Here is a 70821-nt window from a genome sequence, read left to right as displayed (position 1 = left end):
GGAGGTACTTCTTAGACTGCTCCATCTCTGGCCAATGGAGCCTTTCTGAAACAACAAGTGATGATGACTGACCGAGGGTTGAGTCAGTAATACTGACGCAGCAGCTTACTTATTTTAGATTCTCTCACTAACTCACTGAACAGTACATAGACTAATCCTCTTACAGAACGATACAGAGGAGCTTCTTCAGTCTGCAGCCAGTTCAGCTCTAAAGCTAGACTTCTGTGAATTATGTCATGTGTGCATGTGTTGTTTACAGAACCCAATAGAGGATTATTCAATAGCTCAGAGGGTGATATCATTAGTTTGGGTTTGCAGAGCAACACTGACTCACTCACCACAAGGCAATAAAGGCTGCTTCTATCCTCCTCCATTTCATAGAATCATAGTGCATAGACCTCAAATGGACATATCCAAATGGACATTTCTGACAACCTCTCCAGTTACAGCTTTATAGCAATTGTACCAGCAGTCCTTAGTGGGACTATTATGCACAAAGCACAGTCAGTTATGTAGGCGTGTCGCCAAATGGTTCCCATCGTGTCTCCAGAGTCTGACAGGGTAGCAGCCCTAGTGTATAGCCTTGTGTCCTGTGATCCAGTGAGATGGGCTGGTTGACCAGGAGCGTCATCACACTGTGTATAACTACTTTGTTCAGACAGGAGCACTGACGTGGAAGCTATGCAACCACTGCACTAACAACTCAACCAATTCAGGACTTCAGCAGATCACATGGCAACAACAGATTTCAAAACAAACCATTTCAGATAACAGTACCCAAGCTGAATCATTCCAAAAGATGAGTCAGTAGCTGGTCATGGAACAAATACATTAACAATGGATAAATATCCCTTGACCATGTCAATGTACTAACAAGTACTGCAACAGCTACTGACAGTAATAATGCATTGTTAGACTTGTTATAACAATGTTGGTGTACTTTTTATATGCTTACTCTTTTAAATGTGTGCTTTTATAGATTTTTTATCTTGTGTATGTAAAAGTGCCTTTTGGTGTCTTGAAAGGTGCTTGAAAAGTTAAGCATGTACGTTATGACTGCTTTATAATGTCTAACATGTCCATAATGTCTCTACAAGATCATCAGCAGACTCCAGCACCATCATCTACCATTCTCTGACCAGCTCACTCTGCTCAAGCCATAAACTGACCCTCTCCATCTTCAGAGGATGCAGCTTTCAGCTTGGCCTCTATTTGTTGACCTGTCCTGATACTAGTGCTTGTTGTTTTTTGCTCTAGAAGCGCTTTAAAAATGTAATACATTATTATTATTAAAAACATAAAATGAACGAGTGTCAAAACAACAGCCAGTTTCAGAGTGAGTGGAAATTCAGCATATATGCAGCACAACTTATTATAAGCATTTGATCTGTTTGAAGTGCAGTGTGTTTATGTTGTTGCTGGCTTTCTGGACAAATTGGAAAGCTAATGTTAGCTAATTCAAGCAAATTCAAGTCATACACAGATGAAGTGCATACATACCAGTGACTTTTATTGATTCGAGCATTGATTCGAGTCTTTGTTCTGTGGACCACCTCTTGACAACAACGTCTTCCAAGCAAAAAAACTAGTAGCTAGCTAATACGTAACCTTAGCTAATGTAGCTAGCTAACCAGTTTACCAACTGTCACTAACCTAACAAGGTAGCTAGATCAAACTAAACAAGATTAGCTAGCTAGCAAGCTAGATGGTCAACTAACGATAACAGATAGCCAGCTAACTGAGAATGTCATCAGTCATTCCGTACTCATGTAGCTCCTGTAGCTCTCAAACTGTTATAGAGACTGAAGAACGAAATGACTCAAGCTAAGAGCGGTTTCCATGGTGCCCAGGCAACGTCACACAGAAACGATTGTGCTTCTGTGAGATGACGTTTTCAGTAAAAAGACAAGAGATTCGATTTTTTGCAACTAATATTATTCCAAAGTGTCATTACAGTTTATACATATTTGTATTATGTTTTTCACTTTTTTAACCAAACCTCATACAAATTCCACCAAATTGTTTCATAAATGTAGCTTCATTCAATATCTGCTCATCTGATTCCATGTATTTCTGCATGTTTTAAATTTGTGACTCAGACTCAATGGCATAAAGAAAAGCGTATGCTTCATTTAACCGGGCAGATCAAATTCCATCCTCCTTATGTCTCACTGAAGGTAGGGCCTTGAATGATGGGATTATAATGATGACAGAAGCACAGAACTACCTGGGTTTGTATTTTGAATTTCGTGATCACACATTATTTATGATTCATGGTTGCAAGTATGATTCGCAAGTTTGTATCATGATGTGTGAAAGATTTAAGAATGGTCGCAAACTTGTAATTTGACATTTGAATACATTCAATAAGATTTAAAGCATAAAGTGAATTTACGAGTATGAATATTCTACTGTGAATTAAAGATACACTTTAGTGTTGAGGATCAGCGGGGTGGGGATGTTGTTTCCTACCCTCACCACCTGGGGGCGGCCCGTCAGAAAGTCCAGGACCCAGTTGCACAGGGCGGGGTTGAGACCCAGGGTCTCGAGCTTAATGACGAGTTTGGAGGGTACTATGGTGTTAAATGCTGAGCTGTAGTCGATGAACAGCATTCTTACATAGGTATTCCTCTTGTCCAGTTGGGTTAGGGCAGTGTGATTGCGATTGCGTCGTCTGTGGACCTATTGGGGCGGTAAGCAAATTGGAGTGGGTCTAGGGTGTCAGGTATGGTGGAGGTGATATGATCCTTGACTAGTCTCTCAAAGCACTTCATGATGACGGAAGTGAGTGCTACGGGGCGGTAGTCGTTTAGCTCAGTTACCTTAGCTTTCTTGGGAACAGGAACAATGGTGGCCCTCTTGAAGCATGTGGGAACAGCAGACTGGGATAGGGATTGATTGAATATGTCCGTAAACACACCAGCCAGCTGGTCTGCGCATGCTCTGAGGACGCGGCTAGGGATGCCGTTTGGGCCTGCAGCCTTGCGAGGGTTAACACGTTTAAATGTTTTGCTCACGTTGGCTGCGGTAAAGGAGAGTCCGCAGGTTTTGGTAGCGAGCCGTGTTGGTGCCACTGTATTGTCCTCAAAGCGAGTGAAGAAGTTGTTTAGTTTGTCTGGGAGAAAGACATCGGGGTATGCGAAGGGGCTGGTTTTCTTTTTGTAGTCCGTGATTGACTGTAGACCCTGCCACATTCCTCTCGTGTCTGAGCCGTTGAATTGCGACTCTATTTTGTTTCTATACTGATGCTTAGCTTGTTTGATTGCCTTGCGGGGGGAATAGCTACACTGTTTGTATTCGGTCATGTTTCCGGTCGCCTTGCCCTGATTAAAAGCAGTGGTTCGCGCTTTCAGTTTTGCGCGAATGCTGCCATCAATCCACGGTTTCTGGTTGGGGAAGGTTTTAATAGTTGCTGTTGGTACAACATCACCGATGCACTTGCTAATAAACTCGCTCACCGAATCAGAGTATACATTAATGTTGTTGTTCGACGCTATCCGGAACATATCCCAGTCCATGTGATCGAAGCAATCTTGAAGCGTGGAATCAGATTGGTCTGACCAGCATTGAACAGACCTGAGCACGGGCGTTTCCTGTTTTAGTTTCTGTATATAGGCTGGGAGCAACAAAATAGAGTCGTGGTCAGATTTATCGAAACGAGGGCGAGGGGTGGCTTTGTATGCGTCGCGAAAGTCAGAGTAACAATGATCCAGAATTTTGCCAGCCCGGGTCGCGCATTCGATATGGTGATAAAATTTAGGGAGCCTTGTTTTCAGCTTAGCCTTGTTAAAATCCCCAGCTACAATAAATGCATCCTCAGGATATGTGGTTTCCAGTTTACATAGAGTCCAATGAAGTTCTTTCAGGGCCGTTGAGGTGTCTGCTTGGGGGGGTGTACACGACTGTGATTATAATCAAAGAGAATTCTCTTGGGTTCCTGTATGTTGTTATGATCACACCACGACTCGTTATTCATAAGGCATACACCCCCGCCCTTCTTCTTACCAGAGAGATGTTTGTTTCTGTCGGCGCGATGCGTGAAGAAACTGTTGGTACAGGTGGCTGTACCAACTCTGATAACATATCCCGAGTGAGCCATGTTTCCGTAAAACAGAGAATGTTACAATCTCTGATGTCCCTCTGGAAGGCAACCCTTGCTCGGATTTTGTCTACTTTGTTGTCAAGAGACTGGACGTTGGCTAGTAGTATAGTCGGAGCGGTGGGCGATGCGCCCGTCTACGGAGCCTGACCAGAAGACCGCTCTGCCGAAAAGAAACTGCAACTTAAAATCTTCTGCGGCGCCGTTGTTTTGGGTTGCCTGCTGGGATCCGATCCATTGTCCTGGGTGATGGACCAGACAGAGGATCTGCTTCGGGAAAGTCGTATTCCTGGTCGTAATGTTGGTAAGTTGATGTTGCTCTTATATCCAATAGTTCCTCCCGGCTGTATGTAATGAGACTTAAGATTTCCTGGGGTAACAGTGTAAGAAATAACACATAAAAAAAATAATATGTCACGCCCTGACCTTAGAGATCCTTTTTATGTATGTCTCTATTTTGGTTTGGTCAGGGCGTGAGTTGGGGTGGGCATTCTATGTTTTGTGTTTCTATGATTTTCTATTTCTATGTTTTGGCCGGGTATGGTTCTCAATCAGGGACAGCTGTCTATCGTTGTCTCTGATTGGGAACCATACTTAGGTAGCTCTTTTTTCCACCTGTGTTTGTGGGAAGTTGACTTTGTTTAGGGCACATAGCCTTTGAGCTTCACGGTTTGTTTTTGTAATGTGTATTGTTTTGTCCGGCGTCATTTTGATTTAATAAATAAAATGTACGCACACCACGCTGCACCATGGTCCTCTCCTTTCAACAGCCGTGACAAAATACTGCATAGTTTCCTAAGAACGCGAAGCGAGGCGGCCATCTCTGTCGGCGCCGGAAGATGTATCATAGCTTCTTGCATCAGTAGTACAGTTGATGTTTAAGCATGCATTGTAGAGTATGTTGGAAGCAGTGTTAGGGTTGTATAATAAGGTGTGGAGGACTGGGGTGATCCCTGCTGAGTGGAAAAGTGAGGTGGTGTTGCCGTTTGTAAAATCAGGTAAAGATCCCGCTAGGGTGGGCAGTTATAGGGCTATCGCGCTGACATCCAACGTGTACATTTATGGAAAAGATGATAGTGAGTAGGATGATGTATCTCTTGAAAGTCAGGGGTTTGATGAGCGTAGCACAGAGTGGGTTTCTGGAAGGGGAGGTCTGCCATGGATGCTCTGGTGACAGTTAGGACAGAGATAGACAAGGCCCTGACAATAAAAGAGGTGATGAGTGTTGTGTATTTTGACATTGAGAAAGCTTACGATACCATGTGGAGGGAATGCTTGTTGATCAAGTCGAGTTCATAAGTCATTGGCTGACTTCTGTATAACTGGATCATGGACTTGTTCAATTGAGTCCTACGGATGAGGGTGGGGTCAGAGTTGTCAATGTGGTTTGAAGTGGACAATGGTAATCCTCAGTGATGTGTTGTTAGTCCGGTGTTGTTCACCCTGATGGCTAGATGACATATTTAAGGATGTGGGACAGGGAGTGGGTGTGGCCTTTTATGCCAATGATAGGGTTGTATAGAACAGAGGTGGGCATGTGAAATATGTGATGAGGAAGATGCAAGAAGCTATAGGAGTTGTGGAGGATTGGTCTCTAACATAGGGGTTTAGGATGTCTGTGGCCAAGTCCTGCTTTATGGTGTTTTCTAGGAGGAAGGTTTAAGATGTTAGGCTGCACATACAGTAGGTAGGTGTCTGAGTTTAATTGATTAGGTATGTGGTTTGTTGAGAGGCTTACTTGGAAGAGACATGTTGAGTATATTGAAATTAGGTGTAGGAAGGTGCTGAACCTCATCAGGGCAGTGGCAGGATATGATTGGGGGTCGGATAGAGAAACACAGTTGTATTCGTACCAGGTATTGATCAGGTCATCTTTGGATTATGGGTGCTTTGTATATGGATTGGCAGGCAAAACGGTACTGCAGCGCCTGGATATGATATGGTCAAGGGCCTTGAGATTATGTGTGTGTGCTTTCAGGACAACACGTGTTACAGGTGGATAGTGGGGATGTGCCACTGAGGATAAGGCGGGACAAACTTGCATTAGCGTACTGGGCAAGGTTGAAAGGGAGTTCAGAAGGACATCATGCGGTCATGGCAACTGGGGAATGCTGGGAGCAAGGGGGTGTAAGCAGAGGGCATTCGGGTGAACAATCGGGCAAAAGGTGGTAGAATATGGACTGGGGGAGAGAGAGATAGGGCCGCCAATTGCATTGGGGAACGTTCCACTGAGGCTGTTTCTGAAACCAAGTGTAGATGTGGACATGATTCAGGGCAGGAGAGAATGGGGTGAAGACGTTAGACGGTGTGTGGAGAGATACTGTATATAGATACTCGGTTTTATTCATTTTTAAGGATATATACAGATGTTTCAAAGGATCCAGTCAGTGGTAGGGTGGGGCAGGGGTGTATATCCCAGATTTCAATATTCGAGTATGCAAGCAGTTAAATTATTATGTGTCAGTGTATGCGGCCGAGTTGATGGCCATGGTTATAGGTCTGAGATGGGTGGAGGAGGTGAAACCTGAGTGGTGATCTGCTCTGATTCAGCTGCAGTGTTGAGTAGTGTGAAGACAGGCAGGTCAGATAGGAGAGACTTGTTTGTGGAGATGATGGTGCTGTTAATGGGATTGAAGAGGATGGGAGTGGTGGTAAGCTTTTGCTGGGTTTTTGCCCATGTGGTTGTGGAGGGTAATGAGAAGGCCAGTGGTGGAAAAAGTACCCAATTGTCATACTTGAGTAAAAGTAAAGATAACGTAATAGAAAATTACTCAAGTAAAAGTTAAAGTCACCCAGTAAAATACTACTTGAGTAAAAGTATTTGATTTTAAATATACTTAAGTATCAAAAGTAAAAGTACAAATTATTTCACTTTCCTTATGTTAAGGTAACCAGGGGGCACTATTTTCTTTTTTTTTCAGATATCCAGAGGAACACTCCAACACTCAGACATAATTTACAAATGAAGCATTTGTGTTTAGTGAGTCTGCCAGATCAGAGGCAGTAGGTATGACTAGGGATGTTCTCTTGATAAGTGAGTGATTAGGACCATTTTCCTGTCCTGCTAAGTTTTCAAAATGTAATGAGCACTTTTGGGTGTCAGGGAAAATGTATGGAGTAAAAAATACACTATTTTCTTTAGGAATGTAGTGAAGTAAAAGTTGTCAAAAATATGAATACTAAAGTAAAGTACAGATACACAAAAAAACTACTTAAGTAGTACTTTAAAGTATTTTTACTTCAGTACTTTACACCACTGGAGAAGGCCGATGTGGTGACTAAGAGTGCTGTGAGGAGAGAGGGGGTAGATATTCAGGTACACTGAACTGCAGGAAAGTCAAGTCCTTGATCCAGGCAAAAGGGCTGATCTTTGGCAAAGGGAGTGGGAAGCTACTGTCGTAGTAAGGGTATAAAATGTTATTGTGTGCATCGGTCAGTAAAGAAAGAAGTGGGATGTATGGGATGTAGGAGAGAGGAAGTTGTGTGTAGTAGACTACGGTTTGGGCACACAGGTTTGAATGCCATGTTGCGGATGACAGGGAGACATGAAACAGGTCTGTGTAATGAGTGTTTAATGGAGGAAACGGTGGAGCATGTGTTGATATTTTGTGAACTGTATGTGTCAAGTCCTGATCTGTTTCACCTGTCTTTGTGATTGTCTCCACCCACCTCCAGGTGTCACCCATTTTCCCCATTAGTCCCTGGGTATTTGTTCCGTTGTTCCCTGTTTGTCTGTTGCCAGTTCATCTTGTCATGTCAAGTCAACCAGCGTAGTTTTCTGTGCGCCTGCTTTTTCCTTATCTCTCGTTTGCTAGTCCTCCTGGTTTTGACCCTTGCCTGCCATGACTCTGATCCCGCCTGCCTGCCCTGACCTTGAGCCTGCCTGCCACTCTGTACCTCCTGAACTCTGACCTTGTTTATGATTTTTTGCCTGTCCACGACCATTCTCTAGCTTGCCCCTTGAATTATATTAAATATCAGAGACTCGAACCATCTTCCTCCCGTGTCTGCATCTGGGTCTCGCCCTGTACCCTTATAGTATGACATACACTACCGGTCAAAAGGTTTAGAACACCTACTCATTCAAGGGTTTTACTTTATTTTTACTATTTTCTACATTATAGGATAATAGTGAAGACATCAAAACTATGAAATAGCACATATGGAATCATGTAGTAACCAAAAAAGTGTTAAACAAATCAAAATATATATATTTTTTGAGATTCTTCAAATAGCCACCCTTTGCCTTGATGACAGCTTTGCACAGTCTTGGAATTATCTCAGCCAGCTTCACCTGTAATGCTTTTCCAACAGTCTTGAAGGAGTTCCCACATATGCTGAGCACTGCTTTTCCTTCACTCTGCGGTCCGACTCATCCCAAACCATCTTAATTTGGTTGAGGTCGGGGGATTGTGGAGGCCAGGTCATCTGATGCAGCACTCCATCACTCTCCTTCTTGGTAAAATAGCCCTTACACAGCCTGGAGGTGTGTTGGGTCATTGTCACGTTGAAAAACAAACCAGATGGGATGGTGTATCGCTGCAGAATGCTGTGGTAGCTATGCTGGTTACGTGTCCCTTAAATTCTAAATAAATCACAGACAGTGTTACCAGCAAAGCACCCCCACACCATAACACCTCCTCCTCCAAGCTTTAAGGTGGGAAATACACATGCGGAGATCATCCGTTCACCCACACCACGTCTCACAAATACACAGTGGTTGGAACCAAAAATCTCAAATTTGGACTCCAAACCAAAGGACAAATTTCCACCGGTCTAATGTCTATTGCTCGTGTTTCTTGGCCCAAGCAAGTCTCTTCTTCTTATTGGTGTCCTTTAGTAGTGGTTTCTTTGCAGCAATTCGACCATGAAGGCCTGATTCACACAGTCTCCTCTGAACAGTTGATGTTGAGATGTGTCTGTTACTTGAACTCTGTGACGCATTTATTTGGGCTGCAATTTCGGAGGCTGGTAACTCTGATTAACTTCTCTTCTCCAGCAGAGGTAACTCTGGGTCTTCCATTCCTGTGGCGGTCCTCATGAGAGCCAGTTTCATCATAGCGCTTGATGGTTTTTGCAACTGCACTTGAAGAAACTTTAAAAGTTCTTAATTTTCCGTATTGACTGACCATGTCTTAAAGTAATGATGGACTGTCGATTCTCTTTGCTTATTTGAGCTGTTCTTGCCATAATATGGACTTGGTCTTTTACCCTATTTGGTAAAAGACCAAGGCTATCTTCTGTATACCCCCTACCTTGTCACAACACAACTGATTGGCTCAAATGCATTAAGAAGGAAAGAAATTAAACAAATGAACTTTTAAGAAGGCACACCTGTTAACTGAAATGCATTCCTGGTGACTACCACATGAAGCTGGTTGAGAGAATGCCAAGAGTGTGCAAAGCTGTCATTAAGGCAAAGGGTGTGTCGTGACGTAACTATCATTAATGTGATGACGGGTATTCATCAAATAATTACCTCATATGTTTAATTATTACCCGATTAAATTAATCATGTAACAATTAACTAATTAGGAATCTGGGGCACCACAGGAAAAGTTTGTTTAATTAGTTACCGCTTCCCGAATTAACTCAAGAATTTATCAGAATATACCGATATCATACCAGTCATCAATTAATAATTTCCTCATGTCGGTCTCATTCTGAACATCGCATAATCCATGGATATCAGTCCCAGTCCCTGTGTGTAGCTAACTGACCCTCTCCGCCCATTCATCGCCATTTACCCGTTGTTGTCTTACCCGTTGTCTTAGCTCTTCCATTCAACACCTGTGATTGCTTTATGCCTCTCTCTTTAATGTCAATATGCCTTGTATACTGTTGTTTAGTGTAGCTCTCATTGTTTTATTTTACTGCGGAGCCCCTAGTCCTGCTCTACATGCCTCAGATAGCTAATTTGCCCCACCCCCGACACATGCGGAGATCGCACCTAGCTTAACTGGATCCTCCAGACATGCAACCTCTCTCATCGTCACTCAATGCCTAGGTTTACCTACACTGTACTCGCACCCTACCATACCCTTGTCTGTACATTATGCCCTGAATCTATCCTACCAAGCCTAGAAATCTGCTCCTTTTACTCTCTGTTCTGAACGCACTAAACGACCAGTTCTTGTAGCCTTTAGCCGTACCCTCATCCTACTCCTCCTCTGTTCCTCTGGTGATGTAGAGGTTAACCCAGGCCCTGTGTGTCCCCAGGCGCTCTCATTTGTTGACTTCTGTAACCGTAAAAGCCTTGGGTTCATGCATGTTAACATCAGAAGCCTCCTCCCTAAGTTTGCATTATTCACTGCTTTAGCACACTCCGACAACCCTGATGTCCTGATGGCCACCAAAAATTCTGAAATTTACCATCCCCAATTACAACATTTTCCGTCAAGATAGAACTGCTAAAGGGGGCGGAGTTGCAATCTACTGTAGAGATAGCCTGCAGAGTTCTGTCATACTATCCAGGTCTATGCCGAAACAGTTCGAGCTTCTACTTTTAAAAATCCATCTCTCCAGAAATAAGTCCCTCACTGTTGCCGCTTGTTATAGACCCCCCTCAGCTCCCAGCTGTGCCCTGGACACCATATGTGAATTGATTGTCCCACATCTATCGTCAGAGTTCGTACTGTTAGGTGACCTAAACTGGGATATGCTTAACACCTCTAAACTAGATGCCCTCAATCTCACACAAATTATCAAGGAACCTATCAGGTACAACCCCAAATCCGTAAACATGGGCACCCTCATAGATATCATCCTGACCAACTTGCCCTCTAAATACACCTCTGCTGTTTTCAACCAGGATCTCAGCGATCACTGCCTCATTGCCTGCGTCCGTTATGGGTCCGCGGTCAAACGACCACCCCTCATCACTGTCAAACGCTCCCTAAAACACTTCTGCGAGCAGGCCTTCCAAATCGACCTGGCCCGGGTATCCTGGAAAGATATTGACCTCATCCCGTCAGTAGAGGATGCCTGGTTGTTCTTTAAAAGTGCTTTCCTCACCATCTTAAATAAGCATGCCCCTTTCAAAAATGTTAGAACTACGAACAGATATAGCCCTTGGTTCACTCCAGACTTGACTACCGTTGACCAGCACAAAAACATCCTGTGGCATACTGCACTAGCATCAAATAGTCCCCGCGATATGCAACTTTTCAGGGAAGTCAGGAACCAATATACACAGTCAGTTAGGAAAGCAAATGCTAGCTTTTTCAAACCAAAATGTTCATCCTGCAGCACTAGTTCCAAAAAGTTTTGGGACGCTGTAAAGTCCATGGAGAATAAGAACACCTCATCCCAGCTGCCCACTGCACTGAGTCTAGGAAACAATGTCACCACCGATAAATCCACGCTAATCGAGAATTTCAATAAGAATGTCTCTATGGCTTGCCATGCTTTCCACCTAGCTAACCCGACCCCGGCCAACAGCTCTGCACCCTCTGCAGCAACTGGCCCAAGCCCCCTCCCACTTCTCTATCACCCAAATCCAGACAGCTGATGTTCTGATAGAGCTGCAAAATCTGGATCCCTACAAATCAGCTAGGCTAGACAATATGGACCCTCTCTTCCTAAAATTATCTGCCGCCATTGTTGCAACCCCTATTACTAGTCTGTTCAACCTCTCTTTCGTATCGTCTGAGATTCCTGAAGATTGGAAAGCGACCGCAGTCATCCCCCTCTTCAAAGGGGGAGACACTCTAGACCCAAACTGTTACAGACCTATATCTATCCTTCCCTGCCTTTCTAAAGTCTTCGAAAACCAAGTGAACAAACAGATCACCGACCATTTTGAATCCCACGGTACCTTCTCCGCTTTGCAATCCGGTTTCCAAGCTGGTCACGGGTGTACCTCAACCACGTTCAAGGTTCTAAGCGATATCATAACCGCCATCGATAAAAGACAGTACAGTGCAGCCGTCTTCATCGACCTGGCCAAGGCTTTCGACTCTGTCAATCACCGTATTCTTATCGGCAGACTCAACAGCCTTGGTTTCTCTAATGACTGCATCGCCTGGTTCACTAACTATTTCTCAGATAGAGTTCAGTGTGTTGTCAAATCGGAGGGCCTGTTGTCCGGACCTCTGGCAGTCTCTATGGGGGTGCCACAGGGTTCAATTCTCGGGCCGACTCTTTTCTCTGTATATATAAATGATGTCGCTCTTGCTGCGGGTGATTCTTTGATCCAACTCTACGCAGACGACACCATTCTGTATACATCTGGCCCTTCTTTGAACACTGTGTTAACAAACCTCCAAACAAGCTTCAATGCCATACAACACTCCTTCCGTGGCCTAGAACTGCTCTTAAATGCTAGTAAAACGAAATGCATGCTCTTCAACCGATCGCTGCCAGCACCTGCCCAACCGACTATCATCACTACTCTGGACGGTTCTGACTTAGAATATGTGGACAACTCCTTCACTCATGCTGCCAAACATACCCTCGTAAAACTGACTATCCTACCGATCCTTGACTTCGGCGATGTCATTTACAAAATAGCCTCCAACACTCTACTCAGCAAATTGGATGCAGTCTATCACAGTGCCATCTGTTTTGTCACCAAAGCCCCATATACTACCAACCACTGCGACCTGTATGCTCTCGTTGGCTGGTCCTCGCTACATATTCGTCACCAAACCCACTGGCTCCAGGTCATCTATAAGTCTCTGCTAGGTAAAGCTCCGCCTTATCTCAGCTCACTGGTCACCATAGCAACACCCACCCGTAGCACGTGCTGCAGCAGGTATATTTCACTTGTTATCCCCAAAGCCAACACCTACTTTGGCCACCTTTCCTTCCAGTTCTCTGCTGCCAATGACTGGAAGGAATTGCAAAAATGACTGAAGTTGGAGACATATCTCCCTCACTAACTTTAAGCATCAGCTGTCAGAGCAGCTTACCGTTCGCTGCAGCTGTACACAGCCCATCTGTAAACAGCCCATCAACCAACTACCTACCTCATCCCCATATTTGTTTTTGTTTTTATGCTCTTTTACACACCAGTATTTCTACTTGCACATCCTCATCTGCACATCTATCACTCCAGTGTTAATTTGCTAAATTGTAATTACTTCTCCACTATGTCCTATTTATTGCCTTACTTCCGGCGCCGACAGAGATGGCCGCCTCGCTTCGCGTTCCTAGGAAACTATATATTATTTAGTTTTTTTATGCGTTATTTCTTACATTGTTACCCCAGGAAATATTAGGTTTTATTACATACAGTCGTGAGGAGCTATTGGATATAAGAGCAACTCACCAACATTACTACCAGGAATACGACATTCCCGAAGCGGATCCTCTGTTTGGTCCACCACCCAGGACAATGGATCGGATCCCAGCCGGCGACCCAAAACAACGGCGCTGCAGAAGGGACAGACGGAGCGGTCTTCTGGTCAGGCTCCGTAGACGGGCACATCGCGCACCGCTCCCTAACATACTACTCGCCAATGTCCAGTCTCTTGACAACAAGGTAGACGAAATCCGAGCAAGGGTTGCCTTCCAGAGAGACATCAGAGATTGTAACGTTCTTTGTTTCACGGAAACATGGCTCACTCGGGATACGTCATCAGAGTCGGTACAGCCACCCGGCTTCTTCACGCATCGCGCCGACAGAAACAAACATCTCTCTGGAAAGAAGAGGGGCGGGGTGCATGCCTTATGATTAAGGGTAACTCAGCTACGCTAGGTTGAAGATGATATCTGGGTTAAGGGTAACTCAGCTACACTAGGTTGAAGATGATATCTGGGTTAAGGGTAACTCAGCTTTACTAGGTTGACGATGATATCTGGGTTAAAAACTTTTATGGCTAGGGGTTCTGCTAGCGGAACAACATCCGGTGAAATTGCAGAGCTCGAAAATCAAAACAATTACTAGAAATATTTAACTTTCATAGAATCACAAGTGCAATACACCAAAATACAGCTTAACTTGTTGTTAATCTAGCCACCGTGTCAGATTTCAAAAAGGCTTTACGGCGATAGCAAACCATGCTATTATCTGAGGACAGCACCCCATCAAACAAACAAATAACAATCACATTTCAACCCGCCAGGCGCGACACAAAACCTAGAATTAACGATAGAATTCATGCCTTACCTTTGAAGATCTTCTTCTGTTGGCACTCCAATATGTCCCATAAACATCATAAATGGTCCTTTTGTTCGATAAATTCCGTCGTTATATCTTCAAAATGTCCATTTATTTGGCGCGTTTGATCCAGAAAAACACCGGTTCCAACTCGCGCAACATGACTACAAAATATCGAATAAGTTACCTGTAATCCTTTGTCCAAACATTTCAAACAACTTTCCTAATACAACTTTAGGTATTTTTTAATGTAAATAATCGTTAAAATTTAAGACGGGATAAACTGCGTTCAATAGCGGATCAAAACAAAGTGGAGCGAGCTTTCAGGTCGTGCGCCCCAACCACAACAGTACACGAGACTCGACCCTCGTTCTCAACAGCCCTACTTCTTCATTACACAAAGGAAAAACATCAACCAATTTCTAAAGACTGTTGACATCCAGTGATAGGAACTGCAAGAAAGTGCCTTAGAAATCTAGATCCACATAGAAAACCCATTGAAAACACTGTCACCTCAAAAAAAAAAGATCCTGGATGGTTTGTCCTCGGGGTTTCGCCTGCCAAATAAGTTCTGTTATACTTACAGACATCATTTTAACAGTTTTAGAAACTTCAGAGTGTTTTCTATCCAAATCTTCCAATTATATGCATATCCTAGCTTCTGGGCCTGAGTAGCAGGCAGTTTACTTTGGGCATGCTTTTCATCCGGATGTGAAAATACCACCCCCTAGCCTGAAGAGGTTTTAACAACATACAGGAACTCAAGTACTTTTCTTCACCTGACCTAGAATTCCTTACAATCAAATGCCGACCGCATTATGTACCAAGAGAATTCTCTTCGATCATAATCACAGTCGTGTATATCCCGCCATAATCAGACACATCGACGGCCCTGAAAGAACTTCATTGGACTCTATGTAAACTGGAACCACATATCCTGAGGCTGCATTTATTATAGCTGGGGATTTTAACAAGGCTAATCTGAAAACAAGGCTCCCTAAATTTTATCAGCATATCAAATGCGCGACCCGGGCTGGCAAAACCCTGGATTGTTGTTATTCTAACTTCCGCGACGCATATAAAGCCCTCCCCCGCCCTCCTTTCGGAAAATCTGACCACGACTCCATTTTGTTGCTCCCAGCCTATAGACAGAAACTAAAACAAGAAGCGCCCGTGCTCAGGTCTGTTCAACACTGGTCCGAACAATCTGATTCCACGCTTCAAGATTGCTTCGATCACGTGGACTGGGATATGTTCCGGATAGCGTCGAACAACAACATTAATGTATACTCTGATTCGGTGAGCGAGTTTATTAGAAAGTCCATCGGTGATGTTGTACCAACAGCAACTATTAAAACCTTCCCCAACCAGAAACCGTGGATTGATGGCAGCATTCACGCAAAACTGAAAGCGCGAACTACTGCTTTTAATCAGGGCAAGGTGACTGGAAACATGACCGAATACAAACAGTGTAGCTATTCCCTCCGCAAGGCAATCAAACAAGCTAAGTGTCAGTATAGAAACAAAATAGAGTTACTTTAAAGTTTCACTTTATATTAAAGATGTGGAACTCTAAGTACGCTGCGCCTAGGTCCAGTTCTTACGACAATCGTGACAGCTGTACGTTTGTTTACCCCATGTGTAACTCTGTGTTGTTGTTTTTGTCGCACTGCTTTGCTTTATCTTGGCCAGGTCGCAGTGGTACATTTTTTATTTATTTTATCTGCACGGACCCTAGGCTAAGTGATACACAAATTGGCTTAATTATTTATTTACTAACTAACTAAATAATCACACTGAAATACATAAACACACACACAGTATAGATTATTGATTACTAACATAATGCAATGAAACACAGTCCCTAGTGGACTAACACGATATGACGGCTTGTTACACAATGGAAAGGAGGTAGGGAAAGATAAGGAGTGGGAGAGACAAAGAGAGTGGGCTTATATGTACATTTGGAAACTACGCTCGCCGTAAATATTAATATTTAGCACCCTAACAACCGCTCATCCGAATGAGGAAATGCAACATATATTTACACGTAGATGTCTTTCTCTGTTGTCTCTCTGATGAAACCATTCGATCCTATGGTGAGTATTTCGATGTAAGTCTCTGGTTGTGTAAATCTCTGGTTGTCCACCAGAGGTCACAATGTCCTTAGTTGTAGTAGGCTTCTTTACCTTAGTGTGTCTTTAGAATGGATACTCCGGAGTACCTACGAGAGAACTGTTATTTGCAGTTGTAGGCTTCTTTGTCTCTGAGTGTTTGTTAGAAAGTATACTCCAAATTTTACACACGCCGTGGTCTTTGGTCGAGTTTACTAGACTACCAGACTTAACTACAGACTGAATGTTTCGGTGTAGTCTTTATCTTCTTCACTCAAGAGTTTCAGAGGGTCTTACTATTTTCTGGTGTTGTAGTTTTAAACCATTTGTCAGCCGTGTAGCCACCGCTCCATGCTGTCTGGTCTGTATTTAAATTCCAACCATTTCAACATGTGGACCACGTCCTCATGTTCTCTGGTCTAATGTAAATTTCATCACGAGTCCTTTTATTCTTGAGTAAAAATGGGGCATTCCATTACGCTGATACAATTTCTGTGCTCACTTGGTCGTGGTTACTGACTGAGCAAAATTTTATATGATAAACAATTCTCATTTTGAAGGCTACAATCACATTGTTATCTTCACAAAAATATTCTTAAACTTAATCATTTATTTTACACAACATTAGATGCAAACCTGATAACTAGGACGTGTACACCTTCAGAGTTACAGTTATCTTGTTATATACTTAATGACATCACAAAATAATAAATGATATGACATGATTATTGTTTGGATCCCCACCAACCATTTCTCACATTCTTTGTTAGAAATATTGTTTCATTATCCACTTTTGGATGTTGGAGTTTTGGCAAAGTCTCTCTCTCTACACACATCACATTCCTTTGTTCAATACTGCAGGGCATGAGAAAAAGTTTACGACCGGCGTTAAGTCATAAAACTGAGGGGGGCTATCTGTCCTGTCATGTGCCAAGCTGATCTGGCGCCTTTGATCCTCACCCAGGAGAGAAAGTCATGACAGGTGGCTATTTGAAGAATCTTAAATATAAAATATATTTTGATTTGTTTAACACTTTTTTGATGTTATTTTATAGTTTTGATGTCTTCACTATTATTCTACAATGTAGCAAATAGTAAAACATTAAGAAAAACCCTTGAATGAGTATGTCACGTACGTCGTAATGTGGAAGAGAAGAGGACGAAGGCGCAGCGTGAAGTGAATACATTCTTCTATTTATTTAAGAAGAAACACTAACCAAACTAATACCAAAACAACAAAACGAACGTGACGCTATATATAACAGTGCAGAACCAGGCAACTAACACAAAGACAATAACCCACGAAATCCCTAAAGAATATGGCTGCCTAAATATGGTTCCCAATCAGAGACAATGATAAACAGCTGCCTCTAATTGAGAACCAATCTAGGCAACCATAGACATACAAACACCTACGGCGGCGGCTCGGGTGCGGGACGTGGACCCCACTCCACCATAGTCATTACCCGCTTTGGTGGCGCCTCTGGAGCGGGGACCCTCGCAGCGGGTCCCGGACTGAAGACCATTGTAGAGAGCGCCACTGGACGGAGGGGCGCCTCTGGACTGAGGGGCGCCTCTGGACTGAGGGGCAGCTCCGGACTGAGGGGCAGCTCCGGACTGAGGGGCAGCTCAGGACTGAGGGGTAGCTCAGGACTGAGGGGTAGCTCAGGAATGAGGGGTAGCTCAGGACTGAGGGGTAGCTCAGGACTGAGGGGTAGCTCAGGACTGAAAGGCGGCTCCGGACTGAAAAGTGGCTCCGGACTGAAAGGCGGCTCCTGACTGAGGGGCGGCTCAGGACTGATGGGCGGCTCCTGACTGGCGGGCGGCTCCTGACTGGCGGGCGGCTCTGGCAGCTCCTGACTGGCGGGCGGCTCTGGCGGCTCCTGACTGGCGGGCGGCTCTGGCGGCTCCTGACTGGCGGGCGGCTCTGGCGGCTCCTGACTGGCAGGCGGCTCTGGCGGCTCCTGACTGGCGAGCGGCTCTGGCGGCTCCTGACTGGCGAGCGGCTCTGGCGGCTCCTGACTGGCGGCTCCTGACTGGCGGGCGGCTCTGGCAGGTCCTGACTGGCGGGCGGGTCTGGCGGCTCCTGACTGGCGGGCGGCTCTGGCGGCTCCTGACTGGCGGGCGGCTCTAGCGGCTCAGGACAGACGGGCGGCTCTAGCGGCTCAGGACAGACGGGCGGCTCTGACGGCTCAGGACAGACGGGCGGCTCAGGCGGCGCTGGACAGATGGGCGGCTCAGGCGGCGCTGGACAGACGGGCGGTTCAGGCGGCGCTGGACAGACGGGCGGCTCAGGCGGCGCTGGACAGACGGGCAGCTCAGGCGGTGCTGGCCAGACGGAAGACTCTGGCCTGCTGGCGCACAGCAGGCCTGATGTGTGGTGCCGGAACTGGTGGTACCGGGCTGGGGACACGCACCTCTGGGCGAGTGCGGGGAGCAGGAACAGGGAGTACTGGACCCTGGAGACGCCCTGGATGCCTGGTGCGTGGTACCGGCACTCGTGGTACTAGGCTGAGGACACGCACCTCAGGGCGAGTGCGGGGAGGAGGAACAGGGCGTACAGGGCTCTGGAGACACACAGGAAGCGTGGTGTTGGCACTGGTGGTACTGGACTGGTGCGAGGGACTGCCACAGGCGGACTGGTGCGTGGAGAAGGCACCGGATAGACCGGACCGTGGAGGCGCACTACAGGTCTCGAGCACCGAGCCTGCCCAACCCTACCTGGCTGAATGCTCCCCGTAGCCAGGCCAGTGCGGCGAGGTGGAATAGCCCGCACTGGGCTGTGCTGGCGAACCGGGGACACCATGCGTAGGGCTGGTGCCATGTACACCGGCCCGAGGAGACGCACTGGAGACCAGATGCGTAGAGCCGGCTTCATGGCACCTGGCTCGATGCCCACTCTAGCCCGGCCGATACGAGGTGCTGCTATGTACCGCACCGGGCTATGCCTGCCTACCGGGGACACCGTGCGCATCTCTGCATAACACGGTGCCTGCCCGGTTGCTCTCTCTCCACAGTAAGCACGGGGAGTTGGCTCAGGTCTCCTACCTGGCTTAGCCACACTCCCCGTGTCCCCCCCCCCCAAGAAATTTTGGGAGCTGCCTCTCTGGCTTCCAGCCGCGCTTTCGTGCAGCCTCCTCATACCACCGCCTCTCCGCTTTCGCTGCCTCCAGCTCAGCTTTGGGGCGGCGATACTCACCAGCCTGTACCCAGGGTCCCTTGCCATCCAGAATCTCCTCCCAAGTCCATTTCTCCAGATATCGCTGGTTCTCCTGCTGCTGCCCGTTACCCCGCTGCTTGGTCCTTTTTTGGTGGGTGGTTCTGTAACGGTTGTCGTCGGTGGAAGGAGAGGACCAAAGCGCAGCGTGGTTAGTGTTCATCTTATTTAATAATAATCCCAAAACTGAACACTTCAAATACAAAATAACAAAGTGAAAACCGAAACAGTTCTATCTGGTGCAGACACACAAAGACTGAAAACAACCACCCACAAAACCCAACAGAAAACAGGCTACCTAAATATGGTTCCCAAACAGGGACAACGATTGACAGCTGCCTCTGATTGAGAACCATATCAGGCCAAACACAGAAAACCAACACAGAAATAGAAAACATAGATTACCCACCCAACTCACGCCCTAACCAACTAAAACAAAAGACAAAACAAAGGAACTAACGTCAGAACGTGACACATAGTATGAGACATATCGGTTAGGGTCGAGATGGTGGTTGTGTACCATAACCATTTTATTTATTTGTATGTTTATAAAAATAAAAATATATATATAATATTAATAATATATTAGATATGTAGAGAGGTTTTGGTGGGTCTAAAGTGGAGTTTTACAATCGTTTTACCATAAGTAAATTCGATATTTTCGTTCTGATCCGTTTTAAGCTCAACCAGAGTGATTTCAATATACAGTGGGGCAAAAAAGTATTTAGTCAGCCACCAATTGTGCAAGTTCTCCCACTTAAAAAGATGAGAGAGGCCTGTAATTTTCATCATAGGTACACTTCAACTATGACAGACAAAATGAGAAAAACAAATCCAGAAAATCACATTGTAGGATTTTTAATGAATTTATTTGCAAATTATGGTGGAAAATAAGTATTTGGTCACCTACAAACAAGCAAGATTTCTGGCTCTCACAGACCTGTAACTTCTTCTTTAAGAGGCTCCTCTGTCCTCCACTTGTTACCTGTATTAATGGCACCTGTTTGAACTTGTTATCAGTATAAAAGACACCTGTCCACAACCTCAAACAGTCACACTCCAAACTCCACTATGGCCAAGACCAAAGAGCTGTCAAAGGACACCAGAAACAAAATTGTAGACCTGCACCAGGCTGGGAAGACTGAATCTGCAATAGGTAAGCAGCTTGGTTTGAAGAAATGGGAAAAGAAAAGAAGTGGGAGCAATTATTAGGAAATGGAAGACATACAAGACCACTGATAATCTCCCTCGATCTGGGGCTCCACGCAAGATCTCACCCCGTGGGGTCAAAATGATCACAAGAACGGTGAGCAAAAATCCCAGAACCACACGGGGGGACCTAGTGAATGACCTGCAGAGAGCTGGGACCAAAGTAACAAAGCCTACCATCAGTAACACACTACGCCGCCAGGGACTCAAATCCTGCAGTGCCAGACATGTCCCCCTGCTTAAGCCAGTACATGTCCAGGCCCGTCTGAAGTTTGCTAGAGAGCATTTGGATGATCCAGAAGAAGATTGGGAGAATGTCATATGGTCAGATGAAACCAAAATAGAACTTTTTGGTAAAAACTCAACTCGTCGTGTTTGGAGGACAAAGAATGCTGAGTTGCATCCAAAGAACACCATACCTACTGTGAAGCATGGGGGTGGAAACATCATGCTTTGGGGCTGTTTTTCTGCAAAGGGACCAGGACGACTGATCCGTGTAAAGGAAAGAATGAATGGGGCCATGTATCGTGAGATTTTGAGTGAAAACCTCCTTCCATCAGCAAGTGCATTGAAGATGAAACGTGGCTGGGTCTTTCAGCATGACAATGATCCCAAACACACCGCCCGGGCAACGAAGGAGTGGCTTCGTAAGAAGCATTTCAAGGTCCTGGAGTGGCCTAGCCAGTCTCCAGATCTCAACCCCATAGAAAATCTTTAGAGGGAGTTGAAAGTCCGTGTTGCCCAGCAACAGCCCCAAAACATCACTGCTCTAGAGGAGATCTGCATGGAGGAATGGGCCAAAATACCAGCAACAGTGTGTGAAAACCTTGTGAAGACTTACAGAAAACCTTTGACCTCTGTCATTGCCAACAAAGGGTATATAACAAAGTATTGAGATAAACTTTTGTTATTGACCAAATACTTATTTTCCACCATAATTTGCAAATAAATTCATTAAAATTTGGATTTGTTTTTCTCATTTTGTCTGTCATAGTTGAAGTGTACCTATGATGAAAAGTACAGGCCTCTCTCATCTTTTTAAGTGGGAGAACTTGCACAATTGGTGGCTGACTAAATACTTTTTTGCCCCACTGTATTTCTTGCTTACAGGTACATAGTGTGGCTTGTCATAGTTAACAATGACTACATCACCATCCTTTCCCTCTATATGAACTGTTCTCAGGAGGGGCACATAACTGTCTCCTACCCTTTGATAGGATATGATGTCGGTATACACAAATATGTTGTGTATACATACGTCCATTTATTGGAACTCATTCCCAACATGTAGGCTAAATTACCACTGGTCTTTATACCCCCATCAGCATCCCCTGAGATTTGTACACGTTTATGAATAGGGTTGTAGCTCAAGAGTATTTCTATATTGTTCAGGGTTAGGAGGTCGTTCAACTCAGAGATGATCCTCTCTACAGTTCTATAGAACCTTTTTTAAGCTTTATAACCTTTGGGGGTTCCGATATCCTTTTGCAATAAAAATCACGTTCCTTATCCTTGATATTATACCAACTATGGGGGTATGTAATCTCACTGAGACCTACTTCCCAGGCCTCTGATAACTCTATAGGCTTTGGAAAATTGGTTGTATAATTCGAACTTTGGTTATTTATATACTATATATGTGCAGACGCATTAATGGGGAGAGTCAGGCAAAATCCATTGTGCTCCATGATGCACCTGTGTACACTCGAATGATGGTGTTTTTGTCATGCATGAGGATTTAAGTTAACCCCCACTGCCTCCACCACCGCGCCCTCTAATACCCAACTGTTGAACTTTTGTGGCCATTTTTTCCAACGGCCCAACACCCATTTTTTACCCTTTTCTCTCTTTTGATCCAGAATCTCCTCCACGTGAAAGACTTTGTCTTTACCCAGCTGTACCTTCTGGAGTTCCTTCTCATAAAAGGAACCCTCTATAAGCTCTCCACCATAATATTTTAACTTGTAGACAGGGTGTCACGTTCCTGACCTGTTTTCTTTTGTCTTGTATTTATTTAGTTGGTCAGGGCGTGAGTTGGGTGGGTTTGTCTATGTGTGATTTTCTATGTTGGGATGTTTGTGTTCGGCCGGGTATGATTCTCAATCAGAGGCAGCTGTCAATCGTTGTCCCTGATTGAGAATCATACTTAGGCAGCCTGGGTTTCACGTCGTACTGGTCAGACACCGTGTTATGCGGTAAAGCGCACGGTGTCCCCAGTACGCGTGCTTAGTCCAGTGCGGGCTATTCCACCTTGCCGCACTGGCCGGGCTAGGTTGGGCATCGAGCCGGGTGTCATGAAGCCGGCCCAACGCATCTGGCCTCCAGTGCGTCTCCTCGGGCCGGCGTACATGGCACCAGCCTTACAAATGGTGTCCCCGGTTTGCCAGCATAGCCCAGTGCGGGTTTTTCCACCTCGCCGCACTGGCAGGGCTACGGGGACCATTCAACCTGGTAAGGTTGGGCAGGCTCGGTGCTCAAGAGCGCGTGCCCTCCTTCACGGTCCGGTTTTTCCGGTGCCACCTCCACGTAACAGTCCTCCGGTGGCAGCCCCCCGCACCAGGCTGTCTCTCCGTCTTCTCTCTCCAGTTGCTCCCACCTGTCCAGCGCTGTCAGAGCCTTCCTCCTCTCCAGCGCAGCCAGTGTCTGAGCTGCCTGCCTGCCCAGCGCTGTCTGAGCTGCCTGCCTGCCCAGCGCTGTCTGAACTGTCTGCCTGCCCAGCGCTGTCTGAACTGTCTGCCTGCCCAGCGCTGTCTGAACTGTCTGCCTGCCCAGCGCTGTCTGAACTGTCTGCCTGCCCAGCGCTGTCTGAGCTGCCTGCCTGCACAGCACCGTCAGAGCTGTCCGTCTGTCCCGAGCCGTCAGAGCTGCCCGTCTGTCCCGAGCCGTCAGAGCTGCCCGTCTGTCCCGAGCCGTCAGAGCTGCCCGTCTGTCCCGAGCCGTCAGAGCTGCCCGTCTGTCCCGAGCCGTCAGAGCTGCCCGTCTGTCCCGAGCCGTCAGAGCCGTCCGCCAGACGGGAGCCGCCAGAGCCTTCCGCCAGACGGGAGCAGCCAGAGCCTTCCGCCAGACGGGAGCAGCCAGAGCCTTCCGCCAGACGGGAGCCGCCAGAGCCTTCCGCCAGACGGGAGCCGCCAGAGCCTTCCGCCAGACGGGAGCCGCCAGAGCCTTCCGCCAGAGCCTTCCGCCAGCCGGGATCCGCCAGAGCCTTCAGCCAGCCGGGATCCGCCAGAGCCTTCAGCCAGCCGGGATCCGCCAGAGCCTTCAGCCAGCCGGGATCCGCCAGAGCCTTCAGCCAGCCGGGATCCGCCAGAGCCTTCAGCCAGCCGGGATCCGCCAGAGCCTTCAGCCAGCCGGGATCCGCCAGAGCCAGCCAGCCGGGATCCGTCCCTCAGTCCGGTGCTGCCCCTCAGTCCGGTGCTGCCCCTCAGTCCGGTGCTGCCCCTCAGTCCGGTGCTGCCCCTTAATCTAGTGGGGTTAATTTGGAGGAGGCTACGGAGGAGGGGATTGACTATGGTGGGGTGGGGACCACGACCAGCGCCAGAGCCGCCACCGTGGACAGACGCCCACCCAGACCCTCCCCTAGAGTTTATGCTGGTGCGCCCGGAGTTCGCACCTTAAGGGGGGGGGGGTTATGTCACGTTCCTGACCTGTTTTCTTTTGTCTTGTATTTATTTAGTTGGTCAGGGCGTGAGTTGGGTGGGTTTGTCTATGTGTGATTTTCTATGTTGGGATGTTTGTGTTCGGCCGGGTATGATTCTCAATCTGAGGCAGCTGTCAATCGTTGTCCCTGATTGAGAATCATACTTAGGCAGCCTGGGTTTCACGTGTGTTTTGTGGGTGTTTGTTCCTGTGTCAGTGTTTGTGCCACACAGGACTGTTTCGGTTTTGTCACGGTTGTTTTGTATTTTGAAGTGTTTTGTTGACTTTCATTAAATAATGAACACTAACCACTCTGCGTTTTGGTCCTCTCCTTCTGTCAGCGAGGACAGCCGTTACACAGGGGTTATACGTGGTAGACATTCGGTAACTGTGAACAACTCATCGCTGTACCCTTGCTCGTATTTTTGGTCGAAAACACCCCTCAACTTGGATATACGTACCAAGTCCCCCACTATGAATTTAAAATCTATTTTTTTCTCACGGCAAAGGGGGAACAAACCATACAGATTTTTAAAGACTTGAAAAGAGTTTTCAGAAGAGACCTCGGAGGGCTTCATCCGTATACTCTTATGGTAGCTGTTGTTGTACCCCTTTACTAAATCTTGAACTATATCCACATATCTATGGGTGTGGTGAGCTGTAAAGTATTTCCACATCCTCTCCTTCAAAGTTCTGTTAAAGCGTTCAACAACTGAAGCTTTCAAATCCGAACCTGTAGCAAAATGTACGATATTGTGCTTCTTCATGAGTTTCTGAAAAGATTATTAAAAGATTATTATCCGCCGTCAGTCTGCACTTTCTTGGGTGCTCCTCCTTCCTTCAAGATAGAGTCAAAGGCCTGTGTCACCTCTGCCCCACTCTAATTTTTTAGAACCCTTACAAATGCTATTTTAGAGAAAATATCTATAACCGTTAGCATGTAGCGATTTCCATCATTTTTATCTGCAAGGGCCTGCATGTCACATAGATCTGCCTGAAACTGGGACAAGGGAGGAGTAGAAAACTCTATTTAATGGAAATTGTTTTCGCACAGGTTTATGCAGAGTGTAAGCATCCTGCTCTGCTAGCCATTTATTCACTTGAGCATCGCCTAACCTGCTACCTGTTTCTTCGGCAATAGCTCTCTGGAACCTCTCCTTCCGCCCATAAGACCCTGGGTTAGAGGGGGTATAATAAATGTTTTTCAACATCTGCTCCGCCATCCTTCTTGCCTCTCTGATGTACAATAACATTAATGAGCCCCTTTCAAATAATGAGAACATTTCATTTTCATTTTGCATTTTATTTTTGCAAACATTTTTTAAGTATTACGTATCCATACACTTCAGGATACGTAGCAGGATATTAGTACCCGTTTTCTCAATGACCCATGCATGCAACACCTTGTATACTTGGTTTACATTTACAGGCTTATATCGCTGAATTTTTAAAACACACACATCCGTTATATAAGCATATAAACAACAAATATGATACATGTTACAATTAAATGATGTTTCAAACAAATAAACTAAAATCTTAGACAAGGATGTTTCTAGTTCTTCAGAATCATCCACAAGACAGGATACCAGTTGTGTCCACTGTAGAGCCTCCCCCGTATGTCTTACATGACTCATGATTTGTTCCATTTTTAGCACACGCTCTGCATTAACTCCTGTATTGTGGGTTGTGTAGAGCGATACATTGTTCACTTTATTTTCAATAGTTTGCTGCATAACATTTGTAAATTCTCTCAAAAGAAAACATGTATTTATTCTCTCTAACATCGTATTCATATAGTTACCCATTGCTTTACATCTAAATAAAAAATATATATTGTTACTCGTTCTCTTGGGGTTTATTGAGCCAGAAAGTCACCACATCAGCCACCAAAGCTTCCTTGTATTTGTTGTCGTCCAGCAGTGCGTGCCTGATTTCTTTGAGTTTCTCGTGGATGTAGATCACCTCCTTCAGTTCATGTAGGAAAGCCTCGGTTACACCGTAAACCCTGGGAATAGATGGCACAAGACCCATAGACTCCAGGGCTCTGACCATCGATGGTATAAAGCAGCTGGACCACAGTCTTTTCACCAGCTCCTCAAAGTGGTTGAAGAAGAAGTACTTGGGTGGGTCATATCAACACCGATGTCGTCGTTGGCTGGGGTGATTGATCTCACAACCGTGGCATTTTTCTCTTATATACTCTCCAATCACCACATCTAAAAGTGCGGTTACAGAGGCCTTGATGGTGTCCACAAAAATAGTACTGACCACCCCATCAAACACATCCTCAGGCTGTGTACATATAGGGGGTGTCGGGGGGCGTGCCTGGGGGGAGTAGAAAGGAGGGCTGTGAGGCATAGAGTCCTTAGGGTCTGGTACCCATGACGTATCGTAGTCCTGATATGGTATATGAATATCCATGGTATATGCTGAAATGAAGAACCAGAGGCTTTATGGTCACCCCTTTTCTTGTTGAACCATTCCTTTGGTATCGGGGCGTGGTTAACGTAACAGCAGCGTACTTCGTTTTTTCAGGGGATGACCCTTCTAGGGATGAACCTTCTGGGGGTTCCTTTGAATCATAATCCTTAGGATTCGTATATGTCATGCACTTCCTTAGTTGAACAATACTCTGCAGTTGTTGGCTCTGTACAAAAAGAGCATCCACTAACTCTAACATTTTCAATTCCATTATATCCCAACTTTTAAATGGAATAAGCATACGCAACCTAAAATCCCCAGTCAGGCCACCTTCACGGATGTTACCGTTGCGGATTTCCTCGTTGCTGATATAGAATTCCACGCACCCACATGGAAGTCCATTCTTTCTTTGTATTTTCACCTTATGAAATACTCTTCCTGAGGAGTCAGGGGCACCTTCCCAACGGGTCTCGTAGCCCGTGAACAAGCTATAACCCTTTGTGATAACTCTCAGTTCGGGACACACCACCTTGCGAAACACATGCCAGTCTTCAAGCCTGTAGTCCACTCCTAAAGTCTGGTCTGTATATTCTTCTCCTTCGGCTATGGTATAGAGTTTCACTCTACAGTCCGGGTAATCAAACAGATAACCCCATAGCTGTCCATTAGACATCAACACTTGATCTTTCAACACCGTTGCGGGCGGTAGTTGGGTTCTATACATATTTAGAAAACGTTTTTTTGGCGCATCGTATATTGATGCTTTATACTCTTCCCTTTCTCTATGTTTTAACCAAGGTCCTGCTTCCGTTGTTACGGTCATCACGTGTGTGTCAGTGATCACAAAATCCATGTTTCATTTCTTTAGTGTTCTGGGGTTTATCGAGGTTGCTTGTAGTGTTCCCCTCAGAATACACAGACCCACAAAGAGTTCGAAAACAAACCCAATTTTGATCAATTCCATATCTATTGGGTGAAATACCACACAGCAGCAAGATTTGTGTGCCATCACAGCAGCAAGATTTGTGACCTGTTGCCACAATAAAAAGGCAACCAGTGAAGAACAAACACCATTGTAAATACAACCCATATTTGTTTTTATTTTCCCTTTTGTACTTTAACTATTTGCACATCGTTACTACACTGTAAATAGACATAATATCACATTTGAAATCTCTTTATTCTTTTGTAACTTCTGTGAATGTAATGTGTACTGTTAACTTTTATTGTTTGTTTCACTTTTGTTCATTATCTACTTCACTTGCTTTGGCAATGTTAACATATGTTTCACATGTCAATAAAGCCCTTAAATTGAATTGAGAGACAGAGAGAGCCCTTGAATTAAATTGAATTGAGAAAGAGAGCCCTTGAATTAAATTGAGAGAGACTTGAATGGCTAGACTGCGTCTGTCTACGCCCATCGGGTTTATCATTGGCTGTCGCGTGATTCCAACCGTCGGAGTCTGCGCAGTGAACACAGCACTGAAATTCAAATATTGAACAGATCTGTTTGTTTAAAAAAAGAAGGAACGAACGACGCGTCTGCAGAAACAGCGGCTGAGAAGCTGTCCGCGTTTAGTGTATTAGGATAGATAAACGACGATTATTCAGTATACGTTAGCTAAATCAATAGATTTGAACAAAGAAACTCTTATCGGAATGGATCCGTTTACCGAGGTGAGTGCACAGTTTGTTTCTAGCTAACTGCCATGGCCAGCTAACGATAACGCGTTAGCCAACAAAACATTATTTCTTGTTGCATTGCATAAATATGGTAAACTTGTTTGATAGTCTCTGTCAAACCCATATTTGTAGAACTGAAATAATGTTGTAAAACCTGGATTCAAAACAACGTTATCTAACGTTTGTGTCGTAGGTAACTAACTGGTAGTAGCGTTTGGGACGTAACATTGAAAGTATTGGTTCAAGTCAAACTAATACAGACTCCCGACGTTGTGTCCCATAGCTAGGTAACTGGTAACTAACGTTACAGTACCTCGTTAACTTGTTCTTCAACAAATGTGAATTTAAATATCTTAACTAGTGTAGCTAGGTAACGTTAGCTAACTTTAGCTTAATTCGAATGTATAACGTTAACTGAAAGTTGTTGGAAACGTTGCTAACTTTAGATAGCCAAGTCAAATAGTATAGAAGTGACATCTAAACCCTGACACCTTCCATACCGTATATAATTTTATAGCTAATGTTAGCCTGCTACCTTTCCTCTTCATAATTCATAATACTGTTCTAAAATTGCATGCCAGCATAAGGCAGTCAGATGATCGTCATCTTGTCAAAAAACCTCAGCCCCTCCCCTAACGTGCGAGCAGGGAGAGAGGAATCTGAGAATACTACAATTCCCTTAATATGTCCTTAATAGGTAATGAATGGATTCGTTAGTCAACTACAGTATGAAGAAGAGAATTGTATGAATACAGTAATGTGTTTTCCACCTTCATTTCCATACAGCATCTGTCTGTAAACTTCCCTTTCTGATGCACTCTGTCAGCTTTATCAATTTTACCAAATGTGCCAGGAGTGAGTGTATATATATATATTTTTTTAAGTCACTCCAGTTTGGAACTAAGTGTGTTTCATGACAACTCTGATATAGAAAAGCAGTGGCTGGCAGCGGTATGCAAAATCCCTAAAATGTAAATTCCAACCAATAGAAATGCCCGGGAGATTTCAAATCCAGTAGCCACAACACGTCAGAAGGGGCTCATTCCTGAGGAATGACACACACTTTAACAAGTTTTCCACACATCCTGGCTGGGTGTGAGACGCTTAGGCAACTGAAACAGCCAGGAATGTGTTGAGTCTTGCACTGTAGCAGCCAGGGCAATAAATCTTGCCTTGGACTGGGAGGCCAGCTAGGGTTTTGGTGTACATTTACATTTACATTTAAGTCATTTAGCAGACGCTCTTATCGTACAGATGAGAACTGACAGGAGTGGAGGTGGCCAGGGAGGAGTGTAGAGACAACTGCAGCCTTATCTCCTCCAGACCTATTCGTTTCTCTTGACCCTATGACGTGGACTAAAACTTATTCATTATTTTGAAGCCATAGACCCCCGCCATCCACTGCTCACTATGGGTGCAATAGAGCAGAAAGGAAAGCATAGTAAAATGGCACAAACTTAAGTTTACAATGGTGTGTAATGTCCTTCACTGTTATCTGTGCTAGTCAGTGCTGTACAGATGGTAAGTCAGGCTACTCCTGAGTTATGTTATTATTAGATTAATTTAAATTAGAAGGAAAAAAACAAATGGTTTAGACACTGCTTTTAAATGCAAATGTGTTATATTTTCTAATAACGTGCTTTTTTACCTGTTCAGAAACTCCTGGAGAGGACCCGTGCTCGCAGGGAGAACCTGCAGAAGAAGATGGCAGAGAGACCCACTGCTGCTAACAGACAGATGGCCAAGCGAGCTAGGGAGCCTCTGGCTGAGACCTGCAACAGCCTGGTCACAGTGCCTGTCATCGAAAAAGGTAAGATCTTACTCATTTATTCTCAATGTGATACAACATAATTTCCCAATACATTCATTTTCTAGCCCTGTGATCCCTCTGGCTGCGATAGTAAGTATTGCATTGATGGGAATCATTTTAATGTAACCTTTAGATGTCTCCATTAGCCTTTAGGAGGGGGTTGAACTTCATGCCCTGCACATGTATGGTTTTCCATACCGGAAGCTTGACCTTTGAAACGGCTCACTGAGAATTATCTGTTCAAATCAAGTCAGTGGGATGGGTCTATGGCTGCAGCTTTCCCTATGCTGTATTCAAATATAGACAAAATGGTGACGTTTCAGATCGTCTGTATATGTATATCTGTGAGCTTTAATATGGTACTCAAGGCAAATACTTAAATATTAATTTTGTGGATTGGAGATCTCCCACTGTATAAACTTAACTTATGGTCTTTCTCACTTCACCCCTAGCCCCTCACCCATCCAGCAAGCCCTCTCCCTCAAAGCGGAGTCGTTCAGGTGAACTTGGCCAGCCCACCATGATTGGCGAGGAGAACAGGGAGCCTTCAATGACTCCTCGCACCCTGACCCCTTCTCTGACAGACCCCCAGACTGACCGGAAGCCCCCAACAGGCCCAGCCAGCATCCGCTCTACCGCCTCTTCTTTGGAGAGGGTGGCTGTCCGCCCTCCTGCTCCCGTTCCTGAACCAGAGCCCATGCTGGCAGCACAGCTTGTCCCAGAGCAGGCCAGGGAGGTAGCACGCTCTGCCCCAGAACTAGAGAAAGTGGCTGTGAGTGCTGCTCCACAGCCACAGAGGACCAAGAATGTGGAGGTTGTGCCTGCTAGCCCGGTTCTTCAGAGGAACCGAGAAGCGCAGAGGGAGGCTCCCACCTCCTCTACCCCTGCTGCCATGAAGTCTCGCCTGGCCAGACTGGCTGAACAGAGGCAGTACTGGGATTCTGAAGGTAAGGCACGTGGCCTGTTGACTAGCTAGATAATTTCATTTGCACATGTAGCACCTGCTTAACCTTTATAGATCACCTGAAAACCAACATTTTTACACAACAATATCAGTGTGGAATTAGACTACTACAATCATATTAAAAGCATATTTGTTTTTGCCTGACAAATATTAATGCCCATATTTTTCCCTTCAAGGTACCTCTGAGGTTCCAGACATCCCAGCAGCTCTGTCCCCAGTAAAGAGCCAGGCCCACCCTAGGCAGGCTGTGGCCCCGGTACCCACACCTGTCCCTGCTGCTGCATCCTCAGAAGCCTCCGTGGGCAGGAAGGGTCGACTGGCCAACCTCGCTGCCAGCATTGGGTCCTGGGAGGACGACCTCAGCCATGCCGCCCCTCGTAGCAGAGACTATGCACAAGGGAACCCTGGTAGTGTCAGTATCGCCACCGCTGCTTGGAGGAGAGAGGCAGGTGCCAAACCCATCTCTGTGGCTGCAGACCGGACACAAATGAGTCAGTCTTCAAATAGCAAGCCTTTTCCGGACTCCAACCAGGTGAGTCATAATGCGACAGTTGGCTTGGTTATTAATTATGATGTACATAACTTTTGTGTGAGTAATATGTCATCCCATGGGAGAGGCTGATTCTATAGAGGCATTTTGGGTGTGAAAAAGATTCAACGTAGAAATTAAGATAAGTGGTGATGCTTTGCAAGAAAGCAGTGTGCAGTAACAAGTTATTTAGAATAGTTTGGATAATACATTTCCGTCTTGCATTTCTTCAGCAGCCTTTCAACTCCCCAGTCAAGTCCACCGGAGTGGTTCTTCCCAGCCCCCAGAAGACTGACGTAAATGATGCCAGACCAGCTAGACAGACTAGCAGAGGTCTCCCCTCTCCTTTACCCAGTCCCCAGAGGAGTTGCCAGGGTAGAGCCTCAGCCTTCACACCCAGCTCCCAAAAAGGTGCTCCCTCCGCCTCACCTGTGCCTCAGAGTCCCCTGAAGAACCAGGCCCTGTCCCGAGCCCTGGAGGTCAACGCCAGCCCCAAGAAGTCAGAGCTCCCTACACAGCCCTCTAACACTGGGCCCTCTGTCCTGCAGACCAGGGAGAGGTTCACCAAGGAAACCACCCCGGCCACTCCCCTGCAGCAGAGCGGCACCGCAGGAGCAACTGGAACTCCAGGTGAGCTAGAATGAGCACTCAATTTAGCTTGGTTTCTTTTTCCTAAGCTGAAGTTGACAGCTTATTAGGTTGTTCTGAAATATCACATGTTTTAATATGCAGTCTCTGCTCATTTGTCTGTTGCTGTCCACTTCCATTGTCCTCACAAGAGTTACTAAATCTTTTTCTGTTTCCAACAGGTGTCAAGTCGTTCATGGAGCGTTTTGGGGAGAGGTGCCAGGAGCACTCCAGCCTGAGTTCCACTGATACCAGCCATGGAGCTGCCGCTCGTACCCCAACCGTAGTAAACCCGTCTGGGGCAGGCCTGGCTGGTCATACCCCTGTGGTAAGCCAGTCTGGGACCCCCAACACCAGGCTGGTGAAGGAGAGGCTGAGAGCTGCCCAGCTTGCCAACACCACCACCGCTGACCTTGCACAGAAACTGGTACGTACAGTTCACTTTATTTACTCAGACCTACCTTAATGTCTTTAGTTTTGCCTTTGTACAGCACTTTGGCATTTTATTTTTGTAAGCTCTTTTTGAAAATAAAGTATTACACATGTATTATGATATTTGTTTTGTGACCAGACTGTTGAAAAACTGATTAAACATCGTCATTTTCTTGTTCTTTATTGCAGGAGCGCGAGTCGGAACTTGCTCAGATTCGTAACCGGTTCCAGAAAGGGAACAACATTTGGAAGATCAAGGCTGAAGTGGCAGACACCAAGAGAAACACAGAGGCCAAGGTTGGTGGTGAAGTATATTTATTTTGACCATGCTTGGACCAACCTTTTATGTGCAGACTGTTGTATGATGGATGACTGCAAAGCAATTAGGAAGGAAATGCTAAATTAGCCTGTAATAATTATTCTCAGGATCTGATTGAGCAGCCTGATGAGCAAACTGCTTCCCCTCTGGATGGCCTGAATGCAGCACCCAAAAAACTCAATGTACCTGCTGCCACCAACCCAACCTCCAGCCCTGGGAAGCAAGTAGTATTCTCAGTGGAGGAATCAGGTACTGTACTTACTGAGCATACTACTTGATCATACTAACTTGGCTTTCGAAGAGTACACTGATCATAAAAATAAGTCTTTGGATGCTTGAATCGGATGCAAGTTAGTGTTTTAATGTCCTATGGTTTCGGTCAACAACTAACTTAATTAGAGCAGTCCTTACAATCTAAGTTCATACCGTTGGCGTCACTATATAATATTCCACTCACGATTGTCTCATTGCAGACGAAGATGTGAGTCATGAGCTAGAGGTGAACGTGGACCAGTCCATCAACTCTGATGTGATCAACGAGATCTTTGACGGGCTCCATGACCAGAGCGAGGTGCAGAGTGGTGAGGAGGAAGATAAATTGAACATCTCCTCTATGTCCATCCTCGCCCCCTTCTCTGAGACTGTGGCTGCTGTGGTCAAGAGCCCAGTGAAGATGATGGTGAGTTAAAGTACAAAGCTGGAAACAACTAAAAGCATACAAAGTAGTAAAATCTTTCAGCCATTTAATGTCTTGGGGACGTACAACTACTTTAATGCCAGCTTGTCATATTTTATTTGTGCCCATGGACTAGATATAATGTTATGGCTAATTATGTATTTTTTGGGACCAACCTAATTACTTTTTCATGTATATCCCTGCCCAGATGTCAACTCCAGCCAGTTCGTTCAACGCTAAGAGCCTAACTCCTGACAGTGTTTCCAGACCCAGTAAGTTCCAGAGGGCTCGCATGCTCCGGGCTGGGTCATCAGACAGCCTAGAGACAGATGATGGCCACAACCTGCCCTACAGGTAACCAACCAGTTAAAGCCCATACCCAAACTCTAATGTAGCTTGCTGAGCTTCACCCCTTCTACTGAGACATCAACAACTTTTATTTTAATTTAATTTAGTTTCACTGAGTTCAAGAGACGACTAGGGCTGGGAATTGCCAGGGACCTCATGATACGATGTTTCCATGATACTTAGGTGCTGATATGAATCGATACTATTGCGATTCTCACAATTCTGTATGTATTGTGATTGAATATTGCGATTTGATTTTCCAAACATATTGCTCACTGTCTGCTGCAGAGAGACGAGAGAGAATGAGAAAACGCATTTTGATCAGTCAGTGAAATGAAAGTGCTGAAAATGTTGGCTCGCTATTTAACGAAGATGGGGGAACGAGCTATAAGAGGAAAATACTGGCGTTTTGGCGCAGGTACAGCCGACTAGCGCAAGCTAACGCTACCTACAGTAGCAAACTTGTTTTAATATATATTTTCTTTCAAATCTATATTTTGAGTCAAATATCAATATCGTCCAAAAATAATATTGCCATACATAACTATCGATTTTAGTCTTTACATATGTTTTCCTTTCTCTTCCAGTATTGATGCGTACAGGTCGACCAGGATCAAGGACAGTACGGAGAGGCCTCGTGTGAGGCAGGTCATCGTGAGGAAGGAGGATGTGTCTCGTAGAGCAGCAGAGGAACCCAGGAGCCAAGGACACACCAACGTCAAACAGAAGATGCAGGTAAAGGCATGAACAGACCGGTAGGATTGTTGTGCGTCTGCCGGCCAAGAGTACTTAGCGCCTCTGAACAGAGTGCCGGCTGTAATTTGCACATATGGTCCCTATAACACGCCGTGCTGACAGCAAGCAAACGAATGGTCCCGTACTGTGCAGACCAAAAGTCTGTCTGGATAGAAACTGACTCGGTAACACAATGCCAGCACAAGAACAATTCCGGGGTCATACTGTGAGAAGGATCTCACTCTGTACAAAAACTTGCTTTCATAGAATCAAGTGTAAATGCTGAGTGCATAAGATATGACCTCTAGTAAGTTCATCTCTTGGGATCTTTCCCCATTCCATGTAGGTTCTTCTGACCACTGATGTTGATTTCCTCATTCCATGTGACCAATGAGATGTCTTCTTTCTGATTCCTTGTAGGTTCTGACCAATGAGATGAACCTGCAGCAAACAGTGATCAGCCAGGCTAGCCAGGCCCTGAACTGCTGTACTGATGAGGAGCATGGGAAAGGCTCGCAGGTGGAGGCAGAGGCTGAGAGGCTTTTGCTTATAGCCAGTGAGTTCCCATTCCACCCCTACAACATGGGTGGACATACTGACAGCCAATCCCAATTTGCTCCATATGCCTTGGGGACCGGCTGTTATATCTTGAGATTATCACATGCATTTCACATTAACATTACGTTCAGTTTTCTTATCAGTCTTATATTCTTGTCTCCCTCCAGCTGAGAAGCGGGGGGCCCTGAAGGCAGAGCTGGACCGTCTGAAGGGAGAAGGTCCTAGCGGTCAAATGGGGCAGGGTGGAGACATGGGGGTCACAGCCTCCAAGGGATCCATCTCCCTCCTGGAACTACGACTGCCCCTCAAAGCTGACTTTGTCTGCTCCGCTGCTAACAATCCAGGTAGACCCAACACACTACAATTTGTTACTTGATTATCAAATGTAAAAATTTTATTTTATGATGGGTATTTTTTTGTAATTTGCCTGCATCCAAATTGCCTTTAGGGGACAAAGTTATATTGATATCCTGTTTCCCACATTGTACTGTCAAAAACAAGATCCAAATGTACATTGCTCAATATACTTCATGTATAGTGTGTTAGACTGAAATCATTACCTTTTCTATTTTATGTGTTTATTCCAGAGTGGTCCAGCCATTACTTCTTCATCATGATCCGTGCTGGAGCTGAGAATACAGTTGCTACTCCCCTAGCCAGCACACGTAGCGCTATCAGTGGAGACGCGATCACCTTCTCTACCAAGTTCACCATGTTAGTTAAACTACACATTCTCTCTGGAATACTGTAGAATAGTACCACTCATGTCCTGTTCTAATGTCTTTCTCTGGCTTCCATTTTAGGCCTGACGTCTCTAATGACTTTGCAATTGATATTGAGGTTTACTGCCTGGTGAGTTTTTGCTACTTTCGGCAAATGCAGATATTGTTTGAGGAGGACTCTGACTTCTTTGATCTGGGATATTACTCTAACCCTGGTTATTTCTTCAGGTGCAGAAGCGTGAGTTGAACCCTGACAAGAGAAAGAAGCCCAGCAAGTCAAAGGTAGTTATATTTTCTCAACTGTGCCATAACAAACTACAAATCAGTTTATTGAATGTTGGAACTGAGCATAGTCTTGTATCTTGGCTGCTAGTTTCTACTTGAATACATTGCCATTGTTATGCATCAGAATATGCATTTAGAGCCATTTTCAAACGACGTCCTGTCTCTAAGATGAGATGGTGTGTGTTCAGATACTCTGGAGCCATGTTCACGATGCCCATGAGTTGTGCTTGTCGGTAGGGACTGATTTTAAAACCCCACTCACCTTTTTGTGTGGGTGTAATGTTACTACTCGGTAGTAGAACACAACTAATGCTGGTGTTACCAGGCCCTGGGCCTGCTGCTGCCAAATACACACACTAGGCCTACAGGCTCCACTTTTCATTCCACACGGTGAAGGGTCCCTTTTGTAGGATGGAAGGCTTTGTTCACAGCTGACAATGCAGTTGGCTTAGTCAGTGATTTGAATTACCCATTCACTTGTTTGTGTCCCGACGTAACCTTCTGAAACTGAATAACCGTTTCTCTTTCTAGGCCATCACTCCCAAGAGGTTCCTCGCCATCACTGTAAGCTTTCATTCTTACCAACCTCTAATACAGACAGTACTGCCTTGTAGTCATATGCGGATTGTTTGAACACTTATCGGATCTGTTATGGGGGCGATTGGTAGAAATGATTGCCACTTGAGATGTAGAATTGCATCGGTGAATGCATTATAGTAATATTCTGTTACTGTGTAGATTATGTTGTCATGTATGTTGTATGCACAGTCAGACATCTTGTAAATGATTCAAAACATGCCTCTCTTTCTAACATCTCTGGCTCGCTGCTCCTGTAGAAGAGCAGTCTGACTCCAGGTAAGGATACTTTTTCGGCTGATGAATTTGAACCCTGATGTCTTACTGTGCTTATTTAAATAACTATTTTTCTAGTGGATATTTTTATAAACGTTTTACTTGCAGTTGTTGTGATGTGTGGTTGTCTCACCTACTTAAGTTGAGCTTATTGTTGCAAGTCTCTGGATGACGATAATGTCTGCGCAATTACAAAAACATTGCTAAAACATCCTCCTAATGCTCTTTACAGTGGTGGCCAGTCCTGGGGGCCCTAATGCAGTACGCACCAGTAACTTTGTCCTGGTTGGGTCTCACAAGCTAACGCTAGCCTCTATTGGGAAAAACAAGTTCTCATTGGAGAAGGTAAAATCCAAAGACCTTTGTTACATAAAAATATATAATATTAATGTTCTAACTCATTTGCTTTCACTGTTGTACAATGCAGTCACTTCCATTATATCCTGAATTCACCCTCTATTTCCAGTTTGGCTGTATCTCTGCACACAATTCCAGCTAATGTCCAGTGTAGTCATAGGGGAGCAGGTAACATTTGTAGAGTTTGGAACTGACAGTTGTCCTGAGCAGGGAGACAGGCCTCCCAATCTGAGTCTTAAAAAAAAAAAATCCCCTTCTTTTTTTGCCACCTGCACGGTCTGTGTGCTACCTGCCAGACTCTGACACTCATTCACTCACACATACCTTGTTTCTCTCTTTTAGATCGAATATGAAGGCATTGAAAGAGCACTTCTCAGAGACATGTTTCACAGCAAGGTTGCTAATCGATCCATGACCATTTTAATATTTTGGGGTTTGTGACATAATGTGGTTCTGTTGTGGCACCAACTAACATTTCTAACCTCAATCTACAAGTTGGTTGGTATTGTTGTAAGGAAAATAAGTTGTGCTGGATGTTTTTTGGGGTGTTTCAGGCACAGTGTCCAGTTAATGTATTTCACCATCCAATTGAATCTTCCGTTTCAGTCTTGTGTTTCAGTCTAAAGCCCGATTAACACAATCTCTCCTGTCACCCGATGAAAGCATTTTGTGGTGGTGTTGGTAGTCTTACAGCTGAGGACTGTGTTACAACATGTCCTGTGTAATCTGTAGGTGCCTTTCCTGTGCCCCTTGGAGGGACACCTCTACCTGAAGATGCAGTGTGAGGTGGGCTCCTTGGTGGAGGAGAGAGGCTTCTTGGTGAGTACACACTGGCTTTGAACGCAGGGCCCCTGCACACCCCAAGACTGTTGGCCTGCTGAGCTAAAGCGTATTTATCAATCCCTTTTTACACAGCAATTGTCAGTGTGTTTATAGGGACCCTGCTTAGACCACAAAGAGGAAGCAGAGACCAAGCCTAGGCATTCACGTCTTCATGTCTCAGTCAAGCTTTATTACACAAGCAGTTTCAATAGCTTCCTTCTGTTTTTCAGACAATGTTTGAGGATGTGAGTGGGTTTGGAGCATGGCACAGGAGATGGTGTGTCCTGTCAGGATACTCTATCTCCTACTGGACCTACCCTGATGATGAGAAACGCAAGGTAAGAGAGGATGTGGATCCAACCTGCCTTTGATCACTATTATTGGAGCCTTTATTCTTGAATGATAAGCCCTGTGAGCCTCATTTCACAATACTGTAGGACTCCAGTGGAAATGAGCCTTCGGGCTTTATTTAGGTAATTCTTGATAGTTTTAATGTATCCGCATGCCAATTCATGTTGCCTCCAATTAGTAGCTTTTTATATATTTTAATTGTCAATCTATTTCTTTGGACGGATCCATGTCTTTCTAGAACCCAATAGGACGCATCAACTTGGCCAACTGCACCAGTTGTAAGGTGGAGCCAGCCAACAGGGAGTTCTGTGCCCGGCCCAACACATTTGAGCTGATCACCGTCCGGCCTCAGAGAGAGAGTGACATAGAGACGCTCGTCAGCCAGTGTAAAAACACAATGTGTGTCACCAAGTAAGTCTCTGGTCGAAGTTGCCATCGCACTGTGTTTTGTAGGCAAATACCTTGCGTGAAGAATGTTGGCTGATTTTGACACTTAATGCACTTGAGTACAAGTTTTCTATTTTTTGCACTCTTCTCCCTGAAGTGAGCACTTGTTTACTCCCCCTCAAAGATTTTAAAACAATTGTATTGGTGTAGGCAGTGTCTAGTATTAACATATTTCTTAAACCAATCCAATGCCTTCAAGGAAGTGAATGAGTGCACACTTAAGGGAGAAGGAAACTGAATTGGACTTGGGTCTCCGGGTCCAGTATACTGAAACACATGACTCTTTCCGTGTACCTGCAGGAACTGGCTGTGTGCCGACACCAAGGACGAGAGGAACGTGTGGATGCAGAAGCTCAACCAGATCCTAGTGGACTTGCGCATGTGGCAGCCAGACTCCTGCTACAGGCCTGTTTGAGCACAGAGCCCCCGACCGGACCCGAGGGTAACACCCGGAATGGCTCTGGGTCTCATCTGGACTGTCACTATCAGTGACACAATGACTAAGTGCAATACAGTATGAAAGTTATTAAATAAGATTTACCAGTGGATGGTATTTTTAGAGGTGCTTTAGTGGACAGTCAAGACAGTTTAAGTTTGGGATGGGCAACTGGCGGATCAATCCCCCCCAACTCAGTCATGGTCTCAATTTACTGTTGAGAGTTATAGTAGACTATACAAGGTGTAATTTGGTTGTGAATCAGCAGTTTTTTTTATTTTTATGTTGTCAGCTAACATTTTTTAGATTGTCTAGCCAGCTATCTAAACTTGTGGTAGTCATAGTTGAATTACATTCTGGGGGGGGGGGGGCTCCATTGATTTTGTTAGTCACTCTCACTCAGATAGCACATTAACTGCAAACATTTCTTTCTGACCATGGCAAAATGTGTCGAATTGCAGGAAATTAACTAAAACATTTTCTATCCCGTCAAGAGGGCCGCTAAAAAATGTTTTGGTCGCTGCATGTGGTTATGGATGTGGGTACTAAGACCTGACAGCCACTGCGGCCCCTCGTGATGAGTTCAGATTTTGTGGCCCCACCCACATTGAAGTTGCCCATCCCTGGTTTAAGTTATGAGTGTGAGAGAGATCAATAAAGCCGTACTACAGTAGATATTACAGTATTGACGAGGGCTGCTGGTGCTTTTACACAATCCATGCTGACCCTGCATTTTCTATGCATTTCCAAAGTGTAGAAGCCATACTCCTAACTTTGAGAGAATTTTGAGAAGGTTGCATTTTGGTTTTCTATGCTGTTACTCACACGATACATTATGCTGACGAGATGTGGCTTTTTCGGTTGAATCTGTCTGATTTGGGGAACATTATTATTAAATATTTACCTTTGTCACACCCAATTCTAGAATAATCTGCATCAGTGCCAAGGTGATGCACCAGAATTTTGTCTCTATACATGCATGTGAATGCTCCACTTTTTCATAGTATTGGGAGAATGGCATGATTTGAAAGCACTGTTGAACAACCATAACAGGTTTTTAGATTTAGCCACACACTTATCCACTCCAATACCCTCCTTGTTTTGCTATTCCCTTTTTTCCCCTTTGCAATCTTAGCTATAGCTAATCTTGTATTTATCATGTTGCGCATTGTGGTTATAAACTTCTAGGTCAATGAGACTACGGAACGAGAACAACCTTAATATTGTTTGTTTTTATGTAGATGTTTTATATTTTTGTGTACATGTTTTAAATGGTTACAGTTAAACTGGGGGTGTGGGTCAGCAGATATGAGTATATTTTACCACCATTATATTGTAATGGATAACTTTGACGGTTGAGGTTATTGCAATAACTTATGGGCAGATTTCTATTCTCATTTTAGTATAGCTATACACTGTCATTAACTGCAAATCTTATTCTCAGTCCAAGTTTTAAGCATGTGCTTAGAGGACTGAGTGCATAACTTTTTTTGTGCTTTTACTATTCCCCCCCAAAACATCCATGTGTGTCTTATCTACCTATGAATTACTGCACAATGTTAATTTTCCAGATGTTGGCAGTTCTATTATATCCTCTGATCTGTCCTGTCTAAATGCCAGTCTTTCATTGGAACAACAAGCACTCCAAATATTCCTGATGTACTGGTAATTCTGAAACGATGAGACTTAAATAAATGCCAGCTTTAACCAAAATAGTGTTTTTTGTTGTTAAGACGATTAGGGTTGCATTTTTAAGGTACTGTTTTGTGTTTTAGACCATATGTAGAGGAGCATGTCAATATAAAATTGGCTATGAAGGGTGAGAAACTAAACAGATATTTCAGTGTTTGTTAAATTGTACATGGCCACTTCCCAAACCTATCTACACTGAACAAAAATGTAAAGTGTAGGTCCCATGTTTCATGAGCTGAATTTTTATTTTTATTTTATCCCAGAAGAGTTCCATACACTAACAAAGCTTATTTCTCTAAAATGTTGTGCACATTTGTTGGTGGGGCTGTTTACCAACTGGGTGGTCATATGCCATCTACGCTCCACCCATGGCAGCACTCCTGCACAATTATGTGAAATTCATAGGTTATGGCCTAATTTATTTCAATTGACTGATTTCCACATGAACTGTAAATCAGTGAAGTCTTTGAAATTGTTACATTTATATTTTTGTTCAGTATAAATTGAAACTGTCTTTGCTAGAATAAGACCGACTCAATATTAATGAATGAGATGTTCGACAAGCAGGTGTCTACGTATGTTTATAGTAATGTAACTTCCGTCCCTCTCCTCGCCCCTACCTGGGCTCGAACCAGGTAGGGGCGCGCACCACCGCTAACTAGCTAACCATTTCACATCGGTTACACTAACATGTTACCTTTGGCTCGCAAACTAACCAGAATGTATGTAAAATGTGAATCTCAAATGTAACCATAAAGTGGTGCAACCGAACTTGACTTTACAAGTCACGCCCCTTTCAGTTCAGTGAAGTACATAGTCATCACTACCGTGTACAGAAGTTCTGTCGTTGCATCATTTCAGTCGCTGAGGAGAATACTATTCACCCCTTTGTGTCAACGAAATAAAGGTATGTTTCTCAGTAAACTATGTTTATGCATTTTAGACACATTTCAATCGAATGTGTATTTATCACGGAGTGAACCGTTACTCATCCTTTCTATTACCGGGTAGTTTGTGTGGCTTTCCACATACGTTTACATTACCACGTGTGGAGCAGAGAGCTACACAGTATTTGTTTAATAAATGTGATGGCGACTCGCTTTGTGAAACCCGTTTTGGTGTGTAACTGTAATACTACTTCGAATACACAGTTTAATACGTTGACGTCAATAGTTTTGTAAAGAGTATCATAGTGTGGTGTGTTATAGTGTCCTATCTGATTAGCGAAGGTACAATATGTCCATTAGTCCTTCATGTTTTTCTTCCTTCTCAATTGAAAGCATTTGCGGGCAGTGCCGGTTAATAAGATAAGGGAGGACGATTTTTTTACATGACCATGGCCTTATTTCTTTGACAGCATGTTGGATGACTGCCATTCATATTCCATTCAGCCAGTTCAATGTAACAGCGATAGCTTCAGGCTACTACGTGATACATTTCCCTATACCCATCATGAGGTTGCTACAACCTAGCCTATGAATGAACGTTTAAAACGTAGGTGCACACAGGTCCAGAGACATATTTGAGGTGACAGACGGTGACATTCAATACCGCCTTGCACACTCTTGCCTGCATCTAGCTGATATAGGACGTAATCATTCGTCCAACAGTTGAAAACAGCGCCCCCGCCTAGACTGGAGGGTAATACCCTGCATGGCCTGGGTCTCATATGGACTCACTATCAGTGACACTTATAATGACTAAGTGTAATACAGTATGAGAGTTGTTAAATAAGATTTACCGGTGGATGGTATTTTTAGAGGTGCTTTAGTGGCCAGTCAAGACAGTTTAAGTTTGGGATGGGCAACTGGCGGATCAATCCCCCCCAACTCAGTCATGGTCTCAATTTACTGTTGAGAGTTATAGTAGACTATACAAGGTGTAATTTGGTTGTGAATCAGCAGTTATGTTATTCACCCAATTAGCCCACGTCAGCTAACATTTTTTAGATTGTTAAGTTAGTCTAGCCAGCTATCTAAACTTATGGTAGGTGTAACGGATGTGAAATGGCTAGCTAGTTAGCGGGTACGCGCTACTAGCATTTCAATCAGTTACGTCACTTGCTCTGAGACTTAAGTAGGGTTTCCCCTTGCTCTGCAAGGGCCGTGGCCTTTGTGGAGCGATGGGTAACGATGCTTCGTGGGCGACCGTTGTTGATGTGTGCAGAGGGTCCCTGGTTCGCGCCCGTGTCGGGGCGAGGGGACGGTCTAAAGTTATACTGTTACATAGGCATAGTCGAATTACAGTCCGGGGGAGGACCTCCGTTGATTTTGTTAGTCACTCTCACTCAAATAGCACATTAACTGCAAACATTTTTGTGTACATGTTTTAAATGGTTACAGTTAAACTGGGGTTGTGGGTCAGCAGATATGAGTATATTTTACCACCATTATTATAATTGTGAACATTGACAGTTGAGGTTATTGAAAATCCATTAATTTTTTTATAAAGGGAAGTTTTTGATGTCTAACTCTGATACTGCTAGTAATACTACTTCCAATACACAGCTTAATACGTTGACATCAATAGTTCTGTAAAAAGTATGGTATGATAGTGTGGTTTGTGTGTTATAGTTTCCTATCTGATTAGCAAAGGTGCACTGTGTCCATTAGTCGGTGGTATAACCCTTCAAGTTGTTCTTCCTTCATTGGAAGCAGTTGCGGTCAGTGCCGGTTAAGATAAGGGAAGACAATTTTTTTTCCATGACCATGGCCATATTTCTATTACAACATATTGGGTGACTGCCATTCATATTCCATTCAGCCAATTCAATGTAACAGCGATAGGTTCAGGCTACTACGTGATACATTTCCCTATACCCATCATGAGGTTGCTACGACCTAGGCTATTAATGAACGTTTATAACGTAGGTGCACACAGGTCGAGAGACAGATGCAAACGAGAGTTTCTATTGGACAAATTCAAGTATGTTAATCCGCGTTTTGTTCCGTTTGCTTCCATTTAAGAAACTTTCTTTCAACAGAAACCGCGGAATGAATACACCGCTGATCACGCGTAAACACACAGCCACGTTGTATTCCTTCTTGCGTTTTATTCCTGCGCGCTCCTCCTACCTCTTCCCGTCGCTTGTGGACTTCAATGCACAACACACCAGCTGTGTGATCAGGCAAAAAAAACTTTCCAAGCCAAACCGCTACACACAGCCTACATCGTTGTCACCATCTTAGCTAAAGTAACGTAACGTCCTAGTCAACATAGCTAATAGAACTAATGCGTTAGTAAACCCACTACAATCATGCAGTAACGTTACAGTGTATAGTCAGTAAGCAGTTACACCTTCGGGCCCCGGTGGCAATAAATTAGTAAAACCACAAGCTTACCTTGACTTGGTTGAGTTCCAGTGTTGTGTTGGATAGTCATAGCCAGCTAGCTAACAGCATCCTGCTGTTTGGGCAGGGTGTTTCAGTAGGCTAAACTAGCTAGCTGCATTTGCTAGCTAAGTAAGTGAAAAAAAAATGACAATCTCTATATACATTTCTCTCTTGCTTCTCCTTCGTTTTCATTGTCTTTCTCTCTCTTTGAGTCAACTACTCACCACATGCACTGCAATGCTAGCTAGCTATAGCTTATGCTTTCAGTACGAGATTAATTCTCTGATCCTTTGATTGGGGGGACAACATGTCAGTTCGTGCTGCAAGCGCTCTGATAGGTTGGAGGACATCCTCCGGAGGTTGTCATAATTACTGTGTAAGTCTATTGAAAGGGGTGAGAACCAAGAGCCTCCTAGGTTTTGTATTGAAGTCAATGTACCCAGAGGAGGACAGAAGCTAGCTGTCCTCCGGCTACACCATGGTGCTACCCTACAGAGTGCTGTTGAGGCTACTGTAGACCTTCTTTGCAAAATAGTGTGTTTTGATCAATTATTTGGTGACGTGATTATATTTAGTATTGTTTTATCTAAAAAGGATACATTTTTACATGTTTTACTATTTTTCTGAAATTCACTGAGGAGGATGGTTCTCCCCTTCCTCCTGAGGAGCCTCCACTGGTTGAAATGTTGTAAAGAACAGTTACGAAAGAAGCACTAGTCTCTGGACCATCTGCTCTGCCTCTTGTTGCATGTATTTATTACACCCTCTCCCTCTTTCTCTCTCCCCCGCCCCGCCCCGCTCTCTCACCTCTCCAGCCCCAGGATGTGTGGTATATGGGCCTTGTTTGGCAGTGATGAGTGCCTGTCGGTTCAGTGCACCAGCGCTATGAAGATCGCCCACCGGGGCCCTGACGCCTTTCGCTTTGAGAACATCAACGGCTTTACTAACTGTTGTTTCGGCTTCCATCGCCTGGCTATTGTAGACCAGCTGTATGGCATGCAGCCCATCCGCATCAAGAAGTTCCCCTACCTCTGGCTTGTCTACAACGGAGAAATCTACAACCACCACACGGTAGGTCTAGCCTGGAATCCACATTGTTTCACTGTTTCACAAATCCCATGCTCAATAGATTTGCAAACACCACAGTAGTTATGGCCCATAGACATATAAGGTATAGCCTGGAATCCAGATTGTGTCACTGTTGTTTTATGTCACAAATCCCAGGCTATGGTAGGAGATCTACAAATCACACAGTAGTTACGGCCCATAGACATATAGTAAGGTATTGCCTGAAATCCAAACTTCTGAACCCCAGGCTACTGTAGGAATGGAGATGGTACCAGGCCTCAAGGAACTCTAGTATCTGGCCAAGTTTTGGTGTGGAACGTATTTAGTTTCTACTTGCAGGTCACGAAGCAGGGATATAGTATGGCTTTAGGCCAGTTAACTCCTCCTTTCTTAAAAAGGTACTATTTCTATGCCAAAGGGACTTACGTGGCCAAATAAGTTAAGTAAACCTTTGTTCATGTGAGTTTGTGGAAACAGGGAGGGAAGAAAGTCGTAATATCTTCAAAGATCATATTGATAATGGTATTATCTGTCTTTAAAAAAATGGCATTAAATTATTATCTCACATCTTTTGTAATATGCACAATTGTTGGATGTGATTGTGCATACACTACTTACAATCCATTGTGATTTAGTTATAAGCATGTATACTACCCTATGTATTAATTTGGACAGTGAAGCTAAAACTTTTCATTTGGCATTATGGATTTGAGATCAAATGTTTTATATGAGGTGACAGTACTGGGCCACTCAAGGATATTCAGAGACTTGTCCTGAAGCCACTCCTGCGTTGTCTTGGGTGTGTGCTTAGGGTCATTGTCCTGTTGGAAGGCGAACCTTCAGCCCAGTCTGAGTTCCTGAGCGCTCTGGGGCAGGTTTTCATCAAGGATCTTTCTGTACTTTGCTCCGTTCATATTTGCCTCGATCCTGACTAATCTCCCGGTCCCTGCTGCTGAAAAACATCCCAACAGTATGATGTGCCACCACCATGCTTCACCGTAGCGATGGTGCCAGATTTCATACAGCCGTGACGCTTGGCATTCAGGCCAAAGAGTTCAATCTTGGTTTCATCAGACCAGAGAATCTTGTTTCTCATGGTCTGAGAGTCTTTAGGTGCCTTTTGGTAAACTCCAAGCAGGCTGTCATGTGCCTTTTACTGAGTAGTGGCTTCCGTCTGGCCACTCTACCGTAAAGGCCTGATTGGTGGAGTGCTGCAGAGATGGTTGTCTTTCTGGAAGGTTCTCCCGTCTACACAGAGGAACTCTGAAACTCTGTCAGAGTGACCATCGGGTTCTTGGTCACCTCCCTGACCAAGGCTCTTCTCTGCCGATTGCTCAGTTTGGCTGGGCGGCCAGCTCTAGAAAGAGTCTTGGTGGTTCCAAACTTCTTCCATTTAAGAATGATGGAGGCTACTGTGTTCTTCGGGACCTTCAATGCAGCAGAAATGGTTTGGTACCCTTCCCCAGATCTGTGCCTCAATACACAATCCTGTCTCGTAGCTCCATTGACAATTCCCTGGACCTCATGGCTAGGTTTTTGCTCTGACATGCACTGTCAACTGTGGGACCTTATATAGACAGGTGTGTGCCTTTCCAAATCATGTCCAATCAATTGAATTTATCACAGGTGGACTCCAATTAAGTTGTTGAAACATCTCAAGGATGATCAATGGAAACAGGATGCATCTGAGTTCAATTTTGAGTCTCATAGCAAAGGGTCACTTTGTCATTATGGGGTCTTGTGTGTAGATTGCTGAGGATTTTTTTATTTAATCCATTTTAGAATAAGGCTGTAACCAACGTAACAAAATGTGGAAAAGGTCAAGGGGTCTGAATACTTTCCTAAGGCACTGTAAGTATTAAAATACCCTCAAATAAAAGGGGACATTCTGTACTGTCGCCTCATATGCTGGAGTATAGAGCCCAGTGGTGTAAAGTACTTACGTAAATAAATTAAAGTACTTCCAATGTAGTTTTTTTGGGGTATCTGTACTTTACTTTACTATTTATATTTTTGACAACTTTTACTCCGCTACATTCCTAAAGAAAATAATGTACTTTTTATTCCATACATTGTTCCTGACACCCAGAAGTACTCGTTACATTGTGAATGCTTAGCAGGACAGGAAAATGGTCCAATTCACGCACTTATCAAGAGAACATCCCTGGTCATCCCTACCACCTCTGATCTGGCGGACTCACTAAACACAAATGCTTGGTTTGTAAATTATGTCTGAGTGTTGGAGTGTTCCTCTGGCTGTCCGTACATTTTAAAAACCAAAAAATAGTGCCGTCTGGTTTGCTTAATATAAGGAATTTGAAATTATTTATACTTTTACTCTTGATGCTTAAGTTATGTATATTTTAGCAATTACATTTACTATTGATGCTTAAGTATATTTAAAAGTAAATAGTTTAAACTTTTACTCAAGTAGTATTTTACTGGGTGACTTTTACTTGAGCCATTTTCTATTAAAGTATCTTTTTCCACCACTGATAGAGCCAAATTAAAAGTTTTTGCTTCACTGTCCAAATACATATGTTGTTGAGTGTATGTCATGAGCATGTATGACCACTTGTAATGTCTTATGTCTCATAATAATCATAATACTTTTCTCCATCTTCTTCCCTCTTTAGCTGAAGGAGCAGTTTGAGTTTACTGACTACCAGACCAAAGTAGATGGTGAGATCCTGCTTCACCTGTATGAGCGCTTCGGCATTCAGAAGATGGCGTCCCTATTGGATGGAGTGTTCGCCTTCGTCCTCATGGACTCAGCAAATAGGAAGGTTTTCCTGGGGAGGGATACGTATGGCGTGCGGCCCATGTTCAAACTACTGACTGACGACGGCTTCCTGGCTGTGTGCTCTGAGGCAAAAGGTGAGAGGGGACTACTTACTTGATATCTCAACCGGTTTTGGTTGCTACACAAGTGGATTAAAGAAGAATACCTATTCAGGATAGGATAGGATGAACTTTAATGTCACAGAGTGTAGAAAAAAAATTAGCTGCTCAACTCTATTGCTATTCAACAGAAATTCACTTGGTCAAGTACAATTGTAACAAAATGTTAAGATGTTGTTATTAGTGTGTAACGACAGTGTTACTACACAGGTATGATAACTTAATGTTCTTAAACACATGCTTTTTCTGTTTGTTCCCAGGTCTGACTCATATAACCCACTCAATGTCCTCACCTCCTAAGATCACTCCATTCCTCCCAGGACACTTTGAGGTGTTTGACCTAAAGCCCACAGGGAAGGTAGAGTCTATTCAGATGGACCGCTTCCACTGCTGCACCCAGGAGCCCAACCACGCTGCCTATGACACGGTAGAGAGGCTCCCCTCAGGTACACACCCATCCATAGTATTTCCATAAAGGTTACAGATTATTTAAGTGCCACTACCTGTCGCTAGCTATCAGTGAAAGATGACAGATGTTGTTTGACACATAAGATGAAGGGAGGAATGGCTCACTGATTGTTATTTCAGGATTCAAGTTTTTTGGTATTGAGGGTATTGCCATGAATGAAGCCTGTTGTCCAACTGAAATCATTGTAGTCACTGACAATAGGAGTTGGATGTGTAGTATGTCGGAGTTGATTTGCTGGTCTTCAACTATTCAGTTGACTGGTCCCTGTGTGATGACAGTAAGATCTCTTGTTGTCCTCTGTAGGTTTTGTCCCAGAGACAGTGAAGAGCAACATCCGGTCTTTGTTTGAGAACGCTGTCCGGAAACGCCTCATGGCCCACAGGAGGATCGGCTGTCTTCTCTCAGGTACAAATAATGATTATTACAGAGTATGTTTGCCTCTTTGTGTAGTGTCACACATGAAAGTTTGTGGCTTGAGTTAGTAATGCTTGAGGTCTGTTACTTGTTGTTTTCACTAATGCTTGTCTGCGCAAATACATAAATGAGAATACATTCTTATTATCTTTACACCATAGGTCAAACTAAACGTGTGATAATCTAGTAAATGATGTATATGACTGTTATTATATATTTCTATCAGGTGGTCTGGACTCCAGTCTGGTGGCAGCTACGCTGGTCAAACTGGCCAAAGAGGAGAAGTTGAAGTACCCCATCCAGACCTTCGCTATCGGGGCTGAAGACAGCCCAGACATCCTGGCTGCTCGCAAGGTGAGTGAGGCTCTCCAGCCTCCATAGAGAGACTCTGCCTTATAATATAATGGTGATGATATTGTCATGGAGCGGGTTGGGTAGGTTAGGTCTAGGAGCATGATTAGACACTACCACTTCCACACTCCATCCCCAGGGGGGCAGCAGCAACCAGGTCCAGGTGCTCTGTCAAGCCTTGATGAAGCCCACAGGAACAGGCAATCAGGTCGAGCGTGAATGATTCAGAGAGAGGTGGCCATAGAGCCTCTCGGCCTGCAAGTCTTTGTTTTTTGTTTTAGTTAACCTTTTTAGTTTTGGAGCGGTCTTTTGAAGTTTATTTTTGTAAATATGTATTTTGGTCACCCGTTTCAACAACAAATAATAATCTGCTTGGGCTAGCTGACCCATAGGAGTCAGGACGGAGCTGGCCCTGGATCCCTGTAAGTTTGCTGTCTCCTGGGCACATGTACATACAGCACTTACCTCATATGCTGATTTCTCACATAGCTGCACATCTTAAATCAAGTTACAGACCAGTTAACTAGGCCTAAGACTTCTAGACTTAGCAGGCGCAACAATATTAGCAGGCTAGTCAATCAGTTTCGTAACAATGTAACTTCATAATCAGTAATAATCAAACTTTATTTTTGTATCATCTTTTACCCAATACATTACAGCTCCCAGGGCATTAAAAATGAGCATTTAAAATAATAAAAACACAACATAATAGAATAACAGAAAAAAGTGAAGTCATTGCTCCCTGTAATTGTAAAAGAGTATGTGTTCTCAATAAATTGAAGGCAATAAATAGATACAACGTGAATGAATGTCTTGGTGAATGCCTTGTGTTGTTCCAGGTGGCGTCCTACATCGGCAGTGAGCACCACGAGGTCAACTTCACCCCTGAGGAGGGTCTCAAAGCCGTGGAGGAGGTCATCTTTCACCTGGAGACCTATGACATCACCACCGTACGCGCCTCTGTCGGTGAGAGAGCACCCTGTCCCATCTTAGATCAGCCTAGACCTCCAAACACCAATCAGAAGGGGTGTCCCATTGAAGCTGAATTAATAGGCTATGAGGATGACACATTTGTGAAATACCGAGACACTAGACAGCTTCTTTGTACCTTGTCAATGTGCCCACTGACCTGGACAAAGGGAGTCTGGCCAGGCTGCATTCCTTTTCCTCCTGATTGGCTAGTTTGAATCCCAGTGGAATCATGGGAGATTAGTGAGTGTGGCCTGTAAAAGCCTGTCAATAGAGAGAAGTAATCAGCCAGACCTTGGCATAATATGTGGATGAAATACGTGATTCAGTTTGTCTGGTACAATCGAACAGTCCCAAAAGTGCAAACTTGAAGTAAAGACCAAAGTTCATGTGATGATCAGTTTACTTTCATTTACTTTTTTCCTGCCAAATACAGATGGTTTTATTTGCCTCTAGATGGCACAATAACCTTTTTTTATAAGATATGTACAGTATATTTGGCAAGGCTTAAGTTATAGCCAAGGGAGTACTTCAACTCAATTCTGTGTCCAATAATCCTTTCTCATTCTGCAGGCATGTACCTAGTGTCAAAGTACATCCGTGAGAAGACTGACAGCGTGGTGATCTTCTCTGGGGAAGGCGCTGACGAGCTGACACAAGGATACATTTACTTCCACAAGGTACTGTAAGTCTGTTCCACATCAGAGATGTGTCGTTCTCACCAAATTTCATGTACCAGACAGTGTTGTGGTGAATGCAGTAGTCAATTCAGGAAGTGCAGGAATTGAAAACATTTATTAGAAATCAATGGGAAATTCCTGGTTTGACTTAATTGAAAATGAACCCAACCATGGAACCAGTTGTTATGTCTGGGAATATGAGCTGAGTTGTTGTGTTTCCTGTTGCAGGCTCCCACTCCCAAGGCAGCAGCAGAGGACAGTGTTCGTCTGTTGAAGGAGCTGTACCTGTTTGACGTGCTCAGAGCAGACCGCACCACCGCTGCACACGGGTAAGGGCATTTTTACATCCATTCCTCAAACTTGTCAGACCGCTATCTGCTTTTCTTTCTTTCTTTTAAGAAGCTATAGGTTTAATACAGAAGATCTAGCATTCTGACTTTCCTCTTCTCTCTACAGTCTGGAGCTGAGAGTGCCTTTCCTGGACCACAGGTTCACAGCGTACTACCTCTCCCTGCCTGAGGAGATGAGGCAACCTAAGGTCAGTTTTCTCAGCCTTATCACCATATGCTCACTATCCCAATCTCCCTATCCGCTACATTTGTCTCTGATGAGATAATGTAGTATGAAATCGGAAGTAATGTACTGTTAGGTTCTAAATAACAGAGTAAAAACCGACGGACAACTATGAAAAGCTCCAACCAAGTTTATTCACCCAATGGGTCAGACAGCTGAACAGACAAAGCCATGTTCCCACCAGCCCAAGTATATCTACCCCATGTTAGGTGAAGTCTCTTCCTTCCCTCTAAACATTACATCTTTATTGCTAGGCAAGAAGCGTAGTGATGTGGGTAATAAACTGTTCCTTCTCCCTTAATGTGACCTGACCTCGGCCCCCATTCCTCACTAATCCACAGCTCTCCACCCTTATCAATGACCACAACCATGTGATTGCCTTTCCCTTACTCAATAACATTCCAAGCCCCTGGCTCATATCCATCCTTAATTGACCCCACCATATACATTCCTCCTACAGATTACCATTAACTACTGGTGTAGCCAGTATTTCGAATTACAACCCAACATTGAAACCAGACTGTGGCCCTTCTCCTTTCCATAGGATACCTGATGCCTAACAATAACGTAAACGTTTTTTCAATGCCCTCTCTCTCCCTCAGTGTTATGAATAAGGATATTTCATATTTTCATGTTTATAAGTCAGAACCCATCAGTATTATTGCAAAAGTGGAAAAGATGTGTATTGAGTGATTGTAAGGGTTGTGTATCCAAATCAGAGTCCTTGCAGCAAAAATCTGTCTCTAAACATGTAAAGGGTTCCAGTGCTATAATTCCAAACCCAGTTCAGTTTGACTGAGGGATGTGTGTGTAACCAGGATGGAGTGGAGAAGCACCTCCTCAGAGACTCGTTTAAAGGTCTGAACCTGATCCCAGACGAGATCCTGTGGCGGCGTAAAGAGGCCTTCAGTGACGGAATGATGTCTGTCAAGAAGTCCTGGTACAACAGCCTGCAGGACCAGATGGAGTCTGAGGTATTTTTGTATTTGTATTTATTATGGATCCCCATTAGCTGCTGCCAAAGCAGCAGCTACTCTTCCTGGGGTCCAGCAAAATTAAGGCAATTTATACAATTTTAAAACATTACAATACATTCACAGATTTCACAACACACTGTGTGCCCTCAGGCCCCTACTCCACCACTACCACATATCTACATTACTAAATCCATGTGTATGTTGTCGTGTGTGTGTGCGTGTGCGTGTGCGTGTGCGTGTGCGTGTGTGTGTGTGTGTGTGTGTGTGTGTGTGTGTGTATGTATGTATGTATGTATGCATGTGTCTGTGCCAATGTTTGTGTTGCTTCACAGTCCCGCTGTTCCATAAGTTTTCATTTTTATCTTAAAAAAAGAAAATCTAAAATTACTGCTTGCGTCAGTTACTTGATGTGGAATAGAGTTCCATGTAGTCATGGCTCTATGTAGTACTGTGTGCCTCCCATTGTCTGTTCTGGACTTTGGGACTGTGAAGAGACCTCTTGTGGCATGTCTTGTGGGGTATGCATGGGTGTCCGAGCTGTGTGTCAGTAGTTTAGACAGACAGCTCGGTGCATTCAACATATCAATACCTCTCATAAATACAAGTAGTGATGAAGTCAATCTCTCCTCCACTTTCAGCCAGGAGAGATTGACATTCATATTATTAATATTAGCTCTATGTGTACATCCAAGAGCCATCCGTGCTGCTCTGTTCTGAGCCAATTGCAATTTTCCTAACTCCTTTTTTGTGGCACCTGACCACACGACTGAACAGTAGTCCAGGTGCAACAAAACTAGGGCCTGTAGGACCTGCCTTGTTGATAGTGTTGTTAAGAAGGCAGAGCATCGCTTTATTATAGACAGACTTCTCCCCATCTTTGCTACTATGGCATCAATATGTTTTGACCATGACAGTTTACAATCTAGTGTTACTCCAAGCAGTTTAGTCATCTCAACTTTCTCAATTTCCACATTATTTATTACAAGATTTAGTTGAGGTTTAGGGTTTAGTGAGTGTTTTTGTTCCAAATACAATGCTTTTAGTTTTAGAAATATTTAGGGCTAACTTATTCCTTGCTACTCACTCTGAAACTAACTGCAGCACTTTAAGCGTTGCAGTCATTTCAGTCGCTGTAGTAGCTGACGTGTATAGTGTTGAGTCATCCGCATATATAGAAACTCTGGCTTTACTCAGTCAGTGGCATGTCGTTAGTAAAAATTGAAAAAAGCAAGGTACACATACACACAGTCAGACACACACGTGCATACGCACACAGCAGGCTCGCATGTACACACACACACAGGCACGCTGGCACATGACATATGCACACCCACACACATTCTGACTCCTTCTTTCTCTCCTCCAAGGTGGACAACTTCCAGCTGGAGAAGTCTCCTAAGACGTTCCCGTTCCTCCCTCCCAGAACCAAAGAGGCGTACTTCTACCGCCAGGTGTTTGAGAAGCATTACCCGGGCCAGGCCAAGTGGCTCAGCCACTACTGGATGCCCCGCTGGATCAATGCTACAGACCCCTCAGCCAGAACCCTCTCCATCTACAAGCCTGACAAAGACCAGTGATACAGCAACAACAGTGGCTTTTATCCAATATCCTCACTAGCGTAGCACTTAGAATGAAGCAGTCTATTGAGCATGCATGCATTCTAAGTGGTATGCTAGTATGGATATTGGAACGTAGACCGTGTCAGCTGTCAATCACTTCTGCCATTATTACTACACCTCATCTTCACACCATTACTACACCTCCCCTTCACACATACCTATCTGGAAACTGTCTGATGCTAAAGTTGTGACTTTTATGGAATTTTGGGTAACGATTAGGCTTACTTTTCATGCAAATGGCCACGGTTGTCATTTTTGTTGTAACGCTTCATAATGCATCTTTAGATACGACATACCTAATTAGCTACGACAAACCTAATGAATAGAACACAGCATTGGTGACATCCCTGTCTCAAAAACTAATGGATTTGACCTCTTGGAACTTTTGGAAATGAAGCTTCTCCCAACCGTGCCGTTCCGCTCATAAAATGATTACCAACTTTACCCACTTCATGTAAAACTGCTATTGGGTAAATTATTTCTACTTGAATATAAAGTCGAATCCCCCTTTTCCTAAAATTGAATGTATTAAGACAATTTTTTTGTTCACGTTATTGACCATAATTGTCAGTTACATAATTATGCGATAATTATGGCACCTCTATTGAGGAATCATCAAGCTCTAGTACTTAACCAGTGTTCATTACAGTTACAGGGTCAGTGCTAATTTGGGAAACTGCTGTTTCACTAGGAATAGTTGATAATGTTGGAAGACTGGAATGATGCTGTAGGCCATCTATCTGGGATTCAGTAGCACTACTGTAATGCTTTCATCGATTATAGTACCATACGGTGATTACATAGTACATATTATTATATCTAAATTACATACATATTTTAACAGCTTCAGACATTGGCTAAACCTTAACATGATATTTAACTGTTCCTCGTGAGTGCTTTTTCCTATCATTTACATTAAGTTAGATGCGTATAACCGGTACTGCAATTGTCTTTTTGCCTCTTACCCAGACAGGGAGCAGGCTGTAATAGGTTCAAAGACAATAGACAGGATAGCTATAGGTATAGATCAGTTGCGGTCAGTGCCGTTCTATTACAGCATATTGGATGACTGCCATTCATATTCCATTCAGCCAGTTCAATGTAACAGCGATAGCTTCAGGCTACTACGTGATACATTTCCCTATACCCATCATGAGGTTGCTACAACCTAGCCTATGAATGAACGTTTATAACGTAGGTGCACACAGTTCGAGAGACACGTTTTAGGTGACAGACAGTGATATTCCGTACCGTCTTGCACACTCTTGCCTGCATCTAGCTGATATAGGACGTAATCATTCGTCCAACAGTTGAAAACAGCGCCCCCGCCTAGACTGGAGGGTAATACCCTGCATGGCCTGGGTCTCTCATATGGACTGTCACTATCAGTGACACTTGCGATGTCCAACAATAACACAACTATGTTTCTCCCCGTTTTGTTCCGTTTGCTTACGTTTTAAGAAACGCTTTTCAACAGAATCCGCGGAATGAATACACCGCTGATCACGCGTAAACACACAGCCACGTTGTATTTCTTCTCGCATCTGCGCTCTCTCACCTCTTCCCATTGCTTGTGGACTTCAATGCACAACACACCAGCTGTATGTGACCATCCGAAAAAAACCTTCCAAGCCAAACCACTACACACAGCCTGCATCGTTGTCAGCATATTCGCTAAAGTAACGTCCTAGTCAACATAGCTAATATAACTAATGCGTTAGTAAACCCACTACAATCATGCAGTAACGTTACAGTGTATAGTCAGTAAGCAGTTACACCAGGGGCCCCGGTGGCAATAAATTAGTAAAACCACAAGCTTACCTTGACTTGGAAGAGTTCCAGTGTTGTGTTGGATAGTCATAGCCAGCTAGCTAACATAGCATCCTGCTGTTTGGGCGGGGTGTTTCAGTAGGCTAAACTAGCTAGCTGCATTTACTAGCTAAAAAACTACAATCTCTCTCTATATACAATTCTCTCTTGCTTCTCCAGCATATGGAAGAAATTAATTTGTTCAAAACTGTTCAACTATTGTCTTTTTCTCTCTAAGTCAACTATGCACCACATGCACTACATGGCTAGCTAGCTATAGTTTATGCTTTCAGTACTAGATTAATTCTCCGATCCTTTGATTGGGTGGACAACATGTCATTTTGTATTTGTATTTATTATGGATCCCCATTGCTGCAAGAGCTCTGATAGGTAGGAGGACATCCGCCAGAAGTTGTTATAATTACTGTGTAAATCTATGGAAGGGGTTGAGAACCATGAACCTCCTAGGTTTTGTTTTGAAGTCAATGTACCCAGAGGAGGACTGAAGCTAGCTGTCCTCCTGCTACACCTTGGTGCTACCCTACAGAGTGCTGCTGAGCCTACTGTAGACCTTCTTTGCAAAATAGTGTGTTTTAATCAATTATTTGGTGACGTGATTATATTCGTTATAGTATTGTTTCATCTAAAAATAATAACTTTAAAAAGTTTTAAATTAAAATAAAATGAAATTCACTGAGGATGATGGTTCTCCCCTTCCGCCTCTGAGGAGCCTCCACTGGTATACATAGACATTCTCCTGTTCTTTACCCAACCTGATAAAGAGAAGTACCCTAAGTCAACTTGTCTTTTAAACATTTTAAATGTCAGAACAGAATTATGATGAAACTTTGTAATGCTTTGATGCCTTGATCAATCCCCAAGGTTATCTTTCTTTGAACATTTCTTATTGAAAAGGATAATGCTCAACACTCACTCACCATTAAAAAAGTTGTATTTTATTGAAGCAACTATTAAAAGCTTGACTATTGGGCCATAATCAGAACAGAACATGTTTTTACCCTCCCCCCCCCGTTTTTGTTTTAAGTTATTATCCTAATGAGAGCAAGACCATGACATGGTGTAATAGTGGTCTCTAAACCATAATAAAGTGTGTGTGCGTGGATGTGTGTTTTTGAATTTATGTGTGGGTTCTTGCGTGAGTGTGTCGTTGAGATAACAATAGAATGTGTTACAGATTGAATGTCAAGCTGGGAACAACATGATTCAATTGAAGACAAAACATACTTGAGACAGACTCGTATAATGGGTTACATTACTTAAGGAAAATAGTGAAACCAAAAGACACACTGGAAGTTGGATGCTAACCATGGTGCATTGATTGCACTATGTTTTCTCAACTACGAGCCATCTAGAGTCTAGACTGATGGAAATGTATGAAACTACAGCATTAGATGTCTAAAGTGATGTACATAATGCTATGTGTCTGTCTACTGTATTTCATCCTAACCACTACTGATATAAAAAAGTGCTTCATACCCTTGACAATATCTATCTGACGTGTTTTTTGTTGTGTGTGTGGTCATGATCTTCATGAGTTTGCATTACAATATCCGCACTAGCATACGACTTAAGTATAACGCAATATATTGGGAATGTATTCTAAGTACTATGGGTATCCTAATATGGAAAACAGAAAGGAAAACGCTGCACACTGCTGCTCATTCTCCCAGGTGATATTTATTTACGTTTCGACCCTTAGGTCTTCATCAAGCATCCATATCCCAAGTGGGGGTGGAAGGTCCTATATATAGGGGCAGTACTCAGTGACATCACTTCCTGAAACAGAAAGTAAAAAATGTATGACATAGTTTCACAATATTAACATTCAATGTATCAAAATATATGATCATACACAGGGAATGTGATCAATATTTACAGTAATATACACTGCTCAAAAAAATAAAGGGAACACTTAAACAACACAATGTAACTCCAAGTCAATCACACTTCTGTGAAATCAAACTGTCCACTTAGGAAGCAACACTGATTGACAATAAATTTCACATGCTGTTGTGCAAATGGAATAGACTAAAGGTGGAAATTATAGGCAATTAGCAAGACACCCCCAATAAAGGAGTGGTTCTGCAGGTGGTGACCACAGACCACTTCTCAGTTCCTATGCTTCCTGGCTGATGTTTTGGTCACTTTTGAATGCTGGCGGTGCTTTCACTCTAGTGGTAGCATGAGACGGAGTCTACAACCCACACAAGTGGCTCAGGTAGTGCAGCTCATCCAGGATGGCACATCAATGCGAGCTGTGGCAAGAAGGTTTGCTGTGTCTGTCAGCGTAGTGTCCAGAGCATGGAGGCGCTACCAGGAGACAGGCCAGTACATCAGGAGACGTGGAGGAGGCCGTAGGAGGGCAACAACCCAGCAGCAGGACCGCTACCTCCGCCTTTGTGCAAGGAGGAGCAGGTGGAGCACTGCCAGAGCCCTGCAAAATGACCTCCAGCAGGCCACAAATGTGCATGTGTCTGCTCAAACGGTCAGAAACAGACTCCATGAGGGTGGTATGAGGGCCCAACGTCCACAGGTGGGGGTTGTGCTTACAGCCCAACACCGTGCAGGACGTTTGGCATTTGCCAGAGAACACCAAGATTGGCAAATTCGCCACTGGCGCCCTGTGCTCTTCACAGATGAAAGCAGGTTCACACTGAGCACATGAGCACGTGACAGACGTGACAGAGTCTGGAGACGCCGTGGAGAACGTTCTGCTGCCTGCAACATCCTCCAGCATGACCGGTTTGGCGGTGGGTCAGTCATGGTGTGGGGTGGCATTTCTTTGGGGGGCCGCACAGCCCTCCATGTGCTCGCCAGAGGTAGCCTGACTGCCATTAGGTACCGAGATGAGATCCTCAGACCCCTTGTGAGACCATATGCTGGTGCGGTTGGCCCTGGGTTCCTCCTAATGCAAGACAATGCTAGACCTCATGTGGCTGGAGTGTGTCAGCAGTTCCTGCAAGAGGAAGGCATTGATGCTATGGACTGGCCCGCCCGTTCCCCAGACCTGAATCCAATTGAGCACATCTGGGACATCATGTCTCGCTCCATCCACCAACGCCACGTTGCACCACAGACTGTCCAGGAGTTGGCGGATGTTTTAGTCCAGGTCTGGGAGGAGATCCCTCAGGAGACCATCCGCCACCTCATCAGGAGCATGCCCAGGCGTTGTAGGGAGGTCATACAGGCACGTGGAGGCCACACACACTACTGAGCCTAATTTTGACTTGTTTTAAGGACATTACATCAAAGTTGGATCAGCCTGTAGTGTGGTTTTCCACTTTAATTTTGAGTGTGACTCCAAATCCAGACCTCCATGGGTTGATAAATTTGATTTCCATTGATAATTTTTGTGTGATTTTGTTGTCAGCACATTCAACTATGTAAAGAAAAAAGTATTTAATAAGAATATTTCATTCATTCAGATCTAGGATGTTTTATTTTAGTGTTCCCTTAATTTTTTTGAGCAGTGTACATACACATACAATATTCAACGAGGATTTTTTTTTAACTATTTGGACAAAAACGGTTTCAAGTCAAACTCCTCGTTAAGGCCAAGAGGAGACAGTGTGTTGAGCCTGTGGATCCAGAAAGATTCCCTTTGAAGAAGTTTCCTCTCAATGTCCCCTCCCCTGCATGACATCTTGACCATTTCTATTCCAATGTATCTCAGAGAACTAATAGGAAGTCCAGCTTGTACAAAATGAACAGCAACCAGATTTTTTGTCTCACCTGTCCATATATTGCTGCAGTGCTCACTGGTCTGTGTCTTAAGGCTTCGATGGGGTTTCCCTGTGTAAGACAGGCCACAAGGACATTTCAACATGTAAATAACACTGGTGGACATGCAGGTAATCAGGCCCTTGATGTTAAATCTTCGTCCTGTGCGGGGGTGGGTAAATGAGTTGCATTTGTACATGAAGCTGCATTGAATATTGTATGTGTATGTATATTACTGTAAATATTGATCACATTCCCTGTGTATGATCATATATTTTGATACATTGAATGTTAATATTGTGAAACTATGTCATACATTTTTTACCCCCTGTTTCAGGAAGTGATGTCCCTGAGTACTGCCCCTATATATAGGACCTTCCACCCCCACTTGGGATATGGATGCCTGATGAAGACCTAAGGGTCGAAACGTTGTTGTAAATAGATATCACCTGGGAGCAGCAGTGTGCAGCATTTTCCTTTCTGTTTTCCATGAGTCTGCCTACAACTCCAGCACCTGCTGAAAGTACCTGGATGTGTGTACTGTCTGTTCTTCAGTGTGAGAGGGAGGGGTTGCCCAATTTTACAACTCTGTGTGCTACTTTCTTTGTCCCTCAGAGGGTGCACCACTCCACAATATCTACATCCGTTACACAATTGCCTTTCTTCGCTTTCACAGCATATTCCTTTCGGTGAAAATAAGAAATTCACGTTCCACCAATAAAGAAAATAGTTTTAATATATCAAGCCACAATCACACACAAGTATTCTGTCATATCATACCATACATCTTAGTTTTATAAACATGACAGTTTGATTTACAGTCAATTTAAACGAGAGCGTGCCCTGATAGAGCAGCATGTACCAGAGTGTACCAGAGTGTGTAGTTTTACAGCACAATCATTTATGAGGCACTAGACAGTGGGCTTGGCAGTGCAATTTTCTACATACCCTGGGGGTAGAGCTTTGCTTTGATGTTCCACGACAACAGCATTCTCTGGAACATATGTTATGCTGATGGCACTAATACTGTGACATACATTAAATAACATTATATGTTTCTGTAAAGTACGGTAGGAGTACCAGATCACACCGTGCGTGGCAAAATTCCGCAAACTTTCCCAAATGTACCAGGATTTCCCAGAAATCGTGATCGGAGCATTCTGAGAATTTCTGGTTTACGATTTCCATTCTGATTTAATCTTAAAACCAGGATTTCCGGAAAACCTGTGAATTTTGGGGAAAACGACCGTAATTTTGTAACCCTCTTCAGATCACACTCCTGCCCTCCTTTGAGCTCCCTTCTTCCTGGACAAATGAAATTGGCACTGTCAGGTACAATACAGCTACGAAACCACCATGTGAAAACAGACATTTTATTATGGTAACTTACAATAACTTTGACTAACTATCCATATTTTGGAGGAAACAAAACTCGGCATCAGACACCCCTTCCACTTGTCTGTAGGAATGACTGGATGAGAAGCGGCCAATAGCAGAGAACTGAAGAAAGACCAACCGGTTAGCGGCGCTTGTCGTAGTTCTGTAGTGTGTTCCACTCATATGAATCTATAGTTGAAGAGAAAGCTTGTAAATAACACAGCACAGTTTATTTTCAGATTGTCATTTTAAGCACAGATCCAGCAATTATTGTGGATTTGTAACCAGGCCAGCTAAGAACAGCTCGGTTCGATCAGTCGTGTAAAAAGCTCATATGAGGCCCTTACCTGGTTTCTCTTGGCTCCTCTTACCCATCAGTCCAACAAAGGAGTTAATTTTATGCCCTGAAAGAGAAGATAAGATAAGAGAGGAGAAAAAGGTGTGAGTTTCTTCCCGTAACAGTTAAAACCATTGTCACTGCAATTACAGACAGCGAGTGATGCAGTGACTAGTGTGCAGAACAAAAAGGTGCGAGTTCTTCCAATAACTGCCAATATTATTTACACCATAACCCTAAACTAAACCTAGCCCTAACCTTAACCCTTACCCTTATTCTAAACATAAACGTTACCTTAGCAAGCGGTTGCTTATGAACAGAGAATGTGTTGATAGTATGACCATGTGTAGATCATTTATATGGGACTATCCAAATAAAGTGGGACCCATCATTTTTTGTTAGCGATGCAATGCCTAGTGTATAACCTCGATGGTGACAGAGTGTGATGAATAATACACCTCTCTTACTGATCTCTAGTATCGTACAAATTGACTGACGGACTCCATCCCCTTGCCCTAGTGACTGAGGGATATAGCGGCACCCACCCACAGGTTTTGGAACGAAGGGTTGTGGTTGGAGATTTTTTCCTAAGAGGGCGGGGATAGGATGTACGTCCTGAGGGGACATTTGCGTCCCAGACTGACTGTTGTCTCTGTCAGCCTCTGTCAATCCCCCTAATGGAATATAATATAAGGGTGGAGGGAACGGGGATACGGGGGAGGATGTAGGGGAGACGGGGGAGGATGTAGGGGAGACGGGGGAGTAGTGAGGTTATAAAACTCTGCGTGAGACCCCTGGGATACCCTATCTGTCAACACACCCATCATACTCATTCAAATTAAGTGGAGTAAACTCAAATGTGATCAATTTACTTAAATGCTTCAATATTCCCATCAGAGATATGGGAATGATGACGATCATAAAGGGACGATGGCATCATGTGCATCTTCCATTGGTGGTCTAGTCACGAGTCACTTCTCAATTGTCCCTCCGGACATCATAAGTGCTTGGCCCCTCGCTGTGTGTAACATACTAGATATATCTTAATCTGTAGAGATCATATTATATTTATATATATATGCACATTGTACAATGTATATATTATATTATAGTTTGTGTCAATGGAAGGGTGAGATGCTCGGGTCCATCGTTCCATCATCAGCGTAACCAATATAATTGAACACCTAAATGTCCTTGGGGCATTGATCGAAGCACTCGCTCTCTTCCTATCTCTCCCCCTTTCTCTACCACCCTCTCTCTCTCCATCTCTCTCCTTCACTCTCTCTCTCACTCCTTCTGTCTTCCGTCCTCACTCAACTTTCTCTCTCTTTGCCTGTAATGACTGATATACCATCATGCCTGCATCAAGGCTCCGGCAACACGTTGGTCTACACGTATTTAAGACGTACTTGCTGCCTCCTATCGCTGAGTGGGGGAGTCATTAAGGAAATGCCTCAATGACTGAACAGAGGGGAGACATAGCGAGGAGTCTTCATGGTAGAATTAAGACTACGTATCCTAGCGAGGGACTAGAGTTGTCTTCAAGGCAGAACTAAGACTACCACCTACTGCATCCTAAAATCCCGTCAAACGACCTGTTAGCTGTGTGGGTTGGGATTTAATTAAAACATTTGACAGGTTTATTTTCCTGTCTCTCTCTCTATCTACTTTTATTTACCATTATGCAAAAATAAATATAATTATTCAACCCCTGCATTTTGTTAGTTTTTTGCTGCTGGGCAACATTTGGTTTGTGTTCTCCCTCCCATGCATGATAATGAGGACCTGTTGGCCTATGGCACTTGATATGTGACACCAGCCTGTCGTCTCCCTCACCCCCCTCTCACCCCTCTTCTCACCCCACCTCTCACACCATGTCACCCCTCTTGTTAGCACGACTCCTCTCACCCACATAGGAGTACTGGTGAAGTACTGGTGAAGTACAGGTGAAGTACTGGTGAAATACAGGTGAAGTACAGGTGAAGTACTGGTGAAATACAGGTGAAGTACAGGTGAAGTACTGGTGAAATACAGGTGAAATACAAGTGAAGTACAGGTGAAGTACAGGTGAAATACTGGTGAAGTACAGGTGAAGGACTTGTGTCATCCCTAATCCCTCCTACTCATGGAGTTAACTCATCACACTTCTTCACTTGTCACATGGTCCACCTGGCCCATGTGCAAATAAAGCCATCATCACTTGGGTTGATGTCACAATAGATTTTCCCCAACTTTGCCAAATGGTCTGATTGGCTACCCCTGCCTTACACACTGCCCACACAGTCCCTTTCCCTTTGTAACATAATGTCAGAAAAACGAATTATAACTAAATCATGGCTTAATTTGTTGGTATGCATGGACAATTGCAACATTTTCTGGGAAATGTTCTCCAAGATTAATTTAAAAGATGAATTAATTCATTATTTATACGTTTTTCACTTACTTTTTCGGGTTATCTGTGGATTTGCTGTTGGAATAAAGGGGGGGGGGGCTTCAGTCAATGTAGTCCTATAATTATCTAATTTATGAATTTATGAATACGCTACAAAACGTGCGTAAATATATTGATATACAGTATGTAATTATTAAAGGCATTAATAATGCATATCAATAATGGCATTCCATTTAATTTCAATAAACGGGAAAGTGCCTTCAAGAGCGTGAAGGGTGAGGACAGGGCGAGGCGCGAGGAAGCACAGTCTTACCGGAGGAGCGTTTCCCCATTAGGCCAAAGAACTGATGCGGCCTCGGTTTCCGCGTCATTCTCCGCAGTATCTCTCCGAATGGGTCAGATGACAGCCACTCGTCCTGCACGAGGGAGAAAATCTAATTAATGGAACATTAGACACCAGAGTAGGGTATAGGACGAGGGGTGGGGACACTGACTCCCTTATAGCCTTCCAACCTATACATTTGCGTAAAATATTGTACACTTGTATAGCACTAGATCTAATCTCGCAGAGCAATCAATATATAACAGTAAAGACACCCCCGTGTGAACTTTTATATCCGACCTATTTTTATCTGACGGGGAAGCCTACAGGTCAGCATTAGTCTAAGTAGTAGTCCAACCGCTGCTATGGCTAATGGACCACGCACAATAAAGTGCCCATCAATTATTCAATTCCAGGTCCGTTGGTTCCTTCCCTATTGTATAGCCCACCCGCCTTGTTAAAACGCTTTGCGTAACCTGCTGAATGTTCCCAAACCGACTGCAGATGATGAGAAATAAGAGCCCCGCCCGGAGACTTGGCAGGCGCCCAACCAACCCGCAATGTCAAAGGGAGAACGTGCGCTACATGTGAATAGAGCTTCATTCTAGGACTAAGGTAATGGTGGAAGCACACTGAGCTAAGAGCTCATACTTTATCCCAATTGAATCATAACACATCTTTCACTGACATAGAATTTGTGTTGCTGGTAGAATGTTTGATGTTTTGTCTGTATACATGCGTAATTACGCATGACCAAACTCTCCAAACAGGTTACTTATTTTATAAAAGCATACAAATATTTTAGATTTGTATTTTATTTTATAGAAATTGGTTGAAATTCCATTCAATAATTTTGATGAAACAAAACACAAGGCTGTGCCATCAAATTAAAAAAGTAATTTCCCCATAGTTAAGCAATCATACATTTTCCCATCTCAATTTGTAAAAATTCGTCTAATAGTCGATTCTAACAAACAAATAGGCCTAACATATTTTCTTGTCTTACATCAAATCATTAATGCCTACCGTAATTGCATCGTTCATCCAATAATCAAGATCTTCTTTTGGACCAATTTCTTCACAAAAAACTTGGGCGATAGCAAGAAAAGCTATCACAAGCGGTAGCAGTAATTTCATGATGCAGCAATCTGTTGCGTGCAACTCTTCAGCCGTTTAAGTCTTCTTTCTTCGTTTGTTTCGATTTTCAAAAGTAGAAATAGGCTGTTCGGGCACTTGTAAACTGAGTTTAAATGTTTTTTAGCCACTCTCTATGACTTTTGAGAGCTCGATGTTGACACTTGCGGAAATTGGTATCTTCTCTCCATATAAGTGCCTCAAGCGTGCGCAAAAATGATATGTTCCCTCCTTGGTTGCAACCTCGCCTCAGTTCTATCTCTGCTCCAGTCAGCGAGCTCTGCTGCTCTTTAATGCCTTCACTTTGGTCCTGTTGTGTCTTTGTGACCACACTGTAGTACTGCACTAGGTTATATAGCAAGGGATAAAAGGGTGACAGGTATCTAATTCGCTTTATATCAATTAAGCAAGTACATTTACTTGACAGGTACTTCCTCGGAGCTGTGTGATGACTAATATCCGTTGTGGTATTTTGCATATGGTCAATATTACTTTCAAACGTTCCCCTATGACCCTCCTTGGCACTCAGTGTATTGTTCCCGTTGTAATCGGACTGTCCAAGTGAAGCGAAGGAAGTAAGTGAGCCTGATGACGCACTGAAGTTGAAGGTTTCTACGTAAGTCTTTAAAACCTGTCCTACGCCAAAGCAAAAAATGAATCATAAAAATAAAGTTGATTTGCACCTTACTTATCAGTGGAATATGTTTTTCTTCACATTGACAGTCGTTTCGATTCTGAAAGTCACTTTTCTAAAAATGAATAATTGGAAATTGAATCATTATAATTGCTAAGCTATCCTAAAAGTGGTGTCATCTTTATTCTAATTTAATGTGTTGCATGATGAGAAAATACAAATGTTTTTCTCTTAGATACAGAACCTCATTTGTAGTGACCTCATTTGTAGTGATCCATAACCATTTAGTAATTTAAAGAAAACAATTCCATAACCCCTTCTCTAAAAGCACACAGTCAAGGTTCCCCTATAGGCACTATAGGCTTCTCTCCGAAGTGTGTGTTTTCTTTGTCTCTACCCAGATATAGGCTATTTGACAATGGTTCAGGACACATAAAGAATTAACAAAAAAACAGAGCAAACTAGAATGCTATTTGGCCCTAAACAGAGAGTACAAAATGAAGGAAAGCTTTGACTCAGTGAGAGACTCATTGAGCATAGCCTTGCTATTGAGAACGGCTGCCGTAGGCAGACCTGGCTCTCAAGAGAAGACAGGCTATATGTACTGCCCACAAAAGGAGCTGGAAACTGAGCTGCACTTCCTAACCTCCGACCAAATGTATGACAATATTAGAGACACATATTTCCCTCAGATTACACAGACCCACAAAGAATTCAAATACAAACCCAATTTTGATAAACTCCCATATCTATTGGGTGAAATAGCACAGTGTGCCATCACAGCAGCAAGATTTGTGACCTGTTGCCACAAGAAAAGAGTAACCAGTGAAGAACAAACACCATCATAAATACAACCCATATTTATGTTTTATTTATTTTCCCTTTTGTACTTGAACTATTTGCACATAATATGACATTTGTAATGTCTTTATTATTTTTGGAACTTTTGTGAGTGTAATGTTTACTGTTCATTTTATTGTTTATTTCACTTTTGTTTATTATCTAGTTCACTTGCTTTGGCAATTTTAACATGTTTCCCATGCCAATAAAGCCCTTAAACTGAAATAGAATTGAATTAAACAGGTGTCTGACCCCACAGAGACAGAGAGGAGCCAGCTGATTTTATCACAAAGCTTGGCTTGTTTAGCAGAAAGGTGTTGGATGTGAAGAGAGAGATGCACTGACACTGACAACACACAGTTCACTGTGTCCACGCAGCTCACCGAGTGCTTGACAACTCAAGTGCCTTTCTCCCAGCCACAATGGACTCCTTTTATTTAAACATGTTAATGGAAAATTGCTCATTTTAATTTGACCAATAAATAACATGAGGTGTCTTTCATTCGCGATGCATATATATAATGTCACTGTCATTTACCATATATATAGTATATATAGGATGATCTAATAGGTCACACTGTCACCATCAATCACATAGTGGGATGTGTACATTTATAACACATAAACCACAATACAAATAGTCTTGAAAGAGCATGAGTCTTGAGCATATGTAGAGACAGAGATACAATGATGATGTGCATAATTTACAATGAGTACTTTAGAATTGACCCAGTCAAAATGTGGACATTTTACAGTGATCCAACCTATAGGATGTGTTCTAATGACACCTGAATCTACTCCTCTTTTTGACATTTGACCTTTTGCCACGTCACATTGTGCCTGTCATCAGATCACATGCATATATTACTAAAACGTTAAATTTATAAATAACAAATATTACATTTATGGATCAGTATTGGTCAATCAGCAGTGGCGGGTCTGGAGACAAAGTTATGGTGGATGGATTTACGCTGCTGCTAATATTAATTACATTATCTGTGCTGCCACGGTATCTGTAGTCACCAAGACGCTTTAGATGGAGTTTAATCATCCTCACAACTAGGACTTCTTATCTAATTAACAGTGGGAAGAGGAGAGGTAGTGAGGAGAGAGAGAAGAAGGGAAAAAGAGAGAGGGACGGAGAGGGAAAGAGGGAGAGAGGGAGGGGGAGGAAGGGGAAAGGGCTCTTAAATCAGAAGAAGCGGGTATTCTGTGGGAGAGACAATGGAAGATGGAGACTGAGAGAAAGAGAATATGAAAGAGAGAAGAGGAGAGGGAGCAAGTGAGAGAAGGAGTGAGAGGGAGAGATGGGAGGGCTATTGAATCAAAGGGTTGAATCTACAGCGTGCTGCTGTAGAGGAAGAATGTGAAGAGAGCCCTGAGAGCTATGGGAGTAAAGAAGGAAGATAAAAGGCAGAGGTAGAAGGGGAGAGGTGGGAGGTACATGGCGAGATGTGAGCGGTAGAAGGGGAGAAGTGGGAGGTACATGGTGAGATGTGAGAGCTAAGAGGGAGGTAGAGAGAGGTAGAAGGAGGTAGAGGGAGTAAAGGATAGATAGAGGAGGAGACAGGGTGGAGAAGGAAGATAAAGGGGAGGTTTGCAGGGTGGAGAGGCAGAGAGAAACAGACAGAACTATGCTAATTATATAAAAAGCTGTAGAGATATGATGGCATGATATGATACAGCATGGCATGGCAGGTGACCGGGGTGAGGCTCTATGTCACCACCATGTAGATAATAGAATCAAGCTTGATTCCCAGCAGGTATCACTCAACATGTCACTACTATCTCCATCTGATAACGTAACACAAGGCTGTATGGGACTCTGAGATTACAGAATCACAACCAACTGTCATCAAGTCCCGTGTCAGAAAACCTTTTTGAAAAAACATTTGATGTTTCTGTTTGGGCTTTTACTATACAAAATAATGTTTTCTCTCTTTCCCTCTCATTCTCTCTCTCTTTCCCTCTCTCTTTCTCCCATTTCCTCTTTTATCCTCTCCCTCTCTCTCTCCTTTTAGAGACAGAGACTTTCCCACAACAATGAATCCTAAAACATATAAAACAGGATAATGTGTCTCTTGGCCCGGATCATATTGTGGTTTTTGTACCTTACTGAAAGTGTCAGTGGATTTGAATTGCGAGTCATTATGTGGTGCATAAAATGTGTAATCAACAAGTCAGCCTGCTTTAGATAGATAAACAGATAGTAAGAGTAGAGGATAGTCTGATTTTGTGTGGACAATTTTACATATCCCACAGTGATACATGTAATTGTTTGGCAAAGCAGAGTGAATTCTGAATACGTGAGGTTCAAGTGCGTCAGCACATACAATATGAGAGAAACAACAGTATTCTGTCCAAAAAGACGTTAACCAACGTTGGCCGACATCCACATAGCAGATGTTTTGATGGTGTTGGAGGTGTAACTGCGGTATGAGCTGACATCAGTGGAGGCTGGTGGGAGCAGCTATAGGAGGACAAGCTCATTGAAATGGCTAAAATGGAATAAATGGAACGGAGTCAAACATGTGGGTTCCATATGTTGGATGTGTTTGTTAACGTTCCATTTATTCCATTACAGACATTACAATGAGCCCGTCCTCCTATAGCTCCTCCCACCAGCCTCCACTGGTGTGTGCCACAAACCACTCCCTTCCTTATTATTCCTACTGCATTAGAGGTTCAAAACGGAGAAAGTGTAGGCTCTATTAATGGTAGAAATAATGACTCTCAAATGTCAAACCGTTGATGTTAGATTAATGCATGTCTGTGTTTATCCTGGGTTTTTATCACATGACATGTGGAAATTGAAACAGATTCAGATTAATGTATCCATGATAACTAGTGTTGTGTCCGAAAGGGCAACCTATTCACTATATAGTGCACCACTTAGTGCCATTTTGGAAGCAGCCTTAGGTCACAGTGAAGGATACTGTTCTCTATTAATGTACATGGTCTCTTCTGTCACTTGGTTAATTGGGATTGTGTAGAATAATGACATTGAGTGAGATTATCAATGACTGGGCTTCGTTCAAACAGAACGGTGTCACTGTCACAAAGGGATTATAAGGCTTTTGTTAATATGAATCAATGTTCATATTCACAAGGTGAGCAACTATACCAGACTGGAGGTCAGACCACGTTGCAGTGGTTCTGTCACGCTGTATAATGATAGGACAAGTGCAGGAATACGTAATAGGGGTTTTTATTTTCTCCACCCAAACAAAAAAGTGAGGTGTAAACCTCTAAATAATAAACGGGACGAGACCCGTAAAACAAGTCCACAATAACACGTAGCATAGAAGCCGATACAACAGCACAGGTACTCACAAGACCAACGGACATGGTAACAATAACCGAAAAGGACAATGGGGAACCGAGGGCACATATATACAGTACAATTATCTGTAAGGTCCCACAGTCAAGCAGTGCA

The 70821-nt window shown here is 43.7% G+C and overlaps 4 protein-coding genes across 8 annotated transcripts in view; 2 read left to right on the top strand and 2 right to left on the bottom strand.

The window, feature by feature from the left end:
* The window catches only part of LOC139558401 (putative tyrosine carboxypeptidase MATCAP2), a 10572-nt gene extending 8712 nt beyond the window's left edge, over positions 1-1860 (bottom strand). The window contains exons 1-2 of one of the 2 annotated variants that reach the window (XM_071373498.1): positions 1501-1860; positions 1-45 (exon numbers count right to left, since the gene is read on the bottom strand). The exon at positions 1-45 is cut by the window's left edge and continues 725 nt beyond it. In XM_071373498.1, coding sequence (XP_071229599.1) covers positions 1-45; positions 1501-1525 — 70 coding nt within the window. In that variant the 5' untranslated portion in view covers positions 1526-1860. The remainder of the gene's footprint in view (positions 46-1500) is intronic. The other variant, XM_071373499.1, reaches the window with a different exon arrangement.
* A 26432-nt stretch (positions 1861-28292) lies between these two features.
* On the top strand, positions 28293-41467 carry LOC139558398 (anillin-like). Of its 3 annotated transcripts, none has more exons than XM_071373492.1 (24): positions 28293-28478; positions 30141-30294; positions 30747-31241; positions 31435-31790; positions 32024-32417; positions 32597-32841; positions 33036-33143; positions 33273-33414; positions 33639-33844; positions 34050-34195; positions 34777-34924; positions 35345-35480; positions 35650-35826; positions 36070-36196; positions 36286-36334; positions 36433-36486; positions 37021-37053; positions 37326-37344; positions 37574-37686; positions 38041-38094; positions 38431-38517; positions 38751-38858; positions 39110-39282; positions 39619-41467. In XM_071373492.1, the coding sequence occupies exons 1-24, from the start codon at positions 28461-28463 to the stop codon at positions 39731-39733; spliced, it is 3657 nt and encodes a 1218-aa protein (XP_071229593.1). In that variant the 5' UTR covers positions 28293-28460; the 3' UTR covers positions 39734-41467. The 3 variants fall into 3 exon arrangements, with proteins under 3 accessions (XP_071229593.1, XP_071229592.1, XP_071229594.1); XM_071373491.1 differs by having other exon boundaries at positions 28294-28478; positions 32021-32417; XM_071373493.1 differs by lacking the exon at positions 38041-38094 and having other exon boundaries at positions 28294-28478; positions 32021-32417.
* A 762-nt stretch (positions 41468-42229) lies between these two features.
* On the top strand, positions 42230-55348 carry LOC139558397 (asparagine synthetase [glutamine-hydrolyzing]-like). The gene is made up of 12 exons (XM_071373490.1): positions 42230-42353; positions 45594-45849; positions 48483-48723; positions 49008-49193; positions 49520-49621; positions 49857-49984; positions 50821-50947; positions 51524-51630; positions 51859-51959; positions 52087-52168; positions 53022-53177; positions 54548-55348. Exons 2-12 carry the CDS (start codon positions 45601-45603, stop codon positions 54755-54757), a joined length of 1689 nt encoding a protein of 562 aa, XP_071229591.1. The 5' UTR covers positions 42230-42353; positions 45594-45600; the 3' UTR covers positions 54758-55348.
* A 5719-nt stretch (positions 55349-61067) lies between these two features.
* LOC139558396 (protachykinin-like) lies at positions 61068-66461 on the bottom strand. 2 transcript variants are annotated; one of them, XM_071373489.1, is made up of 5 exons: positions 65804-66461; positions 64769-64871; positions 64507-64530; positions 62074-62130; positions 61068-61915 (listed from the first exon to the last, which is right to left on the bottom strand). In XM_071373489.1, exons 1-5 carry the CDS (start codon positions 65912-65914, stop codon positions 61869-61871), a joined length of 342 nt encoding a protein of 113 aa, XP_071229590.1. In that variant the 5' UTR covers positions 65915-66461; the 3' UTR covers positions 61068-61868. The 2 variants fall into 2 exon arrangements, with proteins under 2 accessions (XP_071229590.1, XP_071229589.1); XM_071373488.1 differs by lacking the exon at positions 64507-64530 and having other exon boundaries at positions 65804-66124.
* Positions 66462-70821: the final 4360 nt, after the last annotated feature.

Source organism: Salvelinus alpinus, chromosome 29 (assembly GCF_045679555.1).
Source record: "Salvelinus alpinus chromosome 29, SLU_Salpinus.1, whole genome shotgun sequence".
Taxonomy (NCBI): Eukaryota; Metazoa; Chordata; class Actinopteri; order Salmoniformes; family Salmonidae; genus Salvelinus; species Salvelinus alpinus.
Note: the sequence above shows the minus strand (reverse complement) of the source record. Positions and strands in the feature narration are given on the sequence as shown.

What these genes read in the sequence shown, in the direction of transcription:
- LOC139558398 (XM_071373491.1), top strand. An exon ending in ACGTCAAACAGAAGATGCAG is followed by an intron (nt 34,925 to 35,344) that starts GTAAAGGCATGA and finishes GATTCCTTGTAG; the next exon opens with GTTCTGACCAATGAGATGAA. An exon ending in CTCCGCTGCTAACAATCCAG is followed by an intron (nt 35,827 to 36,069) that starts GTAGACCCAACA and finishes TGTTTATTCCAG; the next exon opens with AGTGGTCCAGCCATTACTTC.
- LOC139558397 (XM_071373490.1), top strand. Translation starts at nt 45,601, where the DNA reads ATGTGTGGTATATGGGCCTTGTTTGGCAGTGATGAGTGCCTGTCGGTT. An exon ending in GGTAGAGAGGCTCCCCTCAG is followed by an intron (nt 49,194 to 49,519) that starts GTACACACCCAT and finishes TGTCCTCTGTAG; the next exon opens with GTTTTGTCCCAGAGACAGTG. An exon ending in GATCGGCTGTCTTCTCTCAG is followed by an intron (nt 49,622 to 49,856) that starts GTACAAATAATG and finishes TATTTCTATCAG; the next exon opens with GTGGTCTGGACTCCAGTCTG.
- LOC139558396 (XM_071373489.1), bottom strand. Translation starts at nt 65,914, where the DNA reads ATGAAATTACTGCTACCGCTTGTGATAGCTTTTCTTGCTATCGCCCAA. An exon ending in GGATGAACGATGCAATTACG is followed by an intron (nt 64,872 to 65,803) that starts GTAGGCATTAAT and finishes TCCCTCGTGCAG; the next exon opens with GACGAGTGGCTGTCATCTGA. An exon ending in AATGGGGAAACGCTCCTCCG is followed by an intron (nt 64,531 to 64,768) that starts GTAAGACTGTGC and finishes TTATTCCAACAG; the next exon opens with CAAATCCACAGATAACCCGA.